This window comes from Helianthus annuus, chromosome 10, assembly GCF_002127325.2.
Source record: "Helianthus annuus cultivar XRQ/B chromosome 10, HanXRQr2.0-SUNRISE, whole genome shotgun sequence".
NCBI lineage: Eukaryota > Viridiplantae > Streptophyta > Magnoliopsida > Asterales > Asteraceae > Helianthus > Helianthus annuus.
Window position 1 is genome coordinate 99,823,824 of NC_035442.2, and position 72,089 is coordinate 99,895,912.

The following is a 72,089-nucleotide window of genomic DNA, read 5'->3' on the forward strand; positions in this document are numbered from 1 at the left end:
TAACGGCGTCTCACGCTTTTCTCCATGAACAACAATGGTCTCACCATCGTCGGTCGGAATACGAATAATCTTCTCGTGACAAACTATCTCAGCCTTGTTACTCGTTAACCAATCCATCCCTACTACCACGTCGAAGCTTCCCAACTGGACTGGTAGTGGATCTAGAGTAAACTCGCGTTCTCCTAATTCAATCACACAGCCTCTGATCACATCATTGGCTTCTATCATCTTTCCATTAGCCAGTTCGATTGCATAGGGAATGTCTAACTTATTAGCGGCTAGCCCAAGTATATTCTTAAATTCTAGTGATATGAAGCTATAGTCGGCACCAGTATCAAACAGAACAGATGCATAGTGTTGATTTACAGGGAACGTACCAGTAACAACGTTGGGATCCTGGCGCGCTTCCTGTGCACCGATCTGGAACACCCTTCCACGGGCTTGGTTCAATCCTGGGCAATCCTTCTTGAAGTGCCCAATGTCACCGCAATGAAAACATCCTAATCTTTTTCCATTTCCTGCACCGCCCCCAACTGGCGGGTTGTTTTGATTGGCAGTTCCGGCTTGATTTGCATTGTAGCCTCGGTTATTCCCTTGTGGGCGATTTCCCAAACCACCACGATTATCGTTTCTATTCATATATCCTCCCTGGCCTCCTCGGCCTGTACTAGCCCAACATGATTCCTTTGAGTGGCCCGGCTTTCCACAAGATTCACAAACTTTCACGTTACAATTGCCAGTATGGTGGCGTTGGCAGTTGTTGCATTTGGGCTGGGTGCCCTGGTACCCTTTCCCTTTCTTGGTACTACCAGCTGATTTTCCTTTCTTGACTGCCATACTGACGCCTTGTTTGAAGTTTGAAAACTTCCTTTTGTTGTCTCCTGAGGACTCAACGTGAGTCTCTGTCTTCTTCGCCTTGACTTCATCAAACTTGTTTAAACGAATTGCCTCCTCAGTGAGAGCCACGCTCAAATCAATGGCTTCCGTAATAGTTGCCGGTCTGGCGGAGGTCACCATGCTAATGATTTGGGGAGCTAACCCCCAAATGAAGCGCTCAATTCGCTTGTATTCAGGCGTGACCATATAAGGAACCACTTGAGATAGGTCATGAAATCTCTGGACGTATTCTACAACCTTCGGTCCATCCATCTTTAGGTGCCAAAATTCAGTCTCCAACCTTTGAATTTCTGCACGGGAACAATACTTCTTGCGCATAAGCTCTTTCAATTCGGCCCAAGTCAGGGCGTAGGCGGCAGCTTCGCCTAGTGTTTGCACTTGTAAGTTCCACCAAGATAGGGCTCCGTCTAGAAACAGCCCTGAGATGTAAGTGACCTGCTGGTCGAGCGCACATTTGCTCATGCGGATGGTGGAATCAGTCTTCTCTGCCCAGCGAACGAAAGCAACAGCACCACCTGTGCCGTCGAAGTTGATGGGCTTACAGTCCAAGAATTGTTTGTAGGTGCACCCTGCACATACATCATATCATAGGAACGGCATTAGCATTTGCTAAAGGAATCCATTCAGGTCACGGTATGTCTTAGTGACTTAGGGTTACCATGAGGAGGATTTTGGTTGCCGTTGATGTTCGTGTTGCTTCCGCTTGGTCCTTCTTGCGAGGCAGCATACTGAGCAATGGCGGCAGCAATAACTTGCTGTAGTTCTTCAAGAGTAGTGGGCATCGGCTGCGGTTGACGTCTTGGTGCCATCTTCTAAAGATGCGTACGTCGATTAGGCCATAATAAACATACGTATATAGTAATAGTAATAGCATATAACATCTCATGTTATCAATATATCACACACAACATCCCATATCCCAACATCCCATGTTGCAAATATCATACTTGCAACATCCCATGTCACAAAACATAAATAAGCAATCAAGTGACTCAGATATGGTGAGAATACAGCGATTGTTATATATATCGAGACCATAAAGTGTAGCAAGTGTGTCAGCATGTCACTGTATCATACAATCACAAATCAAATAGGGGCTATATCACCCCTGTCAAAAACAACATCACATCAGTGTCACATACAACCAGTACATCAACATATATCAACAAAAATCTGTATCGTCAGATGGTCTCCAAAAATCTGTGCAGTCACAATCGCGGTCGTCTCACCATCGCCTACCACTACAGTACCAATGAGCCCTATGCGGTTGGGGGTGGGGGAGGGGGAAAGTGAGCGAAAAGTAAGCGGCGTAAGTGATACCTGTCCTCCTCCATCGCCTGCTGAGTACGGATCACGGACGCAACCTGCTGCTCCAGGGTCGAAAGTCGGGCAGCAATGTCAGGAGGAAATGATCGAAAAGGCTGAAATGATGAAGATGTCTGACCAAGATATGGACCAAAAGACAACTGAGCTCTCTCGAGCTCCTGGAGTCGCTGTGAATGAGACTCGTGCTGGTGTACAAACGACATCAAAAGATCCTCAATAGTATGACCCAAATGAAATGGATGATATGGATCAGTGGGTGGCATCGGTGAGGAAGATGACCAGAGTAATGGCGTGCTGGTAAGATCGATAGGTGCAACAGAAGATGGGATAGATGCTATCTGAGGCATGAATGGCATGGTCATCGGCACATGACCGAAAGGGGGGGCTGAAGAGCCCTCTCCAGGCCCCGCTGGAGGAATAAACGATGGGATCTGAAATGAGAAATCAGTATGATGTGTGCCAGTGTGATGTGGGGGAAACGGTGGAACATCCTCGTCCGCCGGTATCCACCCGTGCTGTGCCTCCTCATCTGGAGGATCCATGTGCTCAGCAAAAAGAGCGTGCTCGGGCTCGATGGGTAAAGGATCGATAGGAGCAATAACGGGGTCAACAGGTGCAATAACAGGATCGACAGGATCAATAACAGGATCAGCAGGTATGTCACCTACGGGTAAAGGAACAATGGGATCAGCAGCAACATGATCGCCCTCGATCACAGGAACACCTACAGGGGGAACAGCATCAACAGGCTCAAGAGGAAAATCAGCATGAACAGGGTCATGCTCAGGTAAAGGGTCAAAAGCAGCTGCCTGCTCTGGGGCTATGGCAGGCTCAGGGTCGTCGAACGCCATGTCAAAGTCAAAATCTGGGTCAATGGGACCGATAGGATCATCAGGGTCCTCTATGTGCTCATCCATAGGAATATACTCGATATCAAGGTCAGGATCAAATCCTGGAGGGAAAATAGGGTCAGAATCCTCGATCTCATCATGCTCAAACGCGTAGCTCGGAATAGGGGCAGCTGAAGACGCCTGATCAGGGTCTGAGTCGTGAATAAACTGCTGCGCGCTCGCCCCGCGAGATGATACAGATGCCACAGACTCTAAAGAGTCCGGGACTGGTGAGTGAGTGGGCGAGTCTCCAGCTGGAACGTCAGCTATCATCAAGAGACCGCCAGCAGGTAGAGGAGCTACGTCAGGATCCTCGTCCTCAAATGGCTCGTCCTCGTAAAGCTCGATGTCGCCGTCGGCATCGGCGTCTGGCATAAGCTCATAAGCAGGGTAAGCAGCAAGAGGAATCGGTGCCGGAATCGCAACAATAGGGAGGTACTCAGCAGGGTCGCCATCAATGGGCTCATAGGCACAAGGTATGGGTGCCGGAATCTCTACCAGAGGGTGCCGAAAGTCATCGTCGGTGCTAGTATAGTCTGAGGTGTGCACCTCATGCTCCGAAGACATAGCATCGTCTGACACTAACGGTAGGGGTCCAGTGGTATCTGATCCACCTGTAGCTGGTGAATCCATGGGTCTCTAACATAACACAGAATAAGCACAAAATCAGTGAATCAAATAGTCACATAAGTTACCAGATAATAATCACATAATCCACCTAGTCCCACTAGCCTCCCAGCCTCCCAGACTGTCCTTCCTAGTCTCACTAGCCAACACTCCTAGTCCCACTAGCCAACACTCCTAGTCCCACTAGCCAACACTCCTAGTCCCACTAGCCTGAACCTCAGCCTCCCAGACTGAGCCTAAAATAATGAATAATATGTGCTCAACATTCGTTTGTAAAAGTTTGTGGATCTGGACTTAAGTGGTATGCAGAAAAATGTTTTCGTGAGAGCCCTAGTGATCATAGTCTAGACTCGAGAAAGAATCCTAGTTCGCTATGATCAGAGCTCTGATACCAAGCTGTCACACCCTGGCTTTGCGGAAGCGTGGTTAATTTGTGTGACTTCTTAATACCATAGCTTAATCATAACAAAGCTATATGAATTTAAAAACCATGCAAGTCATCCATTAAGTTTTTGAAAACATCATACAATACCATTGTTTTTAACATGCAACCATAACCTTGTTCAGTAACATTACAACTTATAACAAAACATAAACGTGATTTAGGGATTGTGTCTTGTCCAGGTAAGAGACACAACCCTAAACCCTGATGACTTCATGACCAGTGCAGCGGAAAACGTTCCATACCGTGCCAGATCCGTTTAATTTCCTGAAATACATGTGAGTTTGAAAAATCAACAATAATGTTGAGCGAGTTCATGCGTAAGTGAGTATGTAAAACCTTTGTGAGTATAAGAAAAATAGTTGTGGTATGTAGCAGTGTAAGAGGACTTGTGATCATCAATGGTTTGCAAGGCCACTGACATATGTGAAGTGCAAATAGGGAGACTCAAACCTAGCAGATTTATGCCACGGCAAAGTATGTGGACAAAGTCACCCCACGGTCCGTTTCTAGTTTGGCCGGGGGCTGGGCTCGCTACACCCAGATAGATCTACCGCTCCTGTCCCTCGGTCCCTCCATGAGGACTAATGGCCCCATGTTGTTCCTATCCACTCACATGATCGTATAACACCTCCTTACGTTAAACATACCGTTGTAAAGTACTCGTAAATCATAGTAACATGTATTTCACCCCCGCAGTTAAGTAAACTGAAAACAGTTAGAGAAAAGGGGGACATGAACTCACAGTGAATGCGTATCTCTACCAAGTAATCCGAATATCCAAAGCTGTGCAACGACCTACAGGTGCTAATTCTATTAGACGGATGGCCGTGCCTTAGCTTTATAACTTACATTTTTAGGAGACGGTTAGACAACCGTTTCGTGTACATACTTGGTATTTTACTTTCCTTCGTAAGGATGGGGGATTTAAATACATGTGTATTTATACTATCTCATTAAGTCCCACTTAATATATTTTTATTTCTCTTTCCAAAATATAATTATTTTTCTCAAAAATAATATATTTTCTCTTTACATAATATTTTCCAAAATAATACGTTGACAACATACGTGTTGGTGAATATTTCCGCGTAATGCGTAAGTTACGTTTTAATGATTAGGTGGTAATAGAAATTACCGTTGTAACTTTTATGCTTGTCGTATAAGCGTTGGTATTATTTTGGGTTCGACAAAGCTTGTAAATATTATTTTTACTCTAAAAATAATATTTATACATTTTCACAAAATAATCATAAACAGTGTTGTGACAAAATATGTTTACCGAATATATATTTATCACGTTTAGTTTTGTGAAAATCCCACCTCCGATTATTTATAAATAAAGTTGTGGCGAAATATGTTTTGTAAATATTTCCAAAAATAACTCTAACACTTGTGAATAATTCTAAGTGTTAAATTTTAGAAAAATTTCGCCAGAGTTTCCCCTGTAACTGGAGGTGGCCACGCTTTCAAGCGTATCATTTTCTTTTACAAAATCATTTCAACAATTCTTCAAACCAACCAAATCAATTTCCGATACTTCAAACTAGTCTCAACACATTAAACTCGTAGACTAGTATGTAAAATCACATTATTACATGAACTTGTAGTTTTTCTAAAACTATTGTGTAGATCACCTTATATTTAGTGGATCTATGTATAAAATAGTTTAGTCTTGCAAAAACCCCGTTTTTGGAACAAATCACTCTTTACAACTTCCCGACAATTTTTATAAAAATTGTTATTTTGTCGGATCTTCCGTTTCACAAGTATTTATACACTTGTAGTTTATAAAAATCACCTTTTATTAACCTGTTATCCACTTTTGTAAAACATGATTTTCTCGACACCCGGTCCTACGAATATACCACTTGTACATACGTAGATCGGCTCGTTTTAAATACTATTTTTCATGTTAAAACACTTTTACACAAGTTCATGTTTCCCGTGTGGTGGAGTTTCACCTTTTAACCCTCGCGCTGCTAGAAACAAGCTTATGTTAAGATACGTGATCCTAACAAAGTCGGGTTAAACGATGATAAGAGCCACCACATCATAGATCGGGCCATAATAACCAACATATTCAAATATTACAACTTTTACACGCGTTATATGCTTTTAACCAACGTTATTCGAGTTTTAGTAGACTTTAAAGATTCAAGAAGTGGGTTACCGACTTTTAACCGTCAAAATTTCTTTTAACCACTTTAGATATGATTAAAAATGAGTTTTAAATGTTATACCTCTAGCTCGGGGCTAGGGAAGTTCTTTGGCGAAAATGGCGCGGATAAAAGCAAATGCACGAGGTCCTTTAGCTTCCGCTTGCTCCAAGCTCCGTTGTACGTGATCCCCGACACTAGTGTATGCTTGGAACGGGTGAAGCAAAACCGAAAAATGGATGGTTGGGTGTGGCTATTCTCGGCCGAGAGAGAGAGCACAAGAGGGAGAGAGAGAGTTGATTCTTAAGTGTGTGTTTGTGTGTGTGAGAGAGTGAGTTATTTATAGAGAAAAATTAAGATTATCGTCCATCGGTCGCTAGGTCGTCTAGATATCCACGTAATCTAATTAAATAATAAAAAGTTGTACTCTTTATGTCACATCATAGTGACCGATTCCATTAGGGAGAAATGCCATCCGGTTCGATCTCGATTGTTCAGTTAGAGTTCAGTTTAGTTAAGTGGGTTAACTTTAAGTGTTAACTCCGTTAGTTGTTTAACGCGTTATAAGGCGGGTGTTAGGGTAATCGGGGACCCTAACTGGCTCAGAAAAATACCAATAATATTTTTGGCAATATTTTTATGTTCCGGGTATAGTCCGGTTGTTCGGTTGGATAGTAATCCGTTAACGCGCTTAAGTAATCCTCTAAGCGTTGTAAATAATATTTTAGCGGCACAATTTATTCTGCAAAGTGTCAGGAATATTTCCTCATATTTTGGCACTTTATTAATTAGCTAGAAGCTAGTATGTTGATAAAAGTGCTGTGTTTCGTGCTTAAAGTACGTTTTAGGCACATCCAATCTCTGTATCTTATTCCTAGAGACGCAATTATACAACCCTTGTATCTCTACACACACTATGGGTGTAGTAAAATAATTCTGGCTCATTCAGGCCTTTAGAGGCAGTGTTTGCCTGATGCTGGCTATATCAGCATGTTCACTGTGTATCCGTTTAGTGCTACTGTGCTTTTTGTGCATCAAGTTTGTCACTAGAGTTCAGTAAATAAATAATGTAGTGACAGGAAAAATCAAAGTATGATGCAGACATGTACATGTATCAACAATCAAGTAGCAGTTTATCAGAAATCTCAGTTAAGCACAGTAATTAGGCAACAGTTAATAGCTAATTAAGTCGTACGGATACCTGGTTTTGTGAGGGTTGTCACAGTATTGTTGATAGATTTGTCCGATTTCCAAATAAAACCCCAAACCCTTGTTCTTGAACCGAAAAACACGAAATTGAAAGGGTAAACGGTTTGTTTTAGGAAAAATGACACTTAGGGTTTCATTTTCGGGGGAAACCGCTACTATTGGGCTAAAAATTTCCAGGTTTTCGAAACCGGGACGAAAAATGGAATTTTTGGGTTACAGACGCCTGGACACGGGGCCGTGTCCGCTGAACACGGGGCCGTGTCCAGCCCACTGTTTGCAGTTTCACTTTAATTTTCCTGGTTTCGTACTAACTTTTTATGTATTCTTTTCAGATGTCGAAATTCACAAGGTTTGGCGCAAATGAACTGGACGCTAGGGCACGGTACGAGGTTCTACAAACAAGACCGGAAGAGTACCCAAGACGGGCGTGTACTGATTTGCTAACCATGGTGAACCAACTTGACCGCTTCAACAACATTGTGAGGGGTCCACTGCATGCCGCATTGACTACCCGACTACGGTCGGTACATCAATGCACGATGGAGTTCTATAGCACCTTCATTTTCAACTCGAGGCGCGAACCATTTGATCATGACGCGGTTGAATTTCGATGTGGAGGGACCACATTTAGAACCTCCATGGCACAGTTTGGAGCCATCATTGGGCTGTACAGTGAAGAGGAAGCGGGGAATGAAGAGAATACAGGGGGGTTACGAGACTTGGATGCAACCGAACGCCAAGCCGCATGGGCTCAAATAGGTGAAGGAATCTACAACCCAAGCAGCACCAAAAGCACCAAACTGAGGGACCCGTTATACCGCTACATCCACAGGCTCCTCACGTACTCGCTGAACCAACGCCATGACAGTAGTGGCGTTGTTGGGTTGAAAGATTTGGTTGTCCTTCACTGCATCCACAACCAGAAGCCTCTAGATGTTCCTTACCTCCTACTGCGAAACATGCACTTGAACCGCCTTGCTCATGCTCCTACACCGATCTTCTTTGGAGGATGGGTGTACCGTCTTTTCAAGAACTTCACGAATATCCCAAGGTCCTTCGAAAGGAGTCCATGGTCGGGCCGGGTCGATTATCACATTTGCCGAGCCATGAACTTGCTTTATGAAGCGGAGGACGGGACGGTGAGCTTTCAAAGGACGCAAGGCTATGCATGGAACCCGCAGGAGGCTCTAGTTCTTCATGCACCACATCCCCATTTTCAATATCCACCCCAAGGCGATGCGGGCCAATCCTCCTCTCAAGGAGGTGGTTTTCCTAACTTTCAAAGTTTACATGATCTTTTGCAGGAAAACCTCATGTGCTCAATGTGACACTCTAGGTTTTTCCGAACGAACACCTTGTAATATTTTTGTGTACATATATGATTTAAATGAAAACGTGATCCTTTTTGCATTTTATGTGTTGTATGTATGTATTATATAGTGAGTCGAGACCACGACTCGAGACCATGACTCGCAACCACTCGGTTGCGAGTGGGCCACTCGGTTTCGAGTGGGCCTCTTGGGCCGTAACCGGTTTGGGCCGAAATCCCTTAGCCTATTTTGAACCGTGTATAAAATCCCACCTTTCCCCCACTTCCTTCATTTTACACACACAAACACTTCTACACTCTCTCAACTAGAAAACCCCAAAACAACAATCCTTTCTCTCCCAACTTTCGGTTCAAGCTCGAGGATCTCGGACAAGAAACTCGGTCAAGATCATCACTCGGACACTCCATCTTCTCGGTTCCTTTCTCTTTGTTTTCGGCTCCTTCTTCACAACCGGTTAGTGATTATTATGTGCATAGGATTTATGTTGTGTTGAATGAACTAGAAAATGCTTGGTTAGTAGTATTATGCATGATTTTTAGGATGGTTTGTGAAGCTTGACTATATGTGTAAACCTCTATATATGAAAGCTTGATAATATGTTTAAATGGCTAAGGAATAGTGGTTTAAGAATGATTAGGGCCAACCGAGTTATGTTTAAAGTCACAAAATGTATGTTTTCTTGTTTTTGCTTCATGATCTTGTTAAAAATATGTGATTTTAGTTCATAAATGTATGGTTATGTTTGATATGAAAACCCTAGAAATTTATGAATATAGGATGAACTTGTTGAATGTGGTTGAAGATTTCAAAAAGGCAATGTTTGATCCAAATTTTATTAATGACAGTTTAGGAAAACTTGTTAGTGAAACCTTATTGGTTGTTTCCTGATTTGGGCCTGATTACATGGTACAAATTGGACTGATGCATCTGCATCATCACGTGTACATGAAAGGGACAGCATTACGACTCGCGACCGCACCGTTGCGACTCGCAACCATGGCATGACAACTCGAGACCACGCAGTTGCGACTCGCAACCATAGCATGACAACTCGAAACCTCACGATTGCGACTCGAGACTACGACGATTGCGACTCGCAACCACAACATGACAACTCGAGACCACACGGTTGCGACTCGCAATCACAGCGTGACAAGCCGAGACCTCCTGGTTGCGACTCGAGACCATCTGGTTGCGACTGGGCTGTCCACTTTGGTTATTGGGCCATAGTATGCTTGATATGGGCTACCTGTTGACTGATCTGCGTGTTACTGTTTGACTGCTTAAATGCTAGGGCCGGCCCAATAACCCACTGTCTATACTTTTATGCATGCAACATGATAGTTATGTGTAGATTTTACGTGATTGCTTGTACACCAAACCTGACCCATACCGGTAACCATGTTAGGACGTGGTGACCAACGTGTTTGACAAGTAACCCAATCTGCCGAGCAACCCAAGGTGAGTTCACACACTAAAAGCATGCGTCCCGCGGAGGGACACGAACAAACTACCAACTTTGGGAAAAATACTTTTGACCCATCACTCCGGGGGAAAACAGAATGGGTAATTACTATCTCCGGGGGAGATACGTTTGGATACTATTTATAAATCACAACTAGCCATGCTAAACGAAACTCTATCACCTTAAGTCCCTGCTTACAGTACCGATTAATCGCCGGGGGCGAACGGGTTATTAGTTGATAGCGCTATTAGGTTTGACAACCTCACACCGTGACCGGGGGAGATCGGGCGTGAACTAGTATACCTTGCAACATGGTCAATGACGATAGACATTGACTCGGGGCACGAATTTATATTCCGTCAACAGTTTCGGTATCTACAGTTTAGTGAGCTTACAGATGGGGTAGCTCCCCACAACGTGATTATAAATGCTTTATCTAAACAACTTAAGTTTTTGGTAAACTAAAACTGGACAACTAGTGAACTCACTCAGCATTTTTGTTGACCCCTTACTGCATGCTTTGCAGGTAACCAGTGACTCAGGAGCTGCTGCTTGGGGATGTGTAGTGTTCGTCAAAACCCGTGTGTTGGGTTTATTTACTTTGAACTAAGAACTATCTTTAAAAACCTTTTGGTTTATGCTTCCGCTGTTTTGTTAAACTAATTATCGAACTTAACTATGGTGTTGCTAACTACTTTGGATATTAAATATTTCTACTATTAATTCAATGCTCAGTATAATTGGTGGCTGGATCCTGGTCAGTCACGCCCTCAAAGCGGTTGTTATCCGCAGGTGGATTTTGGGGGTGTGACAGATTGGTATCAGAGCCATTGGTTATAGTGAACTTGGTTTTAAAAAAAAGGGGAAAAATCTTTTTGAGAAAAACCAGACTATAACCTGTGACTCGCGACGACACTACACTCCAAGTGCAAGGCTCAACACTTTTGACCTCGTAGCTCGGACCAGTGTTTACTTGTTTGCTTACCTTATGTTTCCTGTTTTACTATACGTACTAGTGTGCCTAATTAGATAGATACACCTCTCTCTTCTATCTCATTCTCGCTACATCACACTCATACTGTGTTTTCTGGTTATGAAGACAATGAGTGGACGTGGAAGAGGAAACATCAACATGACTCAGGCTCAGTTCACTAACCTGCTCAACACAGTGGCTGCAGCTTTCGCAGCTCACCCTATAGGTAAGCTCGTTGTTTTAGGATGTTTAGATCCTACCGTCACATCGTCTTTCGCCTCTAAATCTATACGCTTCGCTTCTCACGAACAGGTCAGCATGCACCTGCGCAACCACCCGTATGTACTTTCAAAACTTTCATGGATTGCAAGCCTCTCCCTTTCAACGGCACTGAGGGTGCCATAGGTCTTCTGCATTGGATTGAGAAAGTTGAAGCTGTCTTTGCTGTCTGTGAGTGTCCCCCTGCGAATTGGGTGAAATTTGCTACTGCTACGCTTGAAGGAAACGCGCTTTCTTGGTGGAAGGCGCAAATTCAGATGTTTGGATTGGAAACTGCTAATGCTACGGATGGGAGGATTTCAAGGACATGATTAAGGAAGAGTACTGTCACCGGGATGACATCCACAAACTTGAGAACGAGTACTATGCGCTTAAGATGGTTGGGTCAGAGATTGAGACCTACACCAAACTGTCCAATGACTATGCTGCTCTTTGCCCAAACATGTCTCGACCTATGTACCGAAGAATCGAACTGTACATCAAGGGTTTGGCTCCAGAAATTCGAAGCCATGTAACTTCAGCCAACCACACTACCATTCAGCCGATCGTTCGACTTGCTCACAAACTTACTGATCAGGCCGTAGAAGAGGGCAGGTTGCCCAAAAGGATCAGTGCTACTGTCGGAACTTCTAGTGACAACAAGCGTAAGTGGGAAGGAAATCAAAGCAAGGATGCTAACCCCACTCAGGCCCCAGCACAGCAAAGGAAAACTGAAAACAACAAGGGCACTCAACAACAGGGTGGCTATCGCGGTAACCACCCCAAGTGCAACAAGTGCAATCGACATCACAGCGGGCCGTGTGGGAAAGGTCAGTGTCAGCGATGTAACAAAATGGGGCATGAGGCCAAGGACTGTAGGAGTCCACGTCCCGTGGGGCAGAACCAGCAGCAACAACATCACGGGAACGCTAAGGGTTGTTTCCAGTGTGGAGCTGAGGGGCACTATAAGAAGAATTGCCCTGAACTGAACCAGAACCGCAACAACAATCAGGGAGCTGGAAACAACGATCAGAACAACAATGCTGGGAATGGTGCTAGAGGAAGGGCTTTTGTGATTGGAGCTGGAGAAGCAAGGAATGACCCCAATGTCGTGGCGGGTAAGTTCCTACTCGATGATCGTTATGTTTCTATATTATTTGATTCTGGAGCCGATGCTAGTTATGTGTCCCTACGTATTAGTAAGAAGCTTAAGCGTCCGCTTTCGTTACTAAGTTCGCATCATATCGTCGAGTTAGCTAATGGTAGAAACATTGAGGCCTCACATGTTACCAAAGGCTGCAAACTAGAGTTGTCTGGTCAGACATTTAGTATCGATCTTTTCCCTGTTACTCTTGGAAGCTTCGACGTCGTTATTGGTATGGATTGGTTATCCAAGCATCGCGCTGAGATCCTCTGTCAAGAGAAAGCAGTTCGTATTCCCCGTCGTTCTGGCAAACCCCTCATTGTACAAGGTGGCAAAGGCGGAGAAATCTCCGGCGTTATCTCTTTCTTGAAGGCCCAGAAGTGTTTACGAAAAGGGCACACCGCTATCTTAGCACTCGTCACCAACACCCACGAAAAGGAAAAGAGGATTGAAGATTTTCCGGTAGTACGTGACTATCCCGAGGTATTTCCTGAGGAATTACCTGGACTCCCTCCCCACCGTCAGGTTGAATTTCAAATCGAGCTAGCTCCCGGAGCAGCGCCCATAGCTCGTGCGCCTTATCGACTAGCCCCCGCAGAATTGAAGGAACTCTCTACTCAACTACAGGAACTATTGGATAAAGGGTTTATTCGCCCTAGTTCATCACCCTGGGGAGCACCGGTACTCTTTGTTAAGAAGAAGGATGGCACGTTCCGAATGTGCATTGACTATCGTGAGCTGAACAAGGTTACCATCAAGAATCGTTACCCTCTCCCGCGAATCGACGACCTATTCGATCAGTTGCAAGGATCGAGCTACTATTCTAAAATTGACCTGCGATCAGGCTACCATCAGCTAAGGGTCCGTAATGAAGACATCTCCAAAACTGCATTCAGAACTCGTTATGGTCATTATGAATTCCTCGTTATGCCCTTTGGAATGACCAACGCGCCTGCGGTATTCATGGATCTCATGAACCGAGTATGCAAACCCTACCTCGACAAGTTTGTGATCGTGTTTATAGACGACATCCTGATCTACTCGAAAAGTCAGGAAGAGCATGAACAGCACCTGCGCCTTATCCTCGAACTCCTTCGCAATGAGCAACTGTATGCCAAGTTCTCGAAATGCGACTTCTGGCTTCGAGAAGTCCATTTCCTTGGGCACGTGGTTAACAAGAATGGAATTCACGTCGACCCTGCAAAGATCGACTCTATAAAGAATTGGCCTACCCCTAAGACTCCGACCGAAGTCCGCCAATTCTTGGGACTGGCGGGATACTATCGAAGATTTATCATGGGATTCTCCAAGATCGCTCAGCCTCTCACGGCTCTTACTCAGAAGGGTATGGTTTATAAATGGGGTGAAGCTCAGGAAACCGCGTTTCAGACACTAAAGGATAATCTCTGTAGTGCTCCTATTCTCTCGTTGCCTGAAGGCACTGACGACTTTGTGGTTTACTGCGATGCATCCATCCATGGGCTCGGTTGTGTGTTAATGCAACGCGACAAAGTTATTGCTTACGCCTCTCGACAACTTAAGACGCACGAAAGGAACTACACTACGCACGACTTGGAACTGGGAGCAGTGATCTTTGCGCTTAAGATATGGAGACATTACCTGTACGGTACCAAGTGCACCATTTACACCGATCACAGGAGTCTCGAGCATATCTTCAAGCAAAAGGAATTAAACATGCGACAACGTCGATGGGTCGAACTTCTGAATGATTATGAATGCGCCATCAAGTACCATCCGGGCAAGGCCAATGTCGTGGCAGACGCCCTCAGCCGGAAAGACACTACGCCCAAGCGCGTGCGAGCATTACAACTCACCATCCAGTCTAAACTCCCTACCCAGATTCGAAATGCTCAGACCGAAGCTCTGAAACCGGAAAACATCAGGGCTGAGTCCCTGCGAGGATCGAGACAACGATTAGAGCAAAAAGAAGACGGCGCCTACTATGTGGCAGGGCGCATTTGGGTCCCACTTTACGGAGATCTACGAGAACTGGTGATGAACGAAGCCCATAAGTCCCGTTATTCAGTACATCCTGGTTCAGATAAGATGTACCACGACTTAAGGACCACTTACTGGTGGCCTGGCATGAAAGCCCACATAGCAGCATACGTTAGCAAATGTTTGACCTGCGCAAGAGTCAAGACTGAGTATCAGAAACCAGCAGGCCTACTCCAGCAACCCGAAATCCCGAAATGGAAATGGGAGCAGATTTCGATGGATTTTGTTACAGGGCTACCTAGATCCCAACGCGGGAATGACACTATTTGGGTGATAGTAGATCGATTGACTAAGTCTGCACACTTTCTGGCCATTAAGGAAACAGACAAGTTTTCTACCTTGGCAGAGATCTATTTAAAGGAAGTAGTCTCCAGGCACGGGGTGCCAACTTCTATTATTTCCGACCGAGACGCTCGTTTTACTTCCGAGTTGTGGCAAGCTATGCACAAATCCTTTGGCTCACGTTTGGACATGAGCACCGCTTACCACCCACAAACGGATGGGCAGTCTGAACGCACCATCCAAACCCTGGAAGACATGCTTAGAGCATGTGTGATCGATTTTGGCAAAAACTGGGAGAAGCATCTACCGCTGGTGGAATTCTCCTACAATAACAGCTACCACACTAGCATTCAGGCGGCACCTTTTGAGGCATTGTACGGTCGTAAATGCCGATCACCTCTTTGCTGGGCGGAAGTCGGTGATAGTCAACTCACAGGCCCAGAACTGGTGGTAGATACAACGGAAAAGATTTCCCAGATCAGGCAACGCATGGCGGCAGCTCGTGACCGTCAGAAAAGCTACGCTGATAAGCGTAGGAAACCGCTAGAATTCCAGGTCGGGGACCGGGTTCTACTTAAAGTCTCACCCTGGAAGGGTGTGGTTCGTTTCGGTAAACGAGGCAAGCTGAATCCACGATATGTTGGACCATTCGAAATTACCGAGAAAATCGGTAAGGTTGCTTATAGATTGAACCTGCCTGCAGAGCTGAGTGCAGTGCACAATGTCTTTCACGTGTCTAATCTGAAGAAGTGCCTGTCAGATGAAACACTCATAATTCCTTTCAAGGAACTCACCATTGATGAACAGCTACACTTTACTGAGGAACCGATTGAGATCACGGATCGAGAGATCAAAACCCTCAAACGTAGCCAGATACCTCTCGTGCGAGTTCCTTGGAACTCACGACGCGGCCCAGAGTTTACCTGGGAGCGGGAAGACCAGATGAAGTCCAAGTATCCCCAGTTGTTCCCAAACGAAAACCCCAGCACTGAAGCTACAACCGAATTTCGGGACGAAATTCCAAACTAACGGGGGGATGATGTGACACCCCGTTGAAACACGCTAGCTTGGCAGTGGCTGCCTTAACTTTCGGGACGAAAGTTCTTAAAACTTGGGGATAATGTGACACTCTAGGTTTTTCCGAACGAACACCTTGTAATATTTTTGTGTACATATATGATTTAAATGAAAACGTGATCCTTTTTGCATTTTATGTGTTGTATGTATGTATTATATAGTGAGTCGAGACCACGACTCGAGACCATGACTCGCAACCACTCGGTTGCGAGTGGGCCACTCGGTTTCGAGTGGGCCTCTTGGGCCGTAACCGGTTTGGGCCGAAATCCCTTAGCCTATTTTGAACCGTGTATAAAATCCCACCTTTCCCCCACTTCCTTCATTTTACACACACAAACACTTCTACACTCTCTCAACTAGAAAACCCCAAAACAACAATCCTTTCTCTCCCAACTTTCGGTTCAAGCTCGAGGATCTCGGACAAGAAACTCGGTCAAGATCATCACTCGGACACTCCATCTTCTCGGTTCCTTTCTCTTTGTTTTCGGCTCCTTCTTCACAACCGGTTAGTGATTATTATGTGCATAGGATTTATGTTGTGTTGAATGAACTAGAAAATGCTTGGTTAGTAGTATTATGCATGATTTTTAGGATGGTTTGTGAAGCTTGACTATATGTGTAAACCTCTATATATGAAAGCTTGATAATATGTTTAAATGGCTAAGGAATAGTGGTTTAAGAATGATTAGGGCCAACCGAGTTATGTTTAAAGTCACAAAATGTATGTTTTCTTGTTTTTGCTTCATGATCTTGTTAAAAATATGTGATTTTGGTTCATAAATGTATGGTTATGTTTGATATGAAAACCCTAGAAATTTATGAATATAGGATGAACTTGTTGAATGTGGTTGAAGATTTCAAAAAGGCAATGTTTGATCCAAATTTTATTAATGACAGTTTAGGAAAACTTGTTAGTGAAACCTTATTGGTTGTTTCCTGATTTGGGCCTGATTACATGGTACAAATTGGACTGATGCATCTGCATCATCACGTGTACATGAAAGGGACAGCATTACGACTCGCGACCGCACCGTTGCGACTCGCAACCATGGCATGACAACTCGAGACCACGCAGTTGCGACTCGCAACCATAGCATGACAACTCGAAACCTCACGATTGCGACTCGAGACTACGACGATTGCGACTCGCAACCACAACATGACAACTCGAGACCACACGGTTGCGACTCGCAATCACAGCGTGACAAGCCGAGACCTCCTGGTTGCGACTCGAGACCATCTGGTTGCGACTGGGCTGTCCACTTTGGTTATTGGGCCATAGTATGCTTGATATGGGCTACCTGTTGACTGATCTGCGTGTTACTGTTTGACTGCTTAAATGCTAGGGCCGGCCCAATAACCCACTGTCTATACTTTTATGCATGCAACGTGATAGTTATGTGTAGATTTTACGTGATTGCTTGTACACCAAACCTGACCCATACCGGTAACCATGTTAGGACGTGGTGACCAACGTGTTTGACAAGTAACCCAATCTGCCGAGCAACCCAAGGTGAGTTCACACACTAAAAGCATGCGTCCCGTGGAGGGACACGAACAAACTACCAACTTTGGGAAAAATACTTTTGACCCATCACTCCGGGGGAAAACAGAATGGGTAATTACTATCTCCGGGGGAGATACGTTTGGATACTATTTATAAATCACAACTAGCCATGCTAAACGAAACTCTATCACCTTAAGTCCCTGCTTACAGTACCGATTAATCGCCGGGGGCGAACGGGTTATTAGTTGATAGCGCTATTAGGTTTGACAACCTCACACCGTGACCGGAGGAGATCGGGCGTGAACTAGTAGACCTTGCAACATGGTCAATGACGATAGACATTGACTCGGGGCACGAATTTATATTCCGTCAACAGTTTCGGTATCTACAGTTTAGTGAGCTTACAGATGGGGTAGCTCCCCACAACGTGATTATAAATGCTTTATCTAAACAACTTAAGTTTTTGGTAAACTAAAACTGGACAACTAGTGAACTCACTCAGCATTTTTGTTGACCCCTTACTGCATGCTTTGCAGGTAACCAGTGACTCAGGAGCTGCTGCTTGGGGATGTGTAGTGTTCGTCAAAACCCGTGTGTTGGGTTTATTTACTTTGAACTAAGAACTATCTTTAAAAACCTTTTGGTTTATGCTTCCGCTGTTTTGTTAAACTAATTATCGAACTTAACTATGGTGTTGCTAACTACTTTGGATATTAAATATTTCTACTATTAATTCAATGCTCAGTATAATTGGTGGCTGGATCCTGGTCAGTCACGCCCTCAAAGCGGTTGTTATCCGCAGGTGGATTTTGGGGGTGTGACACTCAAGGAACACCTACAACCTCGCCAACAACACACACCACCGGGTTGGAGCTATCGAACGCAACATTAACGATATACAAGATGATATCGGTAGCATCCGGGAGTACATGGCGAGGCAAGGGGGTGGAGGTGATGGTAGTGATGAAGACATGGAGTAGGAGGCTTGGAGGAACAACGGGCTGGTTGGTGATGAGCCCACAGGTTTAAGTGCCCTTCTTATCTATCAAACAATTCATGGCCTGCGTGCCATTTGTCGAACAATTTACTTTCCCTAACTATTTTCATCTTTACTTTGTTTTTACTTTATGTTTGGATAATGTTTAACAATGGTAATTTAGGATGGTTTGTGCTTGGTTGGTTGGTATTAAGTGATTAAACAGGTGCAATGCAAGGGTTAGAGTGCTAAACATTAGCACTTGCAGCCCCAGGATGGAGAAACCGGGAGAAAAACCTATTTTTCGGGCTAACAGACTGTCCACACGGGGACGTATCCAGCCGACACGCCCCCGTGTCCATCTCCCAGATCTGCTGTTTGGCTACTGACCTGCAAATTTTTGCCCGACACGTGGCCGTGTTCACCCGACACGCCCCCGTGTCCACCTTCTGTAAGTTTTCGTTACTGGCAGTTCACCACGGGGCCGTGTCCGCTGAACACGGGGCCGTGTCCGGAATGCCAGTAACAAAAATCTTTGCTTTTTAACATACTTTTATACATTCTAATCAACCAAAAATATTATATTTGGACACATTGAGGACAATGTGTAATTTAAGTGTGGGGGGGATGATAAAACCTTGAAATTTTGCAAAATCCTAAACACAAGCCTTACACAAAACTCTATTGGAACCGCTAAACACCCCAAATTTTTCAAAAAAAAACTTTTTCATTTTTTTTTATTTACTTGTCTTAGTTTAAGTTGTGAATAACAAGATCTAAAAAGGTTATATTTTTACAAGTTTACAACCGATAGCGTCGTGATAAAAAAAGGAACCAACATAAGAAAATTATGAAACGGCATAACAAGTCTAGTTTAAAATTCGATTATATATGCTTGGTCACATTAAAAACCCATTCCCACAAAAGTGAGTTTTGAGCCTTTATTGAGCATAAAAATACACATATTTAGATTAAATGCTCATTTTTCGTTTCTTGTGTGAATAGCCGCTCGGTCCTTACAAATCTAGAACTTGCCACGACGATACATTCCCGGTCCTTACCAACTTAAACCCAAGTAAGTAAATGATGGAGGCATTAGGACTAACCATTTTTCTTTCAAAACCATTATTTTTCATTTTTTTTTTACCTACCCAAAATCCCCCTAGATAGCCCTTTTGAGCCTAAACCTTTCATTTCATTACCCCAAAACCCTTTTTACCCACCAAAAACCTTTTTATTTTTTTTTAGTAACAAGTTCGCTTTTTCGTAAAAATCGCCTTTTTATGTGACGAAAAAAAAAATGATGATGAAGTCAAAAACAAACAAAAGCTATAAAAGCTTGTTTGGAGAAATACTTCAAAATAAAAAGTCACTAAAAATAAGGTACTTCACGAAAACCGACGCTTGTTACGATTTTCGCCCTTTTTACTAACCACTAACCAACCACCCACCTTTAAACCCAAGCCTTCACCCAAAAAGTCCTCTTGATATTTACAAAGGTAAAAAGTTAAAAAGGAGGAGGATTGATTGCTTGGCAAGCCTATGGAAAGACGTAAGTTCCGTGCCGCCCTCGAGTGATTCACTAAAATATACACCTTCGGCCGAGTGTTGAGTGATCTCCCGTGAGGTATGTGAACTTGTATATAAATGGAATTTTAATAAGGCATGCTATGCCCAAATAAGTAATTTATCTTATGAAAAGTTCAAAATAAATCATAACGAATAGGATTGTAAATAAATAAAAATAAAGCCTATAAAAACCTTGGATTCCCGACACTCTAGGACAAGCTAAAAAACTTCTCTTCTACCTATTCCATTTGGGAGTGTAAGCCACATTTAAAGAGTTTTGCTTGAGGACAAGCAAAAGTTCAAGTGTGGGGGTATTTGATGTGTGTAAAATGCAACATATAAAACACATCAATTAAGGCATAAAACTAACCCTTTTTTAGTACTAATGTTGGAAAAAGAGTGTTTTTGTCTTCCTTTTGTATTTTCAGGATGAAATGAGCTCAAAATCACAAAAGAAGCAAAAAGACCACTAATTCTACCATAAATACAAGAAAAGGAACAAAAGTAGACTGCCCGGACCCTCAACGGCACCTCCCAAAGCAAAAAGGAAGAAACAGAGTCTGAACACGCCCCGTGTCCAGCGAACACGGGGGCGTGCCCAGGAAGCAGCAGAAAAGACAAACCAGTAGAAGCTTCCATTGCCCACCACGGGGCCGTGTCCAGCGAGCACGGGGGCGTGGTGAAAGTACAGCAGGCGCATTAATTGTAATTCGCAATTACAATTAATGAGGAGAGAGAGTGTCAGGCGAGCACGGGGTCGTGTCCAGCGGACACGGGGCCGTGTCCAGCCTTCTGTTCAGCCTATAAATAGAGGAGCTTGGCTTCATTCTCTCTCATCCCTTGGCACACCACCTCTCTCACACTTCATCCACCACCCACCACCACCATAATACCATCATCCACCACCATCATCCATTGTCCATCATAGAGTGTGTGAGTCGTCTCGGGATCCAAGATTGATCGTAAGAGTTCTTGACAATCAAGGCCATGTTTGCCTAAGTCTCTTACATCACTTGGTGAAGACAAGTGTTTAGTATAATACTTTTTATTTTTAATCTTTTGCACTTTTTATTTGGTTTTGTATTAATGACTTTAATAACCAGTTACTTATGTTGAAGGTGATCTTTCCTTATCGTTTGTCCGTGGTGTCTTGGCGTTATTTTACTGTCTATATAAAATAAAAGATTTTCACCATTCATATCTCCACGGTCTATATGGAGGTATGTTGGCTACCTGGTCGGGGGTTAAGGGAACGGTTTGGTAAGGGTCTTGCCCTTGTTCAGCGTTTAGAGGTCCTGCTTGGGACCTGGGTCAAATTTAGTAGGATCTCCTTCAATGCCCATAGGTATTGGATGGCGGGGATCCAAACTCTTTGACCCCCTCATAAGTTAACTACTATTAATACTATAACCCGGTTATTTAGGACTGTATCCCTGCTGACTCAGACTACTTAGCCGATGGTAACGTCACCGCCAGAAGCGGGGCCTACCACAATTTGCATTAATAACTTAATTCATTATCTTTCAATAATCCGACCCTTTAGGATTGTATCTTTGCTGACTCAAACTACTGGGTTGAGGGTAACGTCGCCTTCAAAAGAGGGGCCTACTACAATAACTAAGATAATCTCTTAAACAAGTGCAAAAGTGCGAAAATAATCAAAGGTTATACTAATACACGTGTCGGATCCAAGTGATTCATCTTGTCTATCTGTTTTTATTTTATTTTTATTTTCAGCATTTAGTTAGTTTTTATTTTTCTTAGTTTAAAACATTTTTCTAACTTTTTGATTTGATTAGACGTTGAGGATAAACCAGTATTAAAAGCTCTTGTGTCCTTGGACGACCTCGGTATCTTACCAACACTATACTACATCCACGATGGGTGCACTTGCCCATATGTGTGTTTAGTGTTAGTGAATATCGTGTTTTATAAATTTAAAACTTGGCTAAAAGTGTAAAAAGGGCTTAAATATACATCAAAATTATATACACACTGACACACATCAAATATCGTAAACACATCCCTAATCACTAAAATATATGTAATTGATGCAATATTTATGTAAATAATATGTTTTAAATATTAGTGTTATTATTATTATTTTTTTGAACGGCCAACTTAATAAATCTCGAGTACTCTTAGGGCACCCATTGGACCAAACGGAGTACTTCGAGAGTAGCCCGGGTCCATCACCAATTCCGTGGAAAACCCGGTAACCCACCCGCCAGTAGGCACGATGATGAAATTACCGGTAAAACCCGTTTGGCTCAAGGATCCAACCCAGGTTTCCATGGGTCTCCTATCATTGTCCACCAATGCCTCACTCTGCACCAAGTGTGAGTTGAACTTGCATATCCAAGAGAAATGCAAGTCTTCCACCACTTGATCTAGAGATCATTGGCAATCTTAGTGTTAGTTAACCGTATTTTAAATAGGGACAATTGCATATTTCCCTTTAAAAAACTTATTAATTGCGTATTTACCCAACTTAAAAATAAAATTGCATATATCCCGTTCTTTAACTAATAAAATTGCAAATTTACCCATTTTGATTTATTTCATTAAAAAAGTTATATAATGACATTTTTACTCTTATTTTTACTGAAACTTAAAAAAATTACATATTTATTCGTTTTTACAAGTTTTTCTAGATTTTTCACAATTTTTTGTTTTTTTTTTTACGTTTTGCTTGTTAGTTTTTCTTTTCTTTTTTTGTGCCTTTTTACTAAGTTATTTGTTTTACTAATGTATATCTAGGTTTGTTTGTGATTTTCAGCTGATTTATAAATATGTGCATTAAAATACGTTTAATGATTAAAAGAAAAAACACAAAACAAGTAACTTAATAAAAAAACTAACTAGAATGATTTTCAGCTGATTTATAAATAATACGTTTAAAACATGTTGCATTCTTTTCTTTGGTCTGTAGTCCTCTAATTAAGCTCTCACTTATTCAGAAATTGTTTATATTCTATTGAAAAATATGCATCTACGTACTTTAGCAGTTTATTTCAGTGTTTAGATTGCAAAAAAAAAAACAAAAAAAAACAAAAAAAAACAACAAAAGAAAACTAACAAGCAAAAGGTAAAAAAATAAAAACAAAATGAATTGTGAATTGTTAAAAAGCCACAAAAACTAGTAAATATGTAATTTTTTAAAGTTCCAGTAAAAATAAAGGTAAAAAAGTCATTATATAACCCGTTGTTAATGAAATAAATAAAAATGTGTAAATTTGCAATTTTATTTCTTAAGGAAGTGGATATATGCAATTTTAATTTTAAGTTGGGTAAATACGCAATTAATAAGTTTTTTAAGGGGAAATATACAATTGTTCCTTTTAAATAATGGTATTTCAAATAATAGTGCGATGTCGTTTAATTTCAAATAACATGTAATTATATATATATTGTTGATGAAGGACGATGAATAGTAACTTTATTTTTACAATAATATATAGTTTTTTATTAATTTTCTATTTAATGTATTATAATATTTTATTATTATATTTACTTTTAATAACACAATTTTAGTTTTTTTTCCTTTTTTAAAACCATATATTTCCTTTGCCATTTATTTAATATTTTTTTCTTTTTTTAGAACATATATTAGTTTATCGATTAATTTGATACTTATTTAATAATTTACGTTTATAACTTTTATTCTAAAAAGTTAAGTACGTAGTTGTACTTGATTTTTCTCTGGCATTCCGTTATAAGTTTTGTTAAAAACGAAGTTGTACTCAAAATAAAATATTTATTTGGTATCATAAAACGATTTGATGATAAACTAAACCGCTCTAATGGTTTGGCTTTTTAAACAACGTGCTTTATTTTCAAATCACGTTTGTTTTACATTATTATTTGCTCAATTTCGTCGCAACGCGCGACGTAAAAAAAACTAGTAATAATTAAAATCAATATTTTTATTTTGAATCCTCTTTCTTATACAAATGACAATTTTTTTTAAAGGAAACAAACTTCAAGATGCGATTTTTTTAAAAGGAAACAAAGTTCAAGATGCAAGTAAAAATATAAACTGCAACATATTTTCATTTAGTTTTACAAATGCAATATTTGTTATCATAAAATAATAGATCTGGTTTGATTTAAGTTAATGTGAGCTTCCAAGAATGTTCACATTCGTATGCTAATTGTCACTATGCAAGAACATGGTGTTAGTGGACAACATCAGGTGGTAAGTTGCTTTCAAATTAAAGGCTAATCAATCATGTAGTCAATTCCTATTAAATACGATGTTAGCCTTTCTTTACAAAAATAATTATCTTTACACTCCTTAAAAATCTTGTACTACGTACGAACTTATTATATAAAAGTTATATCACCTTACAATATTTAAATATTCTATCTTATAGGTAGACACGACCAGTGTCGTCTCCGAGAATAATGAAAAAAATTTGGGCCTCAGACGAAACAAAAAACTGGGCCTACTTATTATCAGAGGCGGACTTAGAAGTTTACTAGGGGTAGCACGGGCTACCCATCAACCCCGTCTCCGTAGTGTAAAAATAACCCTTAACTCCATTTTCGTAGTGTAAAAATATCCCTGAACTCCGTTTTCGTTATATAAAGGATATCCCTGATCCTAAAAAAAATTAGGATACCTCTAACTTTTTGGACTAGTTCCACCACTGCTTATTATAATATAAACTCATCAAATATATATCAAGAAACCACAATACGACGATAATTGTTATAAAACAAACCAAAAGTAGTGTAGTTTGATAAAATATGTTTATACACCCATGTATATATAAATATCTGATTCAAATTAGTGATGTTAGTAGGCATAACATGTCGTGTAATCTTACTTTATAAAACATTGATATTGTTTTTAGAACATTAATCGTTACAAAATCATTAACTAAAAATAAAAGTTAATCATTGGGTTTGAACTCATTACCTCAAAACTATAACCCAAAACATTAACCAATGAATCATATAATCATCTTGTTAACAAGATCAAACTGTTAATTAATTAAGTGGATTGATAAATAAAAATGTAAGAGAATAATAGTTGAAAATTGTATGAATAAAAATGCAAGGGAGTTAATTAGAACCAGTGACTTTGGGTTTCATATTTAAGTGTCTTAACTATTGAACTAGCTTCATTTTTTGTTATTGAACTCATTTATTAAACATTTAACATACCGGTGCTCACTTAAAAATCTACCTTGAAATTTTGTCGGGCCCTATAAACTCTTTGGGCCTTGGCGTCTGCCCGGGCTGCCCAGCCCTAAAACCGTGCCTGGACAGGACGTACGCTAATTAAATTTTTGTTATAGAATTTTTGTGTTTTTAAAATGTTAAATACTTTAAAAAAAATCAAAAGTTGCAGGTTTTAGTAGTGGAGTAGTGAGCTAATTAAATGAATGTGGGCTTCTAAAGTATGGGCCAAGATCGTTATAAGCTTTTGGATTTGAACGAGGTTTCTAAAAACAAAGTAGCGGACCGGGTTTCTAAATACGTCAAGATTTTTTTTGCACAGTTGAAATATTTTAAAGGGTAAATTACACAAATCAACCTTTATGTTATACTTAAACTGCACTTCATATCTTTTACTATGAAATCGGCCAAACCCAACCTTTATGTTCATGTTTTGTTATATTTTATAACCTTTACAACTAACGCCGTCCAAAACCTCAGTTAAGTTACCTCACATGCTTTGCATGTGAGGGCATTATGATCTTTTATAACATAAAGGTTGATGTGTGGAAAAAAATTATTTATAACATAAAGGTTGATTTGTGTAGAAATATTATTATACATATAGTAGATTTTTTTTTTCAAAAACATAATTATTGATTAATAATTATATGTTTATAATATAAAAATACAGTTTTGAATTTATTTTATAAAACTTCTAATTTTAATATTTTATAAAGTAAATAACGATGACAAAATTAATTACTTTTTTATATAAAGTATAAGTAAAACACAAATTATTTTAAATAAAGTTATTGTAACATCCGAAATACTTATATATATATATATATATATATCTATACTACTTTAATAAACATATGTGAAGGACAAGATGGTAATTGAACAAGGTGTTGAAAAAACACTTAATGCACAATGTACAACTGTTAAGGCACAAGAAAACACAAACCCTTTTACCCTTTACAAGGGTATACATCTGCCGTCCAAATGTTTTACTTTCTCACACGGATCAACATCGGGACCGTCCATTTGACTTCACACGGATCACCATATGCTTTCTCTCTCAATGCTCACACATCTCACAAAACAACATCAGATCTTCTTCTCTCTCTCTTCTCTCTCTCTTCTCTCTCTCTTCTCGGCGATCTAGGGTTTCATGAGATCTATCACCAGATCCGTTTGAATCTATCACCAGATCCGTTTCATGAGCAGATCTAGGGATCCACAGATTTGAACAAGGGATCCGTTTGATGTTCTGATAAAGTTGCAATGAGTGTTATATATCTTACCATGTTCTTTTGTGATTCTTACTTTTCTGGTGAAGCGGTTGACGGATGTTCGAACGACGAAATCTGGGGTTTACGAAGGATTTTCGCATGTGTTTTGTGATGAATCGACTCAGGTTAGGTTCTAAATGTTGATTTATCTTTAATCTTGATGTGGATTTGTTAGTAGATAGATGCGGTTATTTCAAATTAGGTTGAAAGTTTTGTGATATTTGAATTTGTATTTTTGGTGATGATAGTTAGGTTAATTTCAGATATGACATAGTGAAAGGATAAATTGTTTTTGTAGTTTTGATTTTACTTTATTCTGTTATATTTTGATCTTTTCCTTCATTTTTGGGACTGATAAGTGTCATGGTTTTGTGAAAATCTGAGGTTTACGAAGGATTTTCGCATGTGTTTTGTGATGAATCGACTCAGGTTAGGTTCTAAATGTTGATTTATATTTAATCTTGATGTGGATTTGTTAGTAGATAGATGCGGTTATTTCAAATTAGGTTGAAAGTTTTGTGATATTTGAATTTGTATTTTTGGTGATGATTTTTGTAGTTTTGATTTTACTTTATTCTGTTATATTTTGATCTTTTCCTTCATTTTTGGGACTGATAAGTGTCATGGTTTTGTGAAAATCTGAGGTTTACGAAGGATTTTCGCATGTGTTTTGTGATGAATCGACTCAGGTTAGGTTCTAAATGTTGATTTATCTTTAATCTTGATGTGGATTTGTTAGTAGATGCGGTTATTTCCTACATCCGATGTTTTAGTTAGGATTTACCTTTTTAATTTTTTTTATGTTTACTTGTTTGTTTATATGTCACATGCAGATTAGTAAGACAAAGGTGTTTCTAAGGGCCGGACAGATGGCAGAGTTTGATGGTTGTCGGACTAAGGTCCTAAGTTATACGACCTAGATGGCTTGGATGTTTCCCAAGTGTTCTATGATGCATAAGCTGAGCCTGTGAGGGTATGATGCATAAGCTGAGCCTGTGAGGCTATGATGCATAAGCTGAGCCTGTCGACTCTATGATGCATAAGCTGAGCTTGTGTTCTTAATATGTCTGAACTGAAACTGTTAAGGCTATGATGCATAAGCTGAGCCTGTGAGGTTACATATGTGTTTCTTGTGCTTAAAACAGCTGTACATCATGCTTTAAAGGTTGTTTAAGTTTAGTGGAAAATTACTCTTGTACATCATGCTTTAAAGCGGGGTTACATAACACAATAGACTGTGATGATGATTGTATTTTGAGGGTACATAGAAGATCCGAGTAGCATCTTGGCGGGGCAATATCCAGGTTGCATAGTTCTCACTTTGCAACCGTGTGTTGCAGCCATGGCTTTACCCGTAGTTGTGTTCATCTCTCAATTACATGTCTGAGTCTTCCAGTTGTAAAAGTATTATCACAGATTCACAGATCTAAAAGTACATGTCTGAAAGACAGCTTGCTTGCTGCAGTCTCTATAAAGTACTATACGATATATCACTTGGATGTTTCCCAAGTGTTCTATGATGCATAAGCTGAGCCTGTGAGGCTATGATGCATAAGCTGAGCCTGTGAGGCTATGATGCATAATAGACTGTGAAGTGAAATGGACGGTCCAGATCTAGATCCGTGTGATAAAGTTAAAAAAATGGACGGCAGATGTAGATCCGTGTAAAGGGTAAATGGTTTTGTGTTTTCTTGTGCCTTAACAGTTGTACATTGTGCATTATAAGTGTTTTTTCAACACCTTGTTCAATTACCATCTTGTCTTTGATATATGTTTATTAAAGTGATAGGAAGAGCTTGACGGATGTTCGAAGGACGAAATCTGAGGTTTACGAAGGATTTTCGCATGTGTTTTGTGATGAATCGACTCAGGTTAGGTTCTAAATGTTGATTTATCTTTAATCTTGATGTGGATTTGTTAGTAGATGCGGTTATTTCAAATTAGGTTGAAAGTTTTGTGATATTTGAATTTGTATTTTTGGTGATGATAGTTAGGTTAATTTCAGATATGACAGAGTGAAAGGATAAATTGTTTTTGTAGTTTTGATTTTACTGTGTTCTGTTATATTTTGATCTTTTCCTTCATTTTTGGGACTGATAAGTGTCATGGTTTTGTGATAATTATGATATTTAGGTCATTTTTTGGGATGATAAGTGTTGTAGCTGAGCCTGTGAGGCTATGATGCATAAGCTGAGCCTGTGAGGCTATGATGCATAAGCTGAGCCTGTCGACTCTATGATGCATAAGCTGAGCCTGTCGACTCTATGATGCATAAGCTGAGCCTGTCGACTCTATGATGCATAAGCTGAGCTTTGTTCTTAATATTTCTGAACTGAAACTGTTAAGGCTATGATGCATAAGCTGAGCCTGTGAGGTTACATATGTGTTTCTTGTGCTTAAAACAGCTGTACATCATGCTTTAAAGGTTGTTTAAGTTTAGTGGAAAATTACTCTTGTACATCATGCTTTAAAGCGGGGTTACATAACACAATAGACTGTGATGATGATTGTATTTTGAGGGTACATAGAAGATCCGAGTAGCATCTTGGCGGGGCAATATCCAGGTTGCATAGTTCTCACTTTGCAACCGTGTGTTGCAGCCATGGCTTTACCCGTAGTTGTGTTCATCTCTCAATTACATGTCTGAGTCTTCCAGTTGAGTGTAGTTGAGAGTTTGTAAAGTGTGAGTAGAGTGTAGATATCTCTGAATTATTTATAGAGACTGAAGCAAGCATGCTGTCTTTCAAGCATGCTGTCTTTCAAACAGTGTATGGAAGAGTGTTGATATATTATAGAGACTGCAGCAAGCAAGCTGTCTTTCACACAAAAGTAAAGTGTTGCTTTTTCCTGTTGATTGTACTTCCCTGCTTTTGGCATCCCTTTTTGTGAGATGTGATGTTGTTTTGTGAGATGTGTGAGCATTGAGAGAGAAAGCATATGGTGATCCGTGTGAAGTCAAATGGACGGTTTACGTAACACCCAAGCTATGACAGGTCATCATTCCAACGAGCTATCTTAGCAACCCAGTGTTAAAGGTCTTCCTTTTAAAAGGTCGAAGAACAGTTCAGGCTTGACCATAGATGCGGTCTCACCATCCCATGTCAGATTCAAGAACAGTTCAGGTATGTCACTCGCAACTCGCAAGGAAACCTTTTTTTAGGATCTGAATTTAATTAGTTATACCTTTGGTTAACGACTGTCACGATCACTATTTTTACAGAACAAGCTCACTCCGATCTTCTGGCTGCCGGAGAAAGTGTATCTGCTTGGAGAGTCTCGGAATCGGCTTTAGTGACGCTGAACGCTGCTTCATTCGAATCGATGGGGGCTTCATATGCAGAATGTTCCGTCACTTAGTGGTCTCATGCTCACTCAAGCAGAGGTAAAGTAAAGTTTATCATCATTCATCAATTTTCTTTTCTTTTTTTTTTAGAATAAAGGTTTTTATATTTGCAACTTGACAAAATGTCATTTATATTAAATTTATTTTAAGTTAATAGTGTACTGGTTATAACTAATATCAAATCTTTACTAATACTTGATTTCTTTTTATCATGGTTGACTTTGCGAGAACTAACGGAGCTTGTGTTCTTAATATGTCTGAACTGAAAGTGTTTGAGGCTATGATGCATAAGCTGACTCTGTCAGGTTACATATTTGTTTCTTGTGCTTAAAACACGTGTACTTCATGCTTTAAAGGTTGTTTAAGTTTCGTGGCAAATTACTCTTGTTGTGTACTCCGGATTTTGTGTTCTTAATCTGTCTGAACTGAAAGTGTTTGAGGCTGTGATGCGAAAGCTGAGCTTGTGTTCTTAATAAACATATGTGAAGGACAAGATGGTAATTCAACAAGGTGTTGAAAAAACACTTAATGCACAATGTACAACTGTTAAGGAACAAGAAAACACAAACCCTTTTACCCTTTACAAGGTTATACATCTTCCGTCCAAATGTTCTTAATCTGTCTGAACTGAAAGTGTTTGAGGCTGTGATGCGAAAGCTGAGCTTGTGTTCTTAATCTGTCTGAACTAAAAGTGTTGAGTCTATGATGCATAAGCTGACCTTGTGTTCTTAATCTGTCTGAACTAAAAGTGTTTTGAGGCTGTGATGCAAAAACTGAGCCTGTGTAATCTATCTGAACTGAAAGTGTTTGAGGCTGTGATGCAAAAACTGAGCCTGTGTAATCTATCCAACAACTCAAGCAAATGTTTTCTTTGCATTTTAGGGGGAACATGGGTGCTTCTCTCCCAGGGCATACAAAACATAGGTTATTGGCGGCAGCTCGCCATATTTAACATATAAAAAAACTTTATATGTTAAATTTGGCGGGCTTCCGCCAATGACCTGTGTCTTGTATGCCCTGTGGAGAGATGCACCCATCTTCCCCCTAAAAAACATAGAAAACATTTGCTTGAGTTGTTGGACCGAGCGAACCTTGCATAATGCGTCAAGGGAAACTATTGGTCGAGCGAGACATTTGTTCAGGTATCCTTATTTCATGATAAAATGATTATGAATAGCTGTGCATAAACTAATCGCAAGTTTGTTTGGTATATGCAGGGTAATAGGGAACAGAGGTTGAACCTGTGGTTTGACGCAACAAAGAACTTCCGTACTTACTCTATTCTATGACTACTGCAGTGACACCGGTCGGCTTGAATCGAGCCCAAATCAGTTTTCTGGATTTGAAATGATAGCCATTCAAGTTTATAATAAAAAGCAATCATGCTGTAGTGAACTACTTTTTAAAAAAAAACAGATGTATGTATGTATGCATGTTCTGATTATATATTAGAAACCACCTACATATTTCTGATGCTTGAATGGGAACGACTATTGGACCAACAAAAACAAGATAATTTCATATTTATGATGCTAGCTACCAATATGTATTCATTATTGATTATCTTGTATACACTTGTACGAAGTGTCATGCACAGCAAAAGGTATAGTTATTCTTTGTGTGCATTGCCACTCAAGTTCATTGTTTGGGTCAACTAACGGGTCAAAATAGGCTTTCGAACTCTAAAAATGGATCTTCGGAATCAGTTAGTTGTAGCAAGAAAATGGTTGGTTGGGTTATGTGGTTAACTTTACTAGATATGCCATCACTTCATCTGTTATAAAACACAATATTGACCCATCGGTTGGCAGGTTTCAAATCTTGACTTGACCTTTAGAGCATATGTATTGGTAAATATCTGCCAACGTGCAGTAAGTAATCAGACAGCGTTACCTTTTCAACACTTAACATTTTAATGTTGTTTTTGTAGTTATGTTTAATACAAGTATAAATAGTTGGACAAAGGAACCTAAAATCTTGACCCGAATTACAATTTAAATTACATAAGGTACTAATAGATCCTACTTGACCCGGATTACATCTCTAAACAATGAAACCCTAAAATCTTGAGCCATTTTTCTCTCTAAATTCACTTGCTACAATTTATCGCGCCATATTGAAATCGAAGAACAACAAACCTATAGGTGATAAACTAACGGTAAACGAGTATTCTATTGTAAATCGTCACTCCCGCCGCATCGCGCGGGTAAATGGCTAGTATATATATATATATATATATATATATATATATATATATATATATATATATATATATATATATATATATATATATACGGGTGATGTTCCTCTACAAAGTATGTTTTTTCTACAAAGTCTAGAAAGTATTTTGTGTCATTGGATGTGTTTGATCAATGGTTGAGATTAGTTGAGTGGCACTTTTGTAATATTTGTGTTTTAATTATTAATTCATTTAATGGTCGACGGCCATTGTAGTCATTAATCGTGTTTTAAATAAAGAAAGTACCATCAGTTTCTTTATTCTAGCCATTTCATCATAAATTAACCACCAATCTCTAAAATCATGGATCTAGACATCCAAACTAAAGAAGATTCATTCCAACACGATTCAAGAACATTCAAACAATGGAGAACAACACTATAATCTATTCCAAAAAAATGTTCATACATTTTTATTTTTATTTTTTTGTGATCTAATCTGTTTATACTAGTGTGTTGTACAAAATGCAAGCTTTTATAATGGTGTGCTATACATAATCTAAGTTGTTTATATTGATGTGTTATACTGGAGATCGAAGCTATTTATACTGTTGTGTTATACGGAATCTAAGTTGTTTATACTAGTGTGTTATACTGGCGATCAAAGTTGTTTATACTGGTGTGTTATACGGAATCTAAGTTGTTTATACTAGTGTGTTATACTGGCAATCGAAGCTGTTTATACTCATGTGTTATACGGAATCTAATACTAGTGTGTTATATGGAATGTAAGCTGTTTATACTGGTGTTATACAGAATGTAAGTTATTTATATTGGTGTATTATACAAAGTCTAAACTAAGTTGTTTACACTTGTAACTGATAAAACACAACGTGAATAAACTAATAACTGCAAAAACACAACGTCAAGAATTTGTTCATGAGTGATCGCATGTCATGTTAATATGTTCTGTATACGTTCTTTGTAATATAAGTAACTGACAATTTTGAATTTTTAAAAAATATGTTGTTTCCTTAAAAATCTCCTTATTTTGTTTAAGAAATAAATTTTCTATAAATAAGTTAATTATTCAATTACCTTTATGCCCTTTAATATAAAATTTCTAAATGTCACATGTCACCCTTAGAACACTTCCTACACTTTGTAGGAAAAATGGACTTTGTAGTAAACTCCTACCCATATATATAATTATAACGAACGCTTTAAAGCTACTCAAACTAAAAAGTATATTTTATGTATATGTAACTATGTGTTTATATAAGAAGAGAATATTAAATAAATTTATATCAATAAAAGAAACTAATAAATAAATTTGACGTTTAAAAAAATTGTTAGTAAACTTTAGTAAACAAATTGTATTATTTACATATTATATATTTAGAATTTTTTTACTGAAATTTATTAAACATTTTTTAAACGTCAAATTAATTTATTAGTTTCTTTTATCGATATAAATTTGTCTAATAACTTTTTTTATAAACACATTGTATACAATCTTAAAGGACAAAGTCGGTGGATTTTCCACCGACTTTGCCTTCCAACTCCTGTATTTAAACGATATTGCAATTTTAGCCCTTTGATTTTGGTGTCTTTAAAGGTTCATAAAATGGCAAATTTAATCCCTAAACCTTCTACTTTGAATTTCCAAAACCACAACCTCATCTTTCAAACTTTGCCAGCACCAACCCTCTACTTTGGTTTTCCACCATCACCCCAATAGCTCTTACAAAGTTACGCCACCAACCCTCTTCTTTTATATTTCCACGAACACCCCCTCATCTTTTACACATTTTCGCCACCACCCCTATACTTTTACACTATCTTTTTTAGACTTTGTTTTTTTACCCTTTGCACTATTACTCCATTTTTACACCCGCCCAACTTTAAAAAAAATTGCAATTGTAACCCCTAGACTACAACTCATACTTTTCCAAATGCCAATGCATTGTGTTTTACGAAATGTCTTAGGCATTGTGTTTTACACTTTGTGTCTACCTTTGTGTTTTACATTTTTTTTATAATTGTCTTTTACGCACTGCGTTTTACGAATCGTGTTTTGTCTTACTATATGTTTTCACCCATCGCGCGCCGCCGAAACACGCGGCGGGCAAAATACTAGTACTTACATATACTTAAAAAAATACTTTTTAGTTTAAGTAGTTTTAAAAGGTCCGTTATAATTATATATAGTTATAAAAATATTCCGGATATTACAATAACTTTATTTAGAAGAATTTATGTTTTATTTATACTTGTGTGAATTGCAAGAATTGTCCTTTATCTTTATGCCTCTTTGCAGGCGGTGTCCTTTATGTTTAAAATTGACGAGTTTTGTCCTTTATGTTTAAAAATCAAGCACGTTTTACCCTTTGGGCCTAACCCAGTTAATTTTTTTCGTTAAATCTTGTCATGTGCCTTGCACATGAGGGTAATTTTGTCATTTTAACTGTGTAAATAACTTAAAAAAGGTTTAGAAATATAAAAAAAATTTATATATATAAACACACAAAAAACCCCGTTCTTTCATTCTCTCCCTCTTCTCACCTCTTCTTCTCTCCCACCACATCCATAACCACCAGCACCTTCACCTTCACCGGCGATCCCCATAACCACCGCCACCTGAAACCTGCCGCCTCCATAACCACCGCCACCATTAACAAATGCAGAGGATTCCCCCAACCCAACCCACTCAAAGTCTCTCTCTCTGTCTCCCAACCGTAACAAACCAGCAACAATTAAAAATCAAACCCACCCATCTCTCTTTCTCCTAAAACCCACAAATAATTAACATTCAAATCTCACATCTCAAATACAAATCAAATCAAGATACAAATTCATAAGATTCCTCCTCATAGTTTCTCGTAAATCTGACCAAAGTCATATCGAGACACAAATTCATCAAATAACAATTCGCAGTTAACAACCTCCAAATCACCATATCTCTCTCAAATCTAGGGAATGAACTGAATAAGGAACGAAATCAGGTTGTCGTTTCAACCCCAACACAGATCTGGTGGTGGCCGTCGTCGCTGCCTTTCTTCTCATCCTCAAATCTGGGAAAGTGGGTAGTGGTTACGAATGGTGTGGTGCAGCGGTGAATAATAGATGTGGTGCGGTGGGAGATGGTTATGAGTGCTGCGGTGGGATGTGGGTTGTAAGTGATGGGGCGGTGGATAACAGATGTAGAGAGAGGGGTGGTGGGTGGCGGTTGTTTGTGGTGGTTGATGGTGGACATTTACAGAGAGAGGGAGAATGACAGAGAGGGGGATAAGGGTAATGAATCACATACATAGTATACATCTACATATATTGTTTGTATATAATATGTATTATTAATTTCTTGTATTTGGTATTGTTTTATTGTTAATTCAAAGATTTATATATATAGGTAAAAAGACTGAATTACCCTTGTGTGGTCTAATTTAACAAAAAAAATTAACTGGGTTAGGCCCAAAGGGTAAAACGTGCTTGATTTTTAAACATAAAGGACAAAACTCGTCAATTTTAAACATAAAGGACACCGCCTGCAAAGAGGCATAAAGATAAAGGACAATTCTTGCAATTCTGTCACACCCCGATTTCCACACGTTTCACCGGTGGGCCCGGTGGGGGATTACCGTGACGTAGTTGGCAACAATATAGTCAAACAACACAATATTTTAAATGTACAGCGGAAGCATAAAGATAGATGTATTTCAACCAACAAATGTAATATCCAAGTATCACAAGTAGTCAAAATAATCCACAGGGGATCAAAATAAAATAGGAAATAATGTTCAACAGATAGTGGCATCCAGGCTTGCGAGACTCTAACGATGCTAAGGAGTGGCCATTCTATTTCGTGTAGAACCTGCATTTAATCTTTTTGGGGAAAATACGTCAGTTTACACTGGTAAATACATTCAACCGACACTTTTATAAAAGGTTTAATAAAATTGATTTAAATGCACAAGGCACAAACTTTTATAACTTGGGATAATTAATCAAATCTAATCTTGTAAAAGAATTACATGTTCGTTATGCGTTCAGTCGCCCGGTTCGTGCCGGGTTTAAGGTTAATTGACACACCACATAGTATAAAACCGCGGAGGGAAAACCAACGGTTATAACTTTATAAATATGGACACATTGTCGGGTGTACGCCTACACCCGCGTGTCAAGGTCGTGGCCATTTCGAAAAATGATGCCAAGGATATCCGGGACATGGTCATTAAACTCCCAAAAGCGTAAAACAAACAAAACCAAATTTTTAAACGGATCATATTGATAATACTCAACTACTAATGAGTTAAGGTCAATTGCCTGACCAAGCGGTATTTTATATACTATACCCCAAGCCCGTATAAGGAGAAATAAGTTAAAAGTATTTACCAGAGCAAGTAATAACCACAACAAGCAAATGCAAGTATCTTTTACTGGTCTCCTATTCTGGAACGAAGGTTTATAATAACCTATTAGGATCCTAACGGGTCTTTAATTTAGCCTAAGCTTAGACCGGTTAGTTTCAAAGGATAATTACAGTTTAATCGCATGAAAGGCGAAAACCGGGAATGGAATGTGGTTTGGACCCAACAAGTTCGGAGACTTGTATATTATGGGTAAACTAAACACATTCTGGGTTTTGAGATAAAAACGACAAGGTTTGACCCGTTTCGGCTAATTTATGTAAACTAGTTACATAAGCTGAACCGAACGCGTAAATGGCGTAACGGGTAACCGTAAGAGTCCTACACAGGTTTCCTAAGTTAATATGCTCCGAAGAGGTTGTGGTATCAGTAGGATACCTTCCATTATGCCCATAACGAGTTTAATCCCAATATACGCCCCGTAGGGGTATTTTGGTCATTTTAAAGATTAAAAAAGAGATTTCCGTGTTCTTCAGGAAATCTGAGTTTTCTGAACAGGTTATAAAGTTCAAAATACTTTATTTATTATTTAAAATCAGTAGCAATTGGATTCGGGTCAAAATACCATGTAGAACTCATTTTATGTTCGAAAAGGGTATATTCGGTATTTACCGAATCAATGCCATAACCGCAGGTTATGAGCAGGTTAAAAATAATTAAAAATCTTTAAAAATCCTAAAATATTATTTTACATCAGGGTGTAAAAGGTTTGGTGTAGAAATTTGGGTTTAGATAGGCTTTATGCTAATTGCGCCGTTTAATCATTAAAGTTTTCTTAATTGCGCTATTTAGCATAACTCCTATTCTAGACCTCGGATTGACATGAAATTTTAGGGAAATGTTTAGAAATTAGTAACTAAGGTTATTGTCCTTTCGCATATCCAAAATTCTCGTTTTAAAGTGAAAAGGGCATATTGGTCAACTTTAAGCATATAACGGAAATGTGCAAATGACTTGGACAAACAACGAACCAGCCACAGAGGGTTATACCATCATGTAACCTGGTCCTAAGAGAGTCCTAAGGCATATCTAAAACATTCCAAATCGGGTCAGAACTGAAGTCAAAGCAAAAGTCAAAGTTTTGCGACTTTCGGTTCCGAACCGGGTCAAAACAGTAAATGGTCGGATCAAACAAGCTTAGACCAATTATAATACTTATTATCAAGTTATATGAGTGATAAAGTAGGTTACATGCCATCTACATTGTTAATTATGCGTTAAATCGAAAATTAGCATTCTGTTGACGTTTTCTAAGCAGCTTTGACCCGACATTTGGACTAGTTAGAGTGGGAATCAGAGGGTGCCCTTTTAGGGGTTTAATACCCACATAATTACCAACATATAACTACCTTTGATTCGACTAATCACTGGACCATCAGTGATTAATCGTTAAGTCAACCGTTAATTACGACGGTTTGACTTCTAAGCTATAACTAAGCAAAAACTTAACTAAGAAGGGTTAAGCATACTTACTGAAGTCTAATGCAAGATTAGGAATGCTTAAGGAAGACCCTTGAGCTCCAGAAAGCTTCACAATGCAGAAGGAAGGTGTGATCTCAATGGTTGCAACCTTGTGGCCTTTTATAGTGTTCTAAATCCTCCAAGATGGTGACAACTAAGTCTATAGGGTGATCCAGATCATTTACAAGTGTTTCCTAATGTCTAGGAAAGGTTAGGGGTCGCCCATGTTGCTGTAAATATCTAACTATGTCAGTTTAACGTTTATAACAGCCAACAGCCAAGCTGCTGTCGCTGGGCACCCCTTACGGACCGTAAGGCAAGGCCCTTGCGGTCCGTAAGCCTTTGACAGAGAAAATTTTTTTCAACCTTTCGCACCTTGCGGACCGTAAGGCAGGACCCTTGCGGTCCGTAAGCCCTTGTCAGAAGCAAAAAAAAAAAATAACCTTTCATGCTTTGAACAGACAACTTGTAGTGTATGATTTCTGGTCATGAATTTTCAGTATAATGCCTTTAACCCATGCTTGAACAGTTATCTACCCTATCATGAAGAATCATTGGTTTGCACAAAAATGGGATTTATGAACGAAGGTTTAAATTGCATTATTTTCTTAGGATCCATTCTTGCAAATTTGGCATCCATCACTTTAGTAATCACCGGATTAAAGGTATACTAGATGTTTATTAATCATGCTTAGGGTCTTGGGATTTATAATGAAGTCGCTCAGAGGTATAAATTAACATGTCAACATGTTCAAAAATCCTACCATACATCTTTAACCAAATCCGGGTTTACAATATTTTTGTCGTAAGTGACACGTGTCGTTTATTTATTGGACACAAATTTTCGAGGTGTTACAAATTCACTCTTTATACTTTATATAACAAGTAATTCTTGTCATTATTATTTTCTTTATAAAAATATTAATATCATAATTTTTTAAAAATAAATTTAAAACTAATTTTTATATATGTTTATATATATAAATATATAATTATTAACAAATAATAATGTTTTTTGAAAAAAAAATATTCTACTATTATATATACACTACAAAAAAAAGCCATCTAGTGGCACACATTTTTAATGGCATTTAGGTTTTGTGTCACTACTTTTTGTTTTTAATGACACTTTAGATATTTAACACATACATTTAGTGGCATTTAACTTTTATGTCATTAATCAAGGGTTTTAGTGGCATTTTGTATATGCCACCATAATTTTCTACATGTTTTAATGGCACTTTGTCTGTGCCACAAAAACTTTTTAATAACTCATTTAAAATTTTCACAAAAATCAATTTCCCTCCCCCAAATCGTTTCACATTCCCGCTCATTCCCCTAACCCGTCATCTATTTCCCTCTCATTCTCACCAAAAAACCACAGATTTGTAGATCAAAACCCACACACACATCTTATCAAAATCTCTCAATCGATCCAAAGATTTGCAGATCAGATCTTTGCACCATACAATGGTAATCGTCTCCCTCATACTTCTCAAAGTATTTTATCTTTAATCCTCTCATTTTTTCGTATTTAATCTCTTTTAGCCATTAAATTTGTACTCAGTAACTGTTGTTTTGTATGGAATTAGAGCTTTCGATTTGTTAATATAACGGATTTAATTTGAAATTTGAGCAGATGTAGTTAAAATGGTTCCATCTATTTGGAAATTTTGATCGATTTTACAGTTTATTTTAGGGTTTCACTTTTTTAGGTCAAATATTGACTTTTTATTTTATGATTCAATGTTGGTTCTTGTTTTGGTACTTGATATACTGATAATAGGTTGTGTTTTTTTTCTTTTTCTTTTGTTTTTTGTAAGAATTTAGTGATGGGATCTATTATGATAAGTCTGTGAAATGAGGTGCATAATTGATGATTCAGATCCAAAATCCATTTCGTTCCAGAATCCAAATCAATCACAGTTCAATTTCGTTCCATAATCCAGTTATGGCTATCTTCTTCTATATTTCAAGGTATGTGAAACTTGAAACTTTAGTATGCTATTGATGATTCATGATTTCTTGAACTTGAATTCACCATGGTATATCGGGATTGAATTGGATTGAAATCATATTCTTCACTTTGCTGTTGTTATTTATTGAAATTGAATTGAAGCGAAATAATGTTCTTCCTTTCTTACATTGTTCTCAATGCACGCATACAAGTTGTTCGATGAAATGTCTGAGTGAATTTAAGAGTTTTTATTAAATGTGACTGTAGTAACCATTGATGTCGTAAATTTAAGAGTGTTCCCTATTGTTTGTTGGGTTGATTACGATACTTGGATCAAAAGCTATTAATATTGTTTGTTGGTTTGATTACGCTAATTTATTCTTTGATTTTCAGCATAGTTTTATCTTCTTAGGTTTTTACCATCTCTGGTTCACCCTTGGCAGGGGCGGACTTAGTATAGTCGTAGGCGTAGCCCGGGCTACGGCTCAACTTTTAAGCGGTAGTGTAAAAAAAAAAAAATTTTTCCGATTTTTATACTAAGGATACCCCTCAACCGCTACTAGGACACCCCTCAAAAAAAATTTTTAGAAACTGATATTAAGCCCAAATTAATTGCCAATATTAATTCATAAAGCCTAGCACAAAGGTGATATGCTCAATATTGATTCGTTAATCTAAATACTAATAACTTAAAGAGTAAAATGCACGGATAGTCCCCGTGGTTTTGCAAAATAACATCTATAGTCCCCAACTTTTGGAAATTACACCGGTGCTCCCTGTGGTTTGACAGTTTGTTACTCGGATAGTCCCTGGAGTGGATGATGGTTAGTTTTCTCCGTTAAATGGATGTGAAATGACAAATTTACCCTTCATCTTCTCCACTCTATAAAACAAAACAACCCCACCCACCCCCGCCTTTCTCTCCGTCTCCCCCCACCATTAATCACGTTCTTCCTTATGTTAACAAGCTTCGTGATTATCAGAACAGAGGTCAAAACACTGTTTTCTTTGATGGGCAGGTGAAATTCTTGGATTATTCATTCATTATTATCGTTTTTTCGCAAACAAGCGATTACATAAATGTTGCAGGACCGGCTACCTAAGGTGGTCTCTTTTGTATCATCATTGCTGGATGACATAAGCCTATTCTAATAATAGCTTCTTCCAGTGCTCTTTCCTTGTGGGAAACCGAGTTTTCAATGTGGTCAAAGACGATCACTGTTGTAACATACAAAGGGACCAAAGATATTGCCATTAAAGATTTAGAGTGTCAAGTCCTTTCATCTTCTCCGGATGCCATCTTTGAGGTACATAATGGATAGTATATAACAAAACTAACATGAATTCATGTTTGGATTTTGTTAATCTTTCTGTTTCCACCACCATTAAAGGTGGGGGTGGGTGGGGTTAGGGTGGAGTTGTTTTGTTTTTATAGAGTGAAGAAGATGAATGGTAAATTTGTCATTTCACATCCACTTAACAGGGAAAACTAACGGTCATCCATTCTAGGGACTATCCGAGTAACAAACTATCAAACCACAGGGAGCACCGGTGTAATTTCCAAAAGTTGGGGACTATAGGTGTTATTTTGCAAAACCACAGGGACTATCCGTGCATTTTACTCTAACTTAAAAAAAAAGTTTATAAAATTTAATTCGGTAAGACCTAAAGGCCTTTTTTTGGCTCGCTCAGGGCACTTGAATTTTCAGGATCGGCCCTGCCCCGTAATGTAGGTAAAAAAATTTCCGTTCTATAAATGTATCGTAAAAAAATTGGGATACCCCTGAATATTTCTTCTAGTTCCGCTACTGACCCTTGGTTTACTTTCATTTTTGTTGCACATTCTCATCATTTCCGAAAAAGCTCAACTCATTTCATCACTTATTTAGGAATACCACACCTCTTTAAATTACAATTATTAAGTGCCAGATTGAGGCACTGGTGATTCTACTAAGATCTCGACCTTCTGATATGAGGCCATTGCTTTTTTTTTCTCGTTTGTTCTTTCTGCCATAGATCAGTATTACTGTTGAGCTAGAGATGTAGGATTTTTCTACTAGAAAAAGCAATTTCGTTCAAAGTGTTTACTCATGGTCAAAAATTGTGCTTATTTATAGAAAGAACAATACTTATTTATCATTTTTTACCTTATCCTAATTGATTTATGATCAACAGGTTTTGTCGATAAATCATATGCTGCTTCAGGAAGACATCTGTTCGAAGAAAACCACTTTCAGAAACTGTACTTGCAATATAACAAATTTTTAACATTATTTCAACCATAAAATCATTTCTCCAATAGTTTGATTAACCTTTTGGTGATTTCTGCATATCCACATTGCAATAATAATTTAGCTCATGGGTATATGTCTAATTCTGATCTTGAGAAGGTTATCAAGGCATTTCATGGTAGATGTGGTCGTATATCAAAGATATACAGGTGACTTATTATATTGATACATTTTTTTCCTAATTGTGTAAAAGAGAATAATAACATTGTTATACGGTTCTCATGGGTGTTATTTTTGTTGAAAGAAATAGTTACCTTCATTTAAATGATGTTTGTGTAGTTAGCTGACTCGTTCTTGATTCTCTCTTTGAGGGCATTTAAACATCCACCAGTATTGGGAAAAGTGTCTTTGGAGTTCCACTGGTAACAAAAATTATTTGTTTTTTTTTTTGAGTAAAATGTTATTTTCGTCCCTGAGGATTGGCCAGTTTTGCGACTTTCATCCAAAGGTTTGTTTTTCGGCATCTGGATCCAAAAGGTTTGAAATCTTGCCATTTTCATCCGGCTCGTTGACTCCATCCATTTTTCTTTGTTAAGTCATGGGTATTTCCGTCTTTTTTGAACTTAAAGGGTTTTGAATACTTGTACATTATACTAAATGCTTGTACATAAAGTGAAAAAGAGGGAATTGCCCTTTAAGTTAACACAAAATGTGAAAATACCTCTACGATAAAAAAATGGATGGAGTTAGCGAGCCGGATGAAAATGGCAAGATTTCAAACTTTTTGGATCCAGATGAGGAAAAACAAACCTTTGGACGAAAATCGCAAAACTGGCCAAACCTCAGGTACGAAAAATGGCATTTTACTCTTTTTTTTTTTTGCTTTTAATAATCACCAGAGTATCCTCAAACTTTCTTCCGTTTTATCTAACGCAGTGGGCGATCGAAATGTCTAACAAGCCTGGGAAGGAAGAAGCTAAACCTGCTTTCAAGGTTAATAAATCAGTATTTTCACATTTTGTATCAATTAAATTGATTCGTATATTGGATACTATAGTTTATCAGGAATGTGCATGGAGATGAACCTGTTGCCCGTGAACTTCTCTTACGTCTAGCAAATTGGCTGTGAGACAATTATATGAAGGATCCCTTGGTAACTTTTTCCGCTTTTAATTATTATTGTATCCTTCTATCTCTAGTAGCCTTTCATCTTTTATACCCAAACTATCATAAAACATGTGATCTGTATAGCCTATTTCCAGTTTTGAGTCACTTTGACCTACGAGTCAATGGTCAGTGCAGGCGACACTTTGCACCTTCACATCCTTCCGTCCATGAATCCGGACAGGTTTTCACTGAGGCGGCGTGGTAACGCAAACAACGTTGATCTCAACCGTGATTTTCCAGACCAGGTATTTTATCCTTGGCTCCTTACATTATTTGTTTGTAAGATGCAATGTTTTGGTTTCAATTATGTTGGAATCCATGAGAATTTGAAGGGTGACATTTACTTTGTCACTTTCATTTTATAATATCTTCCTTTGGTTGATGTAATTGACTGTTGAAAGCGCTAAACTGACATTACATGCAGTTTTTTCAAATGAAGGATGATCTCACAGAAAGACAACCTGAGACAAAAGCGATCATGAATCGGATAAAAAAGATAGTTTCACAGCCTCTGCTAGTCTTCATGGGGTAATCAATCTATAACTTTGAATACCTTTACTGGCCACTGTATTCATATATTATATAGCCTATTTGCATGACAAATATTTTAAAATATACTTTTCTTTTTTAATTTCTCAGGGAGCACTTGTTGCAAATTATCCATTTGGTACTGGGTATCGATACCGGTGCCGAATTTCCCGTACCGAATTTTTTTCGGTACCGGTACCCACTTTTTGGCATTTTCAGTATTGGTACCGGTTCGGTACGGTACCGGTAAAATACCGAATTTTACCTTCAAATACCGGTACCATACCGATCCCGTACCGGTACCGATACCGGTACCATATCGGTCCTGTACCGATGCCGGTACCATACCGTACCGTACCGAATATTTCGGTACCGGTACCTAGTTTTGGCAAATTTTGGTATCGGTATTTTCGGTACCGGTACCGGTTCGGTACGGTACCGGCACCACGCTCATCCCTAGTGAGTAGCTTTTTTTTTTTTGAACATCAAAGCAGACCATATATTAGCAACACAACCAACAAGCTGCTGGGCAGATTACAATACAAACTCAAAGACATGAAAACACCTAAACGCACACTTGATTTACACACTCGCAGCTGGACTATTCCATAAATTCCATGCCCTGCAGTCTTCTTTTGATCTCATACTTAGCCATAAGAAAGTTATTTCTTTGACCTCATCAATCACCGCTCCCATCTGGATGGGTTTATTATTAAAAACCCAATCATTCCGAGCTGACCATATCCTCCATAAAGTTGTTGTTGTGACTAGGTTCATCAATCTCTTATGCCTTTCTGAAGTACCTAGTGAGCAGCTTTTAACAAGCAATATTATTTATTATATAATTCATCTTATATGCTACAAAATTCAAGGTGTGTTGTATTAACTTTAATTCACTTATGCATTTTCTGTAGGTGGTTTTTTTATCGAACAAGATATTAAGAGCCTACCATGTTTACAGGTATGCGTGTGTTCTATTACTCCATCTAGAGGTGTAACTTCTAGTTAGCGGGTTTCAGTTGATAAAAAACTACACCGGTACAAAAAATAGAGATTGCATGCTTAAATAACATACTTTGGGCATCTTTTGACCCTATTGACCCATTCACCATATTTTAGCAATGTTTTAGTTCATCAATTGGCATGTCTAAGACAGAAGATAGCTCAATTCGACTCATTATAAACTGAAGGGTAAACATTCTAATCATGAACTCTCTTATTGTTAGGTGATGTCAATTCCGACAACCAAGGGTATTGGAAAAACCACCAAATCTTTTGGCTGAAGAGCTTAATGTGATGTCAAAAGAAGTAAGTTTGCCTTTTATTAACTGATCTTACATATTTGATAGTTATGGTTATCAGATTTAATCAATTTAACATGAATTATGAAATTTCAGGTTGAGTATAGTCAGTTGGCTGATGTAGCGACAATAAGTAGTAAGTGCTGGGAACTATGAAGTGGAAGTATGACTACTAAGAAAACGTTAACACGACGATTATTTAACTCGCATGAGGATTGTGAAAGAGATTCATAACACAATGAAGTTTTGAGTTTTTAGTCATACGCTTGTTAGTTTATTTGGTTTATATGTTTGATCATTAGAGTTAGATCGACACTTAATTAGACATTTGGATTCTTTGGAAGATTGATTGACCTTTTAAGTAAAGTGATTATTTTATGATTTCTACATTTTACAATTTTCTTTTTATTTTTTAATGTAAATAAATGATAATTGTAATTAATTAAAATTAATACGCTAAACGTGACATTTAATTTGATGTGATTTTTGTGGCAAAAAATATGTGCCACTTAAAGCTCAAAAGTTTGTACTAGCATATAAAAAAGTGCCACTAAAAGCCTAAAAACTTTGTGCGACATTGAAAAAGTGCCACTAAAAGGCTTTAGCATCAGCGCTTCTTGTGGCACTTTTTTTTGTGTGCCGCCCATTCTTACAAGGTTCTTTAGTGGCACTTTCTTGCTTTTCTGTGGCATTTTTTGCATACCACTAGATGGCATTTTTTTTGTAGTGATATATAATAATAATATTTTTGCACAAATCAACCTTTATGTTATAAATAACATTTTTGCAAAAATCAACATTTATATTATAAAAGACCATAGTACCCCTCACATGCAAAGCATGTGAGGTAACCTAGCTGAGTTTTTGGACGAGGTTAGTTGTGAAGGTTATAGAATGTAACAAAACATGAACATAAATGTTGGGTTTGGCCAATTTCATAGTGAAAGGTACGAAGTGTAGTTTAGGTATAACATAAAGGTTGATTTGTGTAATTTTGTCTATTTTAAACCAGGTTTAATTTTCAAAGTTTTGGGTTTAACAATTCGGGTTTAAGAGAACACAAATTTAACAAGTTCAAAGCATAGTGGATTGGCAAATGTAAAAAAATGGATTTGAAAGATTTTAGGTTGAGATCAAATATTAATGTGTCAACTCTGAAAAGAATTCAAAAGTACAAAAGTATTATGAAACACTTATTTGAAAGTTTCATGACCATGAAAGATAAAACATTGGATGAGGTGTGATGTGCACAAAATGCAACATATAAATTACATCAATTGTGGCATAAAACTAACCCTTTTTAGTACTAATGTTGGAAAAAGTGTGTTTTTGTCTTCCTTTTGTATTTTCAGGATTAAAAGAGCTCAAATGAACAAAAGAAGAAAAAAAGGCAGCTAAATCTAACATAAATACAAAAAAAGGAACAAACGTGGCATGCCCGACCCCCCGACAGCATCTTCCCAAGCAAAACAAGAGAACAGAAGGCTGAACACGCCCCGTGCTCAGTGAGCACGGGGGCCTGCCCAAGTGTCTACAGAAAAGACAAGGTTGTAGAAGCTTCTATCACCCACCACGGGGGCGTGCCCAGCGAACACGGGGCCGTGGTCAACTCTAAGATTCGCAGAATCTAGGGAAATCTTGATAGTACAGATACGCTTCTGCACACGGGGTCGTGCCCAGCGGACACGAGGAGTGGTCAACTAATGCAGACAAACTGCAATTAATGAAGAAAGAGAAGGAGGATGGATACGGGGCCGTGCCCGAGCTACTGTTCAGGCTATAAATAAGGGTGTTTGGCTCATTTGCAAACCATCCCTTGGCACACCACCTCTCTCACACTTCACCCACCCACCACCACCATCACAACACCATCATCCACCACCATCATCCATCATCCATCATAGAGTGTGTGAGTCATCTTGGGATACAAGATTGATTGTAAGAGTTCTTGACAATCAAAGGCCATGTTTGCCTAAGTCTCTTACATCACTTGGTGAAGACAAGTGTCTAGTGTAATACTTTTTATTTTTAATCTTTTCGCACTTTTTATTTGGTTATGTATTAATGACTTTAATAACTAGTTTCTTATGTTGAAGGTGATTCTTGCTTATCGTTTGTCTGTGGTGTCTTGGCATTATTTTACTGTCTATATAAAATAAAAGATTTTCACCATTCATATCTCCACGGTCTATATGGAGATATGTTGGCTACCTGGTCGGGGGTTAAGGGAACTGTTTGGTAAGAGTCTTGCCTTGTTCAGTGTATAGATCCTGCAAGGACCTGGGTCAAATTTAGTAGGACCTCCTTCAATACCCAACGGTATTGGATGGCGGGGGTCCAAACTCTTTGACCCCCTCATAAGTTAAACTACTATTAAAACTTTAACCCGGCTACTTAGGACTGTATCCCTGCTGATTCAGACTACTTAGCCGAGGGTAACGTCGCCTTCAAAAGAGGGGCGTACCACATTATGCATTAATAACTTAATTAATTATCTTTCAATAATCCGACCCTTTAGGATTGTATCCTTGCTGACTCAAACTACTGGGTTGAGGGTAACGTCACCTTCAAAAGAGGGGCCTACTACAATAACTATGATAATCTCTTAAAAATTGCAAAAGTGCGGAAATAATCAAAGGTTACACTACACACGAGTCGGATCCATGTGATTCATCTTGTCTATCTGTTTTTACTTTTATTTTATTTTTCAGCATTTTATATAGTTTTATTTTTCTAGTTTAGAAACCTTTTTCTAACTTTTGATTTGATCAGACGTTGAGGATAAACCGGTATTAAAAGCTCTTGTGTCCTTGGACGACCTCGGTATCTTACCAACAATATACTACGCTCACGATGGGTGCACTTGCCCATATGTGTGTTTAATGTTAGTAAATATCGTGTTTTATAAATTTAAAACTTGGCTAAAAAGTGTTTAAGGGCTTAAAATATACATAAAAAATATAGCACACTTCACGCACATCAAGTTTTTGGCGCCGCTGCCGGGGACACAAGGATTTTAAGAAAGTTAGGAATCAACGGCCTAATCGTTTTCTCTAGTTTTTCTGTTTTTTTTTAGGATTTTCTTAAATTTTAGTTTCTGCAGAGCTCAGCACAGGCCGTGCCTGGTCGGACACGGGCCGTGCCCAGCATTGTTACTGGCAGTTTTTATTTTCTGAGTTACAGAGAGTTGAGCACGGGGCCGTGTCGGTGCAAACTATCGTCATCATTCGACCTCATTTTTTTATTAATTCATCATTCAAAGGTATGTTACTTTCCAAGCCTCCACCTTGCTCGTTAAGTGTCAAACTATCGTCATCATTCAAAGGTGGTTAGATTAGTCATTAATAATCACGACTATTCCACCTTACGTATTTTCTATGTCGAACTACCGTTCGACCTCATTTTTTATTAATTCAACTTATCAAAAGTTAACCACTTTTGATCGCATGATTTACACAATTAAGTCTAATTCAACGTGATGCTCAGAACCCTTATCACTTCACATTTCACATAATTTGCCATATTATTCAAATGTGCATTTTACTCGAAATTTCAACATTTAGCTTTCTCTTAGGCATTATATCAAACACCTAGTGAGCATTCTTTTATAAAATTTAACAATCAAACTTATGGCTACCTATCTTGCCAATTTCAACATCTTCTACTAAAAAATCATCAAATTCATGGTTCAATGTCAAGATTAACTTCATAAAGTTTAAATAACACTAGTTTGACAATCATGATTCTAGTGTTCATCATGTTTCAACAAAACCCATTAAACACCCATAATGGATGATCATGAACTTTATAAATTCAACACTAATTCAACTAGTTATTGACTAGGGTTTACTCCTAGACATAATTTCATCCTAAATTCATCCAAACTTCAATCATGCAAGCCAAATTTTTGATTTCAAGTTTTCATCTATAACTCAAGATGTAATCAAGAGATGAAATTCAACATACCTTGTGATCCCTTCACTTAGGTGATCACTAATTTGAGCTCGGTTTTTTATCTAGTCTTGATTTGCCCTTGGATTTTGATGGATTTAGTGAGTTTAGGGTTTTGAGAAGGAACCCTTCTCCTGGCTTGTGAAATCGTCGACCAAACACACACATATGTGTGTGTGTGTTTTGTTATTTATTTGTTTAAATCAAAAACATTTTGCAATTGTCCAACTTTGGTCCCTTGATTATCCATAGTTTATAAAAAAGGCTTACTAGTTCATGCTACTTTATTGATTTTAAAAACAAATAACTAATAACTAGGTTAGTCGCTCCTAGTTAACATAGTGAGTTTCGGGAGTTCAATCCCATTTACCTTAAGTTCCGTTAACTAGGGCCTTTTATCCATTTTATTTCTTGAAAGTCCTTATCCGCTTTTTAATTAATATTAGGATTATCTATTTAAATCCTAATATTTACCGGGTTACTTTTACCAGTAACGGCACTTTACCTGTCTTTTAGTATTAACGGGGTTTGATTACCGAACCCGTTTTCGGGGTGTTACAGGTCTGCCCCCTTAAAGAAGTTTCGTCCTCGAAACCTTTCTTACATAGTTCATTTAGTTTAGTCTCAATGCCTTTGATCTCGATAATCAATTGAGCATTGCTCATATTTTAACCAATTGTTAGTATTACCAGAAAAATATGGTAATATCTTTTTAGTTACGAAGCATATACATATCTCATACGACATAATACAACTCGACATAACGTAATCTCGTTATTTCTGCTAGTTCGGTTAATTTAGCGAAGTCCATCGCTTTCATTCTAGTGAATTCTTTATGAATCCGTTATTTTGACCCGTTTAAAGGTCTTTAGTGAAATCTTTCACTTTTAGCAACAAACCCTCTTTTGTTTTAAATTTTATTCATTCGATTCTGTTATACGGAATCCACCGCTTACAAGCAAACCAAATTTCTTGATTTGAATTGTTGACCTTAACCGGTCTCACTAACCGACTTATCAGTCCAGTTACTTCATACCGCTCGCTTAGTAATAATGCGATTCTACTTCACATTACATTTCTTGACCGTGATCATGTCATGTCATGTTTAATTTTGTATTACCCTTTCTTTTTCGAAAATATCACTTTTCGACTATATCGTCTTGCACCTAACAGTGTCAAGATTTATATCTTTCATACTTACTATTTAAATTCCTATCGAAATTCATATTGGTAAAAACGTTATTTCTTACTAAAATTGAAGTTTTAGTTTAGCATCTTCTCTTTTACTTTTATCAATTATCCATACCAGGATATTGACAGTCCAAAATTTATTATTTTACAGTCTCTGTGTTTTATGTGGGGGTTCTCAACTGATTCCCTCGCTTTGTCTAATTAACCCGTAGGTTTAACACTTAGCCTTATGGGCTATTTTATTAGACTTTCCCCTTTTTAAGGCGAGGTCCTTATAATCTATTTCTTTCTAATCATGACCCGTGGGTCGTTTTAGTCTCGTAGACCTTTCCATTGTTTATAACCCCAAAGGTTATGTTGATCCCGTAGATCATCCTTTACTCATGTCGTTCTAAAAATACATGTTTGGTGTCAAGGCACCCTGTTTTTGTTTGAAGAATTATTTGGTTTCAAGCTTAAGATTTGTTAGCCTTGACTGTAGTTCGTGGCTATAATCGTTTTATTTCGGATCACTCTCCCGACTCTATAACTTCTCACGTCATTTATACGTCGGTTTGTCTTATGCTCACTGTTATTTGGTTTGCATATATTCTTATTTGGTTATGTCCTATTACCGGGCTCATTACTCTTTTGCTTTTAACGTTACCATTATCCCGCTTGCGTTTACTCATGCCGTCCGGCATGGTATTATATTCGACCTGTTCAACTTAAAAATAGTTGAACATAATTTATTCAAAATTTCTAATTATATTATCTTGTCGTCTTTTAGTTATGACTCAAAACCCGAGTCTTTTAACCTTCCATCCGAGTTCCCGTTTCTCGGTCTACGCATGTGTTAAATTCTTACCCATCAACCGGGTGTTTTACCAAATTCATTATTATTGCAACCTTCCCGGTATGCATTTAGACCTTGCTTCATTTTTATATTCCGACTTTGTCCTTGAGTTTGACGTTTTACAAAAACGACCCGTTAAGGGACATATTTGCATTTTCCGGGTTTGAGTGTAAGTACACCCCCTCCCAATGCATATCTTAATCATTTCACATGTTTTGCATTCTCCGGGTTCGAGTGTAAGTACACCCCCTCCCAGTGCGTACTTTAATCGTTTTACATGTTTCTTTGTCCCTTCACTCAGGCTCATTATCCTAATATAATACGCTTCCGTCATTCGGATGTGCATTTACATTATTATCAAATGTTTTGCTTATCTGATTCATTTGGGTACTTTTTAATTTGTCCCACTAACCCTGTCCTTACTACATTGGATGTAAGCATGTCCATCATAAAAAGTTCATGGTATCATGTGTTCACTACCTACTTGGCCAGAGTAGGCGATCAACACAAGACATACATGACCCTTTTATAACTTTCACATCACACCCCATGTAAGTAACACCTCTATTCTTTCTATATTCTTGACTTTCATTGGCAACCATTTATTCAGTTACTATTTAACAATTATTAGATTTACATGTTTCATTCATGAACATATACAATGTTTTTCCTTTTTTTTAATCAAACTAATATATAATCACATTTGTTAATGTGATTGCTACTTTTCTCAATAGCATTAAATTGAGAGTTTTTCACTTGGATAATTACCCCAATCCAAGTTTCCATAGGAACAAATCTTGTTATTCATTTGTTATTCATCATCGTGAATAACACATTTTCTATTAAATTTCTCTTGGAAATCAGGTTTTTTTTTCCTAGTTCTATCATATATGTATGCAACCGTCATTACTTATGTGTTTGTTGCATATTACTACTTGTGCAATTAAATTTAAAAGTGTGCACCTGATAATGCTTGCCCTTAACGGGCTTTCCATGCCTTTAACTTTGTTCGCGATCGTCACGTCATTTAGGTCCTTGATGAGTATGCTCTGCTTGTCATACCTCGGACTGTTCCACAGTCATATCCACAATTCGTTCAACTCTCGTCATCTTCAGATGCGAGTATCCTTCAATTAAACATATACAAAAGTTAGTAATTTCGACATTAATGACGCCCATATTGTAATACAATACTTTTTACTATACGTGTCAACGCACGTGGTTTCGTTGGCTATATCTACCCTTTATCGATTTGACTGGTGTAACGTGTATTACACGACAACCCAATGTGTTGTTCTCAACACTTTAACCATACTAAACCTTTGATATACACATGTACTTACCGGATTTGCGATCAAGCCTCGAACCGAACACCAATCTTTATTAAGAGCATAAGGTTTAAGTCCAAGCATGGTTTTCCCCACCATACTTGAATCTCTTAAACCAGGGCTCTGATACCAACTTGTAACACCCTTGTTATTATTTTAAAGGTTTTCGTATAATTAATGAAAATAAACATGTAATTACGATTGAGTATCCTTGGAAAATATGAGTAATTTAAAACTTTTACAACTTAAAAGTTTTCAACATTATATAAATAAGTTCGTCGTTTAAAAGTTACGACGTAACGCCGTGCGGAAGCTTTAATCTCGTGTGTTCTGTTCTTCTTCGAGCTTGATCTTCATCCGGGCACTCTTGGCGATCACCTATGATCAAAACCAACTTAAAAGTTAGTTTTGATAGTTAAATAACAAGTTTAAACAAGTTATATGGGTCAAACAAACAAAATTAAACATTTTTGGGATTCAGGGGGGCGTCGCGCTACACCTAGGGGCGTCGCGCTACGCCTAGCCCCCATTTCGACAGAATGTTGTTTGCTGGTGCTGCAGATTCTCAGCATAACCCGATTTCACGAAAATGAGCATAACTCTCTCGTTTTTAATCCGTTTTACCCGATTCATTTTCCTACGTGTCCGTAATTTAATTCTCCATCTAATGGAGTTAAAATCCAACACCCGGATTAAAAAAATAGGAGTTTTAAGTCTTCGGCTTATTACCCCTTTTACCAAATTTTGACCCGATCGCGATTTTATCAAACAAACATGTTGTTTGATTCTAAATTTCTCATCATTTCCATGTTGCTTATAATATTAGATTCAAATCACGGTTTATATACATTCTTAATTCCGTTTTTACTTAGATGATTAATTGACACGTTAAGGGCATTTAAGCACTTTTACACATAATTCACACCCATTTATTCCTAGCATCTTATTTCCACATTATTTATCAAATGATCTTCCATCACAACTATATTTGTGATGGGTTTAATGTGGCGATTTATATAATCCGAGTTTTACCCCTCGGATTATCATTTTGCGTGATTAACCCGTTCATAGGCATTTCACCCCCAAGGTTTATGCCTACGACTCTTACATATGTCTAAGAGTTACATAATGATAATACTAGTATCTAAACGACCTCTAAGGGTCGTTTGCCCGATTTACCTATCAAGGGCATTTTCGTCAACTTATTTCCCCCTTTTACGACATAGATCCCTTTGCTAAGGTATTTGACCAACATTGCATTTTTAACTATAAATCTATATATATGCGTACCTGGCTCGAGTCAACATATAGACCCGTTTTATACCTCACGTTAATTAACCAATATTCTATAGCGTCGCAATTATCCAATTGGCTATTCGCTCCTGATAACATACGACTTGACAACCTCATTAGTCGATATCGTCAAATGGTGTTATCATCACCATTTGACCCGTTTGGACTATAAGACCAAACATTTACATAAATTAGAATATAAGCATGGTTTTAAATTTCCAAATTCACCCATTTGCCCCATTTACCATAAACCATGGTTTTTATCATTTATACTCGTTCCGACTTGTATCAATCGTGTCGGAACCCTCATTTCGGGTATTACCTCATTCGCATTTATAGTTTATAAAACACACACGTGTCCTACAAAAAGGGTGTAAGTTTAACTTACCTCGTGTCTGAGCTACGCTTTCCTTTTCCTTCTTGATTTGTTTGACCCGTTTCTTTCCAAGCCTCCACCTTGCTCGTTAAGTGTCAAACTATCGTCATCTTTCAAAGGTGGTTAGATTAGTCATTAATAATCACGACTATTCCACCTTACGTATTTTCTATGTCGAACTACCGTTCGACCTCATTTTTTATTAATTCAACTTATCAAAAGTTAACCACTTTTGATCGCATGATTTACACAATTAAGTCTAATTCAACGTGATGCTTAGAACCCTTATCACTTCACATTTCACATAATTTTCCATATTATTCAAATGAGCATTTTACTCGAAATTTCAACATTTAGCTTTCTCTTAGGCATTATATCAAACACCTAGTGAGCATTCTTTTATAAAATTTAACAATCAAACTTATGGCTACCTATCTTGCCAATTTCAACATCTTTTACTAAAATATCATCAAATTCATGGTTCAATGTCAAGATTAACTTCATAAAGTTTAAATAACACTAGTTTGACAATCATGATTCTAGTGTTCATCATGTTTCTACAAAACCCATTAAACACCCATAATGGATGATCATGAACTTTATAATTTCAACACTAATTCAACTAGTTATTGACTAGGGTTTACTCCTAGACATAATTTCATCCTAAATTCATCCAAACTTCAATCATGCAAGCCAAATTTCTGATTTCAAGTTTTCATCTATAACTCAAGATGTAATCAAGAGATGAAATTCAACATACCTTGTGATCCCTTCACTTAGGTGATCACTAATTTGAGCTCGGTTTTTTTATCTAGTCTTGATTTGCCCTTGGATTTTGATGGATTTAGTGAGTTTAGGGTTTTGAGAAGGAACCCTTCTCCTGGCTTGTGAAATCGTCGACCAAACACACACATATGTGTGTGTGTTTTGGTATTTATTTGTTTAAATCAAAAACATTTTGCAATTGTCCAACTTTGGTCCCTCGATTATCCATAGTTTATAAAAAGGTTTACTAGTTCATGCTACTTTATTGTTTTTAAAAACAAATAACTAATAACTAGGTTAGTCGCTCCTAGTTAACAAAGTGAGTTCCGGGAGTTCAATCCCATTTACCTTAAGTTCTGTTAACTATGGCCTTTTATCCATTTTATTTCTTGAAAGTCCTTATCCACTTTTTAATTAATATTAGGATTTTCTATTTAAATCCTAATATTTACCGGGTTACCTTTACCAGTACGGCACGTTACCCATCTTTTAGTATTAACGGGGTTTGATTACTGAACCCGTTTTCGGGGTGTTACAGTGCATGAGCTGTTGTAGATGATCATGATCTCGATTGGATTCAAATGTGATAATGACGAACTGTTATTGCAAGCTAGAAGTTATTAGGGTGTTCGGCTCATGATCTTGATCTATGTGATGATTAGAATTATTTGAAGGATGATTAGTATGTTAATTGTTTGCATGATTATTGGTGTGATGTTAAGATGTACCAACATGGCTATATTAAATGATATTTTGATGTTTTATTCATTGGGATCATTAATCTGTATGTTAACAAGATGTATGTTGATTATTAATCTTGATTAGATAAGGCTAGGGTCGTAACGAAAAGTGTTTGATATGGTTAGTATTGTTGTTGTTAATTTTAAGAGATAGCATGTTAATAATATGAGTAATTACATACAATAATGCATGATTATGATGGGTATTATTGATATAATGGGGGTGACCTTAAACTAATTACTGAATTTGATTGTGTAATTCTAATAAGGAACTGTGGATAATTAATTGGAGAATTGGGGTAGATCATGTTGACACTGGATTGGGCCATGTATTTGGGCTACGTATGGTTTGCATATTAATAATCAAATGGCACAAACCCTCATGTTGGGCCGTAGATAACTGGGCCCAGGTCGTCTTTTATACTAGTAATACAAATACATTGATAACTGAATGTTTTTCTATGTGTGTTAAGTGTGGATAATAATTTGGAAAACGTTTTGTGGAATGTTAACGGGTACACCCATACATCCAAGGGAATTATGGGTGTTGGCCCGCACCGGGTCGGTCGCGGACCACAATCAGTCACACCAATACCCTCGCACTCTAGTTAAAAACCATACACTTATAATGGGCCATTTTGGTTTGGATCGCATACATAAACTGCATATGATTGATCGTGATGTGAACTTGCGTGAACTGAGATGCCATACGTGCTATGAGATGATCAATATGTGTTTTCAACTTGATAGAATAAGTAAAATTTGTGTATGAGTCTGATTAATAATAATAACCATGTTAGGATTGATTTGAGCACTTAAACACGTAACTAGTCTTACCGAGCAAACCAAATGTGAGTTCATTTTAAGTGAGCATGCGTCCCGGTGGTTGGGATAGTCATTGGGTATCCCTGAGAGGGATAGGTTTTTGGGTAAATCATGGGTATTCCTAAGAGGAATATGTCTTGTGGGTAAAATCTGGAATGTTGGATAATATACTCGTCCTATCACCATTAAAGTCCCTCCTTGTTGTTTGTTAGGTTTGTCACCCTCACCCCGTACCGGAGAGGACGGGTGTGAACTAATGACCTAGTCATGACCAATGCTTTGATAGGAGCATTGGGGAAAGGGCAAAATAAATCAGGAGCTGTCTTGTATCCGAGGTATTATCAACATTGTAATCAATGAACTGAACTAAACACTTGGTAACTAACGTTTTCACAACTATGAACTCGCCAGCTTTGTCTGATACACTTGTTGCATGCTCGCAGGTCGTTAGATATCTTGGATTTGGGAACTTGCTGTCTGGAGTAGCTGGAGTGGTCATGGGTCGACTGGAGGGATTCATGTGGTTGATTATTGATATCGAACATTGGTTTTGAAACAGTTTAACTTTGGTGTGCTATTTGCTTCTGCTGAACATGTTGGTTTTCATTTAAACTTGTTGATGGTATTTTACATTAATAATTGAGGATTTTATTCAGAAACTTGTATGGGTTCAATGTAATTAGTGGCTCGTTGTTGGTACATCACCCGCCTAACAGGGACATTCCCTAGGTGGTATTTTGGGGGTGTGAGAGTTTGGTATCAGAGCCACTGGTTATAGTGAATTTGGTTTTAAAACGTTTTCGTAAAACCAGACTATAACCGTACAGTTCTGAATACGTGAATACGACCATGACACTCAGCTCTAGATTGCAAGGTTCGTCTTTCTCACTTGTTGCATATATTACATGACTAGTACACAATTGCTTATGACGCAACATACGAACACACACTCGTCAGTATAGCATGATTGCATGAATTGCTTGCTTACATTATGATACATTTTAAAACCGTGACGGGCGGGCGTTGAGAGCATGCTGGCTGCCAAAGCAGACAATATCATGGTGCGTTGATAGTATGCCATAGTCTTTGGATTTTTGTGATCTTATTACCTTGACAACCCCCGTTTGACATTTGAGTTTGAGGAACCATTTGACATGAGTTAGGAGGAACTGAGCTGAGCATGCAAATCACAATATTATTGTGGGTGCACACATAATAATAATGTGGGGTGCATGCGAGTCCCAGTGAGACTTAACAAGTGAAAAAGGGGTTCTGTTCTGTTATTCGAACAGTGTAAAACATAACAAATCTTTAGGCGTCATAGCAGTGATTTTCTCCTACTTGAACGTGACCTTCTCGCTCCTCTCTGGATTCTTATGAATCTTGATGCTATCAAGTATTACTTGAACACCCATCTGAACGCCTAGCAAACTATGTAGAATGTTAGGTGCTTGTATAGATATCCCTGAGTTGGATGTTGAAACGACAATGATTGGTCTATACATTTCTCACCTTTCTTCGTTTGCTGGAACTTAATGTATTGATGTCTTAAATCCCGAAGTGCGATCACTTATGCAACACTCTCGCAACATACTGTGTATTACTCAGTCAACTTGCAAGAACGATGGACAAGAGGGTAAACGTAGTACCTTACTGACTTCAGCATTTGAACGACTCTAGTTACCGGTAACGAACATCAGCAGATTGACTTCAACTGAATCCTTAACCCTAGTCAGCGACTTATGGGAGTTAACTCTTACGAATCAATCGGGGCATAAGCGATGACAATTGCTCATAGTGTGGAATGTGTAACTGCCAGCACTCTGAGTAGCGCCTTAGAACGTGGCACAGAATGCGAAAAGATGGACTCTGTTGGTGAAAGATCGTAGGGCTTCGTTTCAAGCAACGACATCAGAGGCAACAGTCTCGACAACATCAAGGTACTCATAATCGTAGCCTACCATATGGAAACAAAGGTGACTTTGACAAGGGTTGACTGTTATTAGGTCAAATGACAACAACCAAGGGAACGATGACAGTGTTGGGAATCCATGTGACCATAACAACAACACTGGAAGTGGTGCTCAAGGAAAGGGCATTTAGGATTGGCGTAGGCGACTCAGGCATTATAGCAACATGGTAGCTTGCATGTTTTTGGGGTAAATAATCGCTTTGTCTCTGTTCTGTGTAACCCTGACGCTTCTTGAAACCGAACTTGTCGTGGAAATTGGCTGATGGCAAGTCAATTGAAGCCTCGAATGTTCGTTGGGATGCAAGCTCGACCTTGTGGGACAAGTGTACGACATCGACCTTCCCCCTGCTATCCTTGGTAGGTACGATGCAGTAGTTAGTGTGGATTGGTTATCCAGATATCGCACAGATATAACCTGTGAGAAGAAAATGCTGCGTATCCTTCTTCCCATTGAAAAATTGTTAACTGTTTTAAAAGTGTCAGAGTGACGCAAGGGTTAGCGCCATTTCAGCTATGAAGACCCATAAGTGTTTACGGAGGGATTACCCCGCTACGTTAACAACCGTTACTGACGTAATGCAAAGGAAAAGAGGATCGAGGATCCACCAATCGTTCGAGATTTCTCTCGGTGTACTACCCGAGGAACTTTCAGGTTTACTTTCACAACTATTAGGCAGAATCTTAGCTTGATCTCACGCCAGAGGCAGCTCTGATTACTCGTACTCTCCACCATTTTGCACCAGGAGGGTCGCAAGAACTGTAAAATCAACTACAGGAACTGTTGGAAAAGAGTTCTGTTGGACCTAGTTCTTCGCTCTGGGGGAGCCCCAGTTATATTACGGAAGATGGGCCTTTACATATGTGTACTGACTATGGAGAACTCATCAAGGTGACAGTCTAGAACTGTTTGTCTCGATCATGTATTGACAATCTGTTGACCAGTTGCAAGGGTCAAGCTCCTATTCGAAGGTTGATAAACGAACGAACTAACATTAGATGGAAGTCCAAGGGGAGGATGTTCCTAAAACGGCATATCGAACGTAGTGCGGCCATTACTAGGAGGCACATGAGGAATTATTCCACGACCTTTGGGATAAACAACACACCAACAACTTTATGGACCACAAGAATCGACCGTGTTTGTTGATGACGTTTAGAATCACTACTAAGGGAAAAGAACACCATGAATGGCATCCGTATGTTGTCCTAGAACTCCTAGGGGAGGAGCAACTCCACGCTAAATCTACCTAAGTGTGACTTCAGGATTAGGAAGGTACACTTTCTTGGTCACATAGTCAATGAAGTGGGGATGCATGCAGATCTCGCTGAAGATCCATTTCATTAGATATTGATCGACAATAAATAGTCCATCAGGGATACAGTAATTTCTTGGTCCAGCTAGATACTATCATAGATTCATCACAGGCTTTTCGGGGATTTCGCAACTTTAATCTCTTTAGCACAGCAGGGTGCTGTGAACTTTTGGGAGACGAAACAGGAGAACGTCTTTTCAGCTTCTGAATTTCAAACTCTACAATGCACTGAGCATCGTCTTTACCTGAGGGTACGGGTGATCTGGTGGTATACCTTAAGGGTTCAAAACAGAGCCCCAGCTACACATGGATGCAGCACGAGAGAGTGATGGTTTACGTAGTGGATCTACAGGAAGAATTGCACGAGTCATAACCTACGGTAGAAGCCTTGGTCCTTGGAATTAAGATGGAGGCATTACTTGGACGGTACCAATTGCACCATTTAGACCAATCACAAGGGCCTCCTGTGTACCTTTGTTTTGAGAAAGCTAATTATGTGACGGCATCGCTGGATGGAACCTTTGAATGTTTATGACTGTGAAACCTGAACGTGCATGAGCTTTGCAGTTCACCATCGATTCTAATCCACCTGATCAGGCTCGCCATGTTCAAACTGGAGAACTGAAGGAAGAGAATTTTCAAGTTAAACCAATGCGGGGCATGGAAAAGCAACCGTTGGCGAGTCAGACGATATTCGCTACCTCATGGAATGAATGTGGGCCTCACCATATGACTACTGTAGGGAACTCGTGTTGAGCAAAGCACACCGGCCTCGATATTCTAGTCGTCTGGGTTCTGATGAGCTATGTTAGGATCTATAAATCTCGTACTGGTGATCGGGCCTGCAGGCCCACCTGGCAATGTATGTGAATGATGTTTGACTTGTGGGAAAGTCAAGGTGGGGTATCAGCAACCAGAAACACCCATATGGAAATGAGAACAGACTGCCATGGATTTTGTCGCTAGTCTACTTACAACTCGAAACGGAAACAATATCACCTGGGTGATCGTGGATTGTCTCATGTAACCAGTACACCCTCTGGCAATCAAGGAAACTGACGAGTCCTCACCGCTTGTGAACATTCCTCTGAGAGAGGCGGCTATTTAGGCACGAGGTGCCAACTCCTGTATCCCTGAATTTGACCCATACCTGATTTATGACAGGCACTACACAACACTTTTGGCACACGTCTAGACATGATCATTACTTATCACCATAGGGCAAATGGTCAGAGTAAACGAAACCCTCCCCCCTGACACTTGAGGACATGCTGTGAGCATGTGTGGGACTGACTTAGTACCTTTGGCTGAGTTCTACCGTAGCAGTTACGGTTCTGATATTCAGACAGCTCTGTTTAAGATATTACATGGACAGTAACGTTAATCTCCTTGTTGGATTAAGGTGGGTGACAACCTAATCACAGTTCTAGGACTTGTACATGAAACCATTGAGAAAATTGTTTAGATCGGAAATCATAGGGCGGCAACGAGTGACCGCCAAGATGGCTGGTGAATTTAGGAAACACTGGAAGTTTGTGGTGGGCGAACGTTTCATGTTAGAAGTCTCACCCTGGGAGGATGCGGTACACTTGGGAAGCGTGGCAAACCTAATTTACGATATGTTGGGACATTCAGAATTCTGGAAAGAATCGCTTACGTCGCTCACAAACTCGAGATACCTAGGGAATTGGATAACGTTTGTGATGACATTTATGCCTCGAATCCAAGGCAGTGTTTGCCCGATGAAACACTTGTGGTACCTTTACTAGAACCCAAGGCTAGCGACAAGATTGCAGTTGTCGAGGAATCTAGCGAAAGCATGGACCATGAAGTAAATTTGTTGACACAGTCGAATTTCTATCGCGAGAGTTCGTTGGAACTCAGGGCGTGGACCAGAGCTCACTTGGGAAAGTGAGGATCAGATGAAACTCAAGTACCCTCAACTGTTCAAAACTGCTCAACCTAATCCTGATGCAACTGGTGAATTTCGGGACGAAATTCCCTTTCAAGTTGGGGATGATGTGGCACCCGAGGAAACTCCACAGTCATCTTGAACTACCACTTCGTTTCTCTGAGACTGCTTACCAAATTTCGGGACGAAATTTCTTTCAAGTTGGGGATGATGTGACAACCCACACTTTCAAGGTTAGTGTTATCTGACCTCGTAACCTTTAACCTCGCATTGCTCCTTTTCACGTTTCACTTTAAGTGGAGGTGTGCTATGCTAAACTTGTTTAACGCAATTGAGTGTCTTTGATGTTGTGATTGGATTATTGTAAGTTTTTATAAATATAAAGTGCACAAGCTGGTCGCACACTCTAGCGTAGCCGCACACCTCATGTTCGGGCAAAACAATCTTTCTTTAATTATTGGGTGTCCTCGGCCCAACAACCATGAACCAAATCTGGGCCCAGCCCATGCACTTGGATTGCAAATGTATACATTGTGTAGGGTTTTTCTTTTCCTCAAACACATTTAATTACCTAATCCTAGCCCTCCACCCACATGGACGACAACAAGTAAACATTTACCCTTCCTCTCGGTTGCAATCTGTTTGCTCTATTATTTCACCTCATCTCTCACGCAAGGTTAGTATTGAATACGTTGATGTATGTTGCATCCCTTCTGTGTATGGCCATGTTATGTGTAATACATGATGGTTGATTGTGGAAATTTCTATGGGTTATAGTTTATTAGAATACATAAGAATCGTGTAAGATGTTCGAAATTGCTGAATAGGTGCATGAGCCGTTGTAGATGATCCTGATCTCGATCGGATTCAAATGTGATAATGACGAACTGTTATTGCAAGCTAGAAGTTATTAGGGTGTTAGGCTCATGATCTTGATCTATGTGATGATTAGAATTATTTGAAAGATGATTAGTATGTTAATTGTTTGCATGATTATTGGTGTGATATTAAGATGTACCAACATGGCTATATTAAATGATGTTTTGATGTTTTATTCATTGGGATCATTAATCTGTATGTTAACAAGATGTATGTTGATTATTAATCTAGATTAGATAAGGCTAGGGTCGTAACGAAAAGTGTTTGATATGGTTAGTATTGTTGTTGTTAATTTTAAGAGATAGCATGTTAATGATATGTGTTGTTACATATAATAATGCATGATTATGATGGGTATTGTTGATATAATGGGGGTGACCTTAAACTAATTACTAAATTTGATTGTGTAATTCTAATAAGGAACTGTGGATAATTAATTGGAGAATTGGGGTAGATCACATTGAAACTGGATTGGGCCATGTATTTGGGCTACGTATGGTTTGCATATTAATAATCAAATGGCACAAACCCTCATGTTGGGCCGTAGATAACTGGGCCCAGGTCGTCTTTTATACTAGTAATACCAATACATTGATAACTGAATGTTTTTCTATGTGTGTTAAGTGTGGATAATCATTTGGAAAACTTTTTGTTGGAATGTTAACGGGTACACCCATACGTCCAAGGGAATTATGGGTGTTGGCCCGCACCGGGTCGGTCGCGAACCACAATCAGTCACACCCATACCCTCGCACTCTAGTTAAAAACCATACACTTATAATGGGCCATTTTGGTTTGGATCGCATACATAAACTGCATATGATTGAACTCGTGATGTGAACTTGCGTGAACTGAGATGCCATACGTGTTATGAGATGATCAATATGTGTTTTCAACTTGATAGAATAATTAAAATTCGTGCATGAGTATGATTGATAATGATATCCATGTTAGGATTGATTTGAGCACTTGAACACGTAACTAGTCTTACCGAGCAAACCAAAGGTGAGTTCATTTCTCTTGAGCATGTGTCCCGGTGGTTGGGACAGTCATTGGGTATCCCTGAGAGGGATAGGTTTTTGGGTAAATCATGGGTATTCCTGAGAGGAATATGTCTTGTGGGTAAAATCTGGAATGTTGGATAATATACTCGTCCTATCACCATTAAAGTCCCTCCTTGTTGTTTGTTACCGGAGAGGTAACAGGGTATTAGTTGGTAGCGCTACTTAGGTTTGGCACCCTCACCCCGTACCGGAGAGGACGGGTGGGAACTAATGACCTAGTCATGACCAATGCTTTGATAGGAGCATTGGGGAAAGTTCAAAATAAATCAGGAGCCGTCTTGTATCCGAGGTATTATCAACATTGTAATCAATGAACTGAACTAAACACTTGGTAACTAACGTTTTCACAAACTATGAACTCACCAGCTTTGTCTGATACACTTGTTGCATGCTCGCAGGTCATTAGATATCTTGGATTTGGGAACTTGCTATCTGGAGTAGCTGGAGTGGTCATGGGTCGACTGGAGGGATTCATGTGGTTGATTATTGATATCAAACATTGTTTTTGAAACAGTTTAACTTTGGTGTGCTATTTGCTTCTGCTGAACATGTTGATTTTCATTTAAACTTGTTGATGGTATTTTACATTAATAATTGAGGATTTTATTCAGAAACTTGTATGGGTTCAATGTAATTAGTGGCTCGTTGTTGGTACGTCACCCGCCTACCAGGGACATTCCCTAGGTGGTATTTTGGGGGTGTGACATAGGGTTTCTTGAAAGAGCGGAGATGAAAGACTAATCATATCCAGGCCTTTTCATTTATAATCGTAATTTACTAAAGTACCTCATGTGACAAGAATTTAACACTAACTTAGATGGAGTTAGTGTGGTGTATCAAAACCGCAATAAAATTAAAATATTGGTATTAAAATTGCAAGACTTTTGAATTTCCTAAATAATAACAAAACTTTAAAACTTATTAGAAATACATGAATGGTCACTCGAACTAATTTTGATATACAAAGTACTTAAAATTGTTTAAACATAGGTACTTATAAAATAATTTTAAAATCGTTTGTTACCTCTTGAATTGGTAAATATTATTAAGCATGGTAACTTTTTTTATAAGATAAAAAGAAATTGACCTTTTATACTAATTACCCTTGTGTGTTAATATGAGAGATAGTAAATTGAAAAGGTAAAATTTTACAACAAATAGATTTGTAATACTTTTTATTGTTTCTATATTTCTATATATCTTTTCATTCATCTAATAAAAGGAGGTTTTGAATTGTGATATCTTGGGGGTTGAGGGTGAGATAGGCTTAGGACTATTAGGTTCTGGGTTCGATTTTTTTAAGGGGATTTTTTTTTAATTTATTAAGTTTCCTTCAGAATTGGTATATATGCATTATAGCCTAGTGGAGATTGATATGATCGGATGGTTATACTATAGACACTATAATACTTCACTAATATAAAGTTGTCGTTCAAAAAATAAAGGGTGGTGATTTAAATTCAAATCTTTCAAAAATACTTAAAGATTATACCTTTTTTCTGAAACACTTGAAAATGTGCATTTTTAACGAAAGTAAAGTATTGATTTTTGGAAAAAAGCAAGAAATTGTTGAACTCAAGAATCGGTGGCCCTTTTTCTGGGTAATTCTTTTCGAAAGGAGTTCAGTTCGATTATTAGCCTCAACTAAAATCGAAGTTATCGGTTAATCTATTTTATTAACTAATAAATTTTTGGTTTATTAGTTCGAATTATTTGGTTAGATTAGAAAATTTCCTTTGAAATAAACGAAACTGAGATATAAATACATAATTACATAAAATAGAAGTATGACATGAAATGCATGTAATAGGGGTATAAAAGCTAGAAATATATCAAAGAGTAAATTGCCAAAATCATCCCTGAGGTTTGGGCATATTTGGTTGTTTTGTAAGTTCTCAAATGGGCGTAAACATAGTGTGGTGGTAAAACGTCTTACTCTACTTAAAAGATGATGGGATGATTTAATAATCTATGTGTTTAACGACAAATTTGGATCACTGACAGATAAATATATTTGTATATATCAAACAATAAAACAATATATATTTAAAAATCTCATTTATTACATGAGTTGAATAAATGTAATTTTATATATTAAATAATAATGTTGTATTTTTATAAAAAAAAAATTTAATATGGAATAAATTGTTATTGCATATTTGTATATATTAATATATTACATAGTATTAAAAAATACATATAATCTATATTTTGTATAGATATATAATGCGTTCCCTCTAGTTATTAGGTATAGAGATACAAATATAGATATATATAGAGATAAAGAAGATATAGAGATTATATAAAGATTTAAGATGTTGATTCAATCTCGCAGCCTTGTATACCTCTATTTCTACGTATCTCTTTTTATAATTCTTCAATTTTATGATCATGATAAGTAATACATTTTGATTTTATTTAATCTTTATCTTTAGTTTTTGAAACAATGTATGTGTAAGTCCTTAACGAATTTGACTTCTTACACTAAGATTGTGTGTATTGGAGCGTCATGCGTGTCTATAAAGCCCCAATGGCGCCTGGAACACCACGACGAAGGGCGTTATGGGGCAAAAAAAGGGGGGAGCGCCATCTCCTTCGCGGCGTGATGGAGGGGATTTTCAAAAGTTTGACCAATCAAAAAATATTTAGGGTTTTTATAATTAATTAATAAAATTGAAAATTAATAATTAGGTAATGATGGGTATGGGCTTTATGACTACGTGCTCTAGTGATATAACGTCCCAAAAAGCCCCTGTGTGACATGTCACGACACCGATAAGACCACAAGTAAATTAGCTCTTGCACATGAACGATTTTTTTGAACGGTGACTTTCAATTTGAGTGACCCAATGTCACACCGCCTAAGGGTGGAGGGTATGATTCAAACACTTTAGGGTGTTTGAGTCATTGTCCAACGAATAATATTATGCCATGTTAAGTCCCCATTTCACTCCCCATTTTGCACTCAATCACTGGCAGTGATTCAAACACCTGGAGAGTGTTAAAAAATTAAAAAAAAAAAAACATTTCTGATTGTTTGAAAGGGGTTGGGACCCACCATTAAACCCCCCCCCCCTCTGTCTTCCTTCCCTCCTCTTCCTGCATCGGTGACTATACACCGATTTACCCACTACCCGATCACCGAAAAGGGGGCGCCACCAATTAACCGCTCGGTGAAAACCTCTTCCCGCATGCATTCGGTGAATGATACCGAGTACCCTAAACGACGGCCCTAGCCAAGATCCCAACATATTTTTTTTAACCATAAATGAGAAAAGCAAAAGGAGATGTATAGTAGGTGGCTTATTAAGATAAAGTAATTCTAAAAAATCTTTTGAATCTAGAACGGTTACAAAACATAAAAATCATAAAATATAACACAATGTTAAGGAAAAAATATACAATTATATAAATAAAAAAAATCTAAAATCTACAAGCTAAAAATCTAAGTTGGTATGAAATTAGTTGTTATACGTTCCTCTTCTTTGTATTCTGTTTTTGTTTTTTCTTAATAAAATTTGCCCTTAAAAAATAATGATTAATAATCAACTATACTTGTATTACCTGGATGTTAGTACGACAATTTTATTAAATCATTAGTGTTGTATGCATCAAAACATCAAATTTGTTGTTAAAAAATCACGAAGCAAATCATCAAATTGTTAATTGGTGACACGACACCAAATTTTGTGCAACACCATTCTTTATATATTATTTTATTATCCCTATTGATTAATGCCCTTAAAAAATAATGATTAATAATCAACTATACTTGTACTATCTGGATGTTAGTACGACAATTTTATTAAATCATTAGTGTTGTATGCATCAAAACATCAAATTTGTTGTTAAAAAATCACAAAGCAAATCATCAAATTGTTAATTGGTGATATGACACTAACTTTTTATTTAATACTGCCCGTGTATAAAATATTCACAAATTTACGCAACTTAACAATACCATATACAAGCATCACATATATGTGAGCAAGATCCCTTTTCGCGGGTCTCTTTATTTAATCAAACCACGCATCAGCTTCATTTGCTGCACTCTTAAGATAAAAAGAAACCAATCAACATATTTAGTTAATTGCATTACAATATTGCCTGATTTCACCAGCACTGCCAGTCAGAACTCCGATTTGGCCCATTTTAACCATTGATTCCTGGAAATCCTTCAAGAATGTAGACCCATGAGACTGTGCTTGCAGCTTCACATAAGCACTTGTTTCGTAGTCATTGAGAAGAGCAGCATCTGATACAAACAAGCCTCTCCTTTTCAAAACATTAGTGTAGTAATTCTCGTCGAATGTTCTAAAACTCCCTGGATCCATCTCAATCAGTGTCGTTGTATCAGTGGGTTTACATTTACTCTTCAAGTAAGGTACGTAATCCGAGTCTAGTGAAGGATCGGTGTCACCTTTGCCAGTGAAATTGTACAACCGAACCGCTACTCCAAGGCAGTGTGAAGTCCCTATAGTGTGTCCCCCTGTATGAAAGAATAGGCAAGATGTTAAACCAAGTTATTCGGGTTCTTATTGTTGTGCTTTTTAATTAGTTTAAATTTATCATAATATTTTTAACCATAACTAGTGTTTTTCAATGACGCGCGTTGCGCGAAAGGCATTGTTGTTTTCGACCGACATCATCCTGCAACTCTTCATTTAACTGTTTCACTTATTGCAAAGACTGAACGTAGACCCTAACTCTTGTTTCAACACTTAATCACTGTAAAAGTGGACTTCGAGCCTCCCCGTTGGTGAGTGACGTGTTGGGTCGGTTAATAAAAAAAAGCCTAAAGCGTTAGGTAGATTTCGAATAGGGCGAGCTTGTCAAACGGCTTCCGCTCCTTGCCCTGGAACTCGATGTTGGCCACCGCCACCCGGTTTTCGTGACTTATATCACCACCCGGGCTGCTATCGTAGTAGGCTTTAAAACGGTAGAGCTTCGGTCGTAGCTCGCGCCACTTGTGTTGGCACGAGTTTAAATTGTGACGGTCGTTCCCCACGTTGTGCCGGTAGCTAGCGAAAGCTTCTGGCCAGCAACGGGTCTCACCGGGTTGGCGGCCCTTCATCGCGTTGTGCCGGTATCAAGTGTGGGTAGCGGGTTCGGGTAGGTGGAGTGAAGGGTTGGGGTAGCGATGTGGACAGGCGGTGGGATTGGGGGGTTTTATAGTGACTTGCAAAACGGTTATTTTTTAAAATTTAAACCTAGCCGCTAAGGCCTAGCCAACCCAGCCAATGAGAGCCGGCCACGGAGGACCGCTAGGCATGCCCAACGCCCGGGCTGAAACTCCCGCTCAAGGGGCCACACCGAAACCCAAACCCACCCGGGGTGGTGACTTGGGAATTTGTACCCAAACCATGCCCAAACCCTCACCCCATACCTGTTAGTCTAATAAATGAATATAAGGTATTGCTCAATATAAAAAAAATCACATAATAAATAAAGAATTAATATATATAAAATGAAAAGTGAATGATATTGTTCATTCACTTTTTATTTTATCATATATTAATTAGGAGATATAATTTATAGGTGTGGGTTAACATACAATATTTCTTAATATACGATGCGTACGAGATGAAATTACGTATGTTATAAAACTCAAAACCCTAAACACGCATGTTGAAAAACCATACATCACGCATGTACAAAATCAAAAATCACGCATGGGTAAAAACCTAATCACGCATGTTATAATTTCATCTCATACGTATTGTACGCAATGACGGAACCAGAACGATTTAGTTAGGGGGTCATCATAAGCTTATATTCTATACTGGTTCAAATTAGGGGTCCATCCCTAAGTTTGTTCTTTAAAAACTCAAAATTTATAAATAAAAATTCAAAAAGTTCCGGTGACCGGAGGGTCAACGGACCCTCTTGACCCCCCGCTGGTTCCGCCCCTGAATTTGTACGTTAAATGATATTGTATTTTACCCTTTCAAATAGTATATAATACCTTTATCATGAAATAATCACCAAAATGAGTCAATCAAAGTTGACAGAATAAATCTTGACCTTTTGTTTTACAAAAACTAATCTATGCTTTGTCGCATGTCATGCGTACAAGAGCACTAATCCGCCTTCCACGCGGACTATATATATTAGTTTTGCACCAGCTTTTTCGCCTAAAGAAGCCACATGTCACGTCCTAATGATGTCCACGTGGTCGAGTGATTAGTACTCATAAGTACACTCGGAAGAAAAAAAAAGTATAAATTTATTTTTATAAAATGAACATTTAATGTTTATCTTGTTAAATTTGACCGGTATTTTACCATATAGTATTCTGTAGTTATTGATTGATTCGCATATATTGTCATCAAGGAACAAACAATTGTGTGATTGACCACATTATTTTTCTATTGATTTTTTTGGGTGACAAAATACCTGAAAGAACAACAAGATCTTTAACACTCAAGCCCTTGGAGGTGAAATGTTCTTTGAGCCGAGTAATGTTATCAAAAGGAGAAGGTAGATCAGTCAAACTCTCGGATGCTATTGATACTCTTCCGTCTCTTCTCCCCAGTGGCACAGGCCAATAAGGGCCTTTAATCTAGAAAAAGAAAAAATATATATACTTTTTTAAAAAATACCAAAAGATAGATTTTAGAGAAAAAGACGGCAAACCCGGTACATAAGGCTCCACGGTGTGGGGCAAACTTAGGTCTAATTTACGCATTCTCTTGTAATGGTAATTACCTGATACATGGCATCTCGAGCCACTAAAGCTAAAATATCCGCGCAAGAGACAACACCGGGGCATGCGGCTTCTACAACAGTTTTTGCTGCATCGATAATTTGAAATCCTCTAAGGGAAAGATTGGGAAATCCGTCTTTCTCGGCTTGGTTATTTTTTGTAGAGTCGATTAGGACCGAACCGTCACAGCCCTGCAGATAAATAACTGATTATCAACTTAATTTGTGATAAAGTTGCAATCTGATATACCATTTATAAAATATTACAATCCCTCTTTACATTGTACTATGCCCAAAAAAATTCTCTACATCTCACTACTACAAAAGTGAGTCTACTCCTATGCCAAATTATGTCAAAAAAAAAAAAAAGCGTACGAAACTGCCATTTTCGACAAATTTCTTACAAAAATGATTTGTGGGAAACATTTTCAAACAAATTTCCGACGAAATGGTAGATTTAAATAAGATATAACTAAGACGAGACTCGTTACTATGAAAAGGATCGGATATAGACTATATCCGATCCTTTTCATAGTTTATGTGAAGACGTAATGCGTTATGCTATTACGTGAAGTATGGGTTAGGAAACTTAAAAAGTTAAAAGTGTACGTAACAAACAAGCTTATACTACATGTACTAACCCTAACAAAACAATCATGAAAGTGCATTCGGAGCAATGGAGCTGCAAGAGATGGAGCTAACGAAATTTTTTCTGCTATTATCTTTTGTACAATAGCCTCAACTTTAGGGCATGTGTTTTCATAGAACCCACTTGAGGCCATCGGCATTGACATTATTGGTCAAAATAAAAGCAAGAAGTAGAAGATGGTAAAAAAGGGAGCAAAGGTTTTTAAGGTATGCCATTTCTTCCAAAAAAATGATAGATGTGATTGGGAAGGCATGACAGTCTTGATTTTATAGTTGAAGACAAGAGGACATTTTCTAATTGGATTAAGAATACCCTTTTGAATTGTTCTTGTCTGCCTATTATCTTTAGTGATAGTTGCATTAGTTTTTGTTATTTTCAGATGTCAACCTTCTTTTTCATCATATACTACAAACAAGTGGTTGTAAAACTAATCTCTAAATTTTCCGATGAACCTGTGTATATGGACGCGAAGTTTCGACGTCGGTTCCGTCAAATGTTCTTACGTATTGCAGACAACTTGGCGGAGTCTGATCCTTTTTCACACTGTGATACGACGCTAGGGGCCATAGAGGATTCACTACTTTACAGAAATGTATGTCGGCCATTCGCCAGCTGGCATACGGGACGGCACCCGATTCGTTGGACGAGTATTTAAGGATGTCCGAAAGAACTGCACATGAATGTTTGCACAGGTTTTGCGAATGGATCGTGAAGTTATATAGCAAGAAATATCTGCGGAAACCAAACGCAAACGACGTCCAAATATTATATCAAGCACACGAACAAAGACATGGTTTTCTAGGAATGCTCGGAAGCATTGATTACATGCACTGGCCGTGGCAGAACTGCCCTACTACCTGGCAAGGTCAATATACTCGGGGTGATCATGGTCATCCAACTATAGTTGCAGAGGTTGTTGCGTCATAGGACATATGGATTTGGCATGCTTTTTTTGGTCTACCTAGTTCACTTAACGACCTTAACATCATCTACCAGTCACAGATATTTGACGATGTAATAGTAGGAACAGGTCTAGACACCAGTTTATGTGACCGAGCTCGACCCATTTCGATTAGGTATTTGTTT

At 38.3% G+C, this 72,089-nt stretch overlaps 2 long non-coding RNA genes and 1 pseudogene across 9 annotated transcripts; 2 read left to right on the forward strand and 1 right to left on the reverse strand.

Moving 5' to 3' along the window:
- Window positions 1-31,036: 31,036 nt before the first annotated feature.
- Window positions 31,037-31,350, forward strand: LOC110881825. The gene is made up of 2 exons (XR_002559904.2): window positions 31,037-31,097; window positions 31,173-31,350. It is a non-coding gene; the product is annotated as an uncharacterized LOC110881825 (long non-coding RNA).
- Window positions 31,351-39,351: 8,001 nt separating this feature from the next.
- On the forward strand, window positions 39,352-45,567 carry LOC110885121. 8 transcript variants are annotated; one of them, XR_004869387.1, is made up of 11 exons: window positions 39,354-39,494; window positions 39,845-39,998; window positions 42,154-42,418; window positions 42,549-42,631; window positions 43,146-43,202; window positions 43,267-43,362; window positions 43,507-43,621; window positions 43,801-43,904; window positions 44,819-44,865; window positions 45,131-45,212; window positions 45,302-45,567. It is a non-coding gene; the product is annotated as an uncharacterized LOC110885121 (long non-coding RNA). The 8 variants fall into 8 exon arrangements; XR_002561870.2 differs by having other exon boundaries at window positions 39,355-39,494; window positions 42,154-42,220; window positions 42,334-42,418; window positions 43,267-43,621; XR_004869385.1 differs by having other exon boundaries at window positions 39,356-39,494; window positions 43,512-43,621.
- Window positions 45,568-67,525: 21,958 nt separating this feature from the next.
- On the reverse strand, window positions 67,526-71,218 carry LOC110885119 (annotated as a pseudogene).
- Window positions 71,219-72,089: the final 871 nt, after the last annotated feature.